The sequence below is a fragment of the Anomalospiza imberbis genome, chromosome 1, assembly GCF_031753505.1.
Source record: "Anomalospiza imberbis isolate Cuckoo-Finch-1a 21T00152 chromosome 1, ASM3175350v1, whole genome shotgun sequence".
Classification (NCBI taxonomy): Eukaryota; Metazoa; Chordata; class Aves; order Passeriformes; family Viduidae; genus Anomalospiza; species Anomalospiza imberbis.
Genome location: NC_089681.1, coordinates 136676334 through 136748422, shown reverse-complemented (window position 1 = coordinate 136748422; position 72089 = coordinate 136676334).

The window sequence follows — 72089 nt, the reverse complement described above, 5'->3', positions numbered from 1 at the left end:
CAGCACCAATTTTTGGTTTTCAACTTTGTTTGCCTGAAATCTCTGTATATTCCAAGAAATATAGTCCATAAATACAAATCACCAGACTGAATATCATCAAAGGAAGACAATAAATAAAACATCACATAAAAGAGGCCACATTGTAAACTAGCATTATCAAAGCTGTGACACCAAATTTCCAAGGATGGGATTGGAAAATCAACATTTAATCCTCAAGCAGTGTTTGGCATACCTGGATAGAAACCTGCCTTGGGGAAGAGCAAGGCAGTGGTGTGCTCACTGAAGCTGAAAATCTGTGATTACAATAAGCTAAAACCAAAGTTGACCCTGTTCTCTGAGTGCATCAGGCTGTGCAGGATGCAGCCTGTGGGATCCTTCTGAAAATGGAAAAGAATTAAGCTCTCCTCCAATCCATGCAAAAAGTCCTGTTTCATGTCAAATTTGGGAATGTGTCCCCAAGGGGACCAAGCCCATGGTCCCTGCTCATTGCACTGTGAGGGATGCCCAATCAGAGGTTCTGATCCATTGACACCGTGACCTCAGGGCTTCCCAGCCAGCCCTGACTACAGGCTGCCAAGCTGCCAGATGAACAGTCTGCAGGAAAGCAAGAAGGCCTCTCCATCAGCTGTTTTCTGAACCTTTTTATTGTAATATATCAGGTTTTTTTTACTGCAGGAGGCTCAAAGTCAGGAAACAAGAGCCTACATACAGTTCAATCACATTGAAAATGTGTTTCCATCATGGCTGGAAAGGAGCAGCCTGAAGCCCTGACATGCATTTTCTAAGAAAAGCAAACAAAATTACCCTTTCTCTTTTTAAGAAGTTCTGCAATTTTTCAGCCTGAATCATGATTTTCTTGTGAGAGGCTGAATTATTTGGTAAGGAGACAGTCATACTGTCTAGCACTGGGCAGCCAATAGCTGTGCTTTGAAAGACCCTTGCAGAGACTGCTTCTCTTTGGCTGCATAGGGAAATTTCGCTGCTTAGACAGCCCTGAATCATCCTGCAATTAAGTGTCTGCAATGGGGATTGCAAAAATGCATTTGATGTCAGAATACTTATCTCTGACAAAGCTGGAACAAGTACGGATCTGAGAAGCCTCTGTGCTTTAAGAAATTCCCAACGCACTGCTATAAATAAATTCCATTGGCAAAGAGGCAGTGGGCATCATCTAAAGCCTTTAGCCAACAGGTAGCAGGTTTATGCCCAAATGAAGTACAACATCCCAGCAAGCATTTTTATGCAGCCCTAACAAGGTCTGTTTTCTGGCTTGCTCCATATAAAAATAACTAAACCCAAAACCCCAGCTAACACCATTGTCAGGTATATTTGGGAACCTGCCTAAAGCCTGAAGATGTCCCATGAGCCAACTTATGGAATTTCATCATGCAATCCCATTTTGTTAAAAGCCTGTTCCCCATAATCCTTTTAACTAAGTGGTTTCAGGAAAAAAAAAGATTGAAAACGGCTAAAATTCTCACATCCCACAGGCTCAAAATCAGAGGGTAAACAAATCGCAGTTTGGTGGCATGGCAAGCTTTGAAGCAAGACTTGACAACATTTTCGTGACTGACCATTTTTATAACTTTTTTCATTTTATGAGTGGGGTGTAAAGAAGTACAATTACTTGCAGAAAAGTCATGTGGCAGAGCTGGGAGCTGTACCCAGGCTTTTCCAGAGCCAAACTGGACCCTCCTCCTCTTCTGCCTGGAACATGGGAGATTTTTGTTGATAGGAGTTGGTTGCTTTTAGTAAATTCCCTGGTGGGGAAGAAGGAAGGATTGTAGATTTGTGGTCTTGGGGATCATTTAATCATAAAGATACATATATACAGCTATAGATACTCAGCCTCAAGTCCTACCCTGAAGAAATAACAATACAGACTTTGTCTGAAATTACTGTGATATGGTGGTGGCTGAAACTTCCAAGGGAGGAAGATACAAGAAGGAGAGATTGAAGAGTGCAGCTGGATCTAGTCCTGGATAGCAGCTTACATGAGAGAAGCTTTTTCCCTTCCAGGGAAGAGTTGATGAAATTATCATCAGACACTTGAAAACTTCAATATCAACCACAGCAGCAAAATATAATTTTTTTTTATATATTTTTCTTTACATTGATTTACAATGAGTTACCAAAACAAATCCTAACTATTGTAGAACTATTTACTTTTCATGCAAGGCAAACTCATGATGATAAATGCAGTGTTTTCTTAAAGCTAAGTTCAGATATTAGCCTGAAGAAGACCATCAGTGTGAACCAAATTAATAATCTGCCCTCAAGTTTCAATAAGCTTTTTTTTTTTTTTAATCTTCCATGTGGTAAAAAATCTTGAAAAAGTTATTTTAGGAAATAAATGGAAAGTGTGTTTTCTGTAAAAGTGAGAGGTGAACATTCATAGCTCATTTCTGGGTAAACTTTTCTTCTTCTTGACTTGACATTTTTATTTTTAATAAAAAACAGCAAAGTAAATAGGAGCACTGTGAGAATCAGAGTGATGAGCTGGAAATCTGAAACTCTGTCTGCAATGCCCAAACACCAGCCATAATTCATGTCACTGGTGTGACACATGCTGGAATCTGGGATGAGCACCAGCCTCTGGCACACAGTGGAATGGGCTGGGGGAGAGCAGAGTTCTTGCAGATGGGTAAACCCCACCAAAGTGTGCACACTGGAAATATAATGAAGAAATGAGCCATGTGCATTAGGGTGTAAAAGCCATCTTTTTAACAGCCATGCTTAGGAGCATTTGTGTTGTAGGAAAAAAGAAAAAAGAGAAGCATTCTGTATAGCAAAGCATCTTGGTTTCGTCTGGCTGTGTCAATAATGAGTGCCTGGTTCTACTCTGGTGGGCTCTGGTCCATTTGAGCTATTGCACGTGCACAAAGAGGGTTTTGGGCACAAGTGAGCTGGAGAGGGGAGGACTCTCCAGTCTTTGTTATCCTGTGATTCTTTCAGGGTGTTGAACACATGCTATGCCCCAGTTTGTAGCTATATCCAGCCATGTCTGTAATGATGGCGCTCCTGATCCACATCCCCCCTCCAGAGGCTACCTGATCATAGAGTCATCACCTCAAGGATGACAAGATGAAAATGTTTTCACTTAAAACTGGGAAGTTTTTTATAGAGAGCAGATCTATTCTTTGTGAGTAAATTCTGTGAAAATCTTTGCTTACCACAAAAAAAAATCTATGTAGGAATTTTTTTAATAAAAAACAAATATTTGAAAACTCTCCTTTTCCCTAACAGAATACATCACCTCCCCACGTTTCCCTGCATTGGGGATCTCCAGACTTCATTCCTCATAATGTGTGCTGGACAGATTTCCCTGTGATTCAGGATCTTCTCTTTTACAGGAATTTTCTGCACCCCTTTTTTCAAAACAAGCCCTGGTCCAAACACACACCCACTGGAACCAAACTGGAACAGCATTAAAAAAATAAATAGCACAAAAATCACCTCACTCATTTTCCCTGGCTCTCTGACTCCTTCCTGCACTTTCTTTTCCAAAACAGAAGGAGGAATCCCACAGCATGTAGCTGTTATTTGACTTTTCCTTTCCCTGTCTCCACGGAGGCCAGGAAATCCCGCAGCCTGAAGGAGGGTTGTGGAGTACCTGAGGCAGGGTGAGCTCCACAGCTCCTGCACCTTTGACTTCCCCCAGTCCGCAGCAGAAGGAGCAGGACCCTCGCAGCAGCCCCTGCCGAGGCTCTGAAACACATCCCAGCTCCACAAAGGGGAAACTCAATCACATCACTTAGGCAGCTTTGCTTCCTGCTGCAGCATCAGGAAGGCTGCTGGTAGGAGACCTCCCAGGCAGCTCTGTGTCAGATACACCTTTCTTCTGCTGATTTCCCTGTCCTCTTCAGACAGAATGAGAGTGGGTGCTGTCGATGTTGCTGCTCTAAGGCACGCCAGAGCTTAGGTTTTGTGGATCCTTAAAATAAAAGAAATTAATGTAGATTTTTAAAGCTCAATGCATCTTGCATTCAAGGACAGAGAAAAGACTTCTCTACAGAAAGAAGGGAGAGTTAAAGACATAAAGGCTAATAGTAACAGCTGAATATTATTTCTGTGAATTATTTTTTACCTAGACTAAATATGGCTGCTTTAAACAGTGGGAAGTGCGAATATTGCTCCTGAAAGTGATTATGCTTTTACTTATTGCTGCTGCATTGCTAGAGTGGGAGGCAAAGGTAGGTTTAGTGGGATCACCCTTCAGTTGCCTGCTCAGGGGCTGTCATTGCTTCTCGGCGTCAGAGATGGCTGCTCAGGCAGCAGGAGCACAGGTACCTGTCCTGGAGAGCAGCCTGGAGGCACCTCACCATCACCCACCACAGCGCTCCGTCCTCTTTACTGGCAGAAATGACCCTTCTTGCTCTGCACTTACCATTAGTCTCTCAAGGAACTTTGACGGGGCCCAGGCTTAGTCCAAAAGAGATAAAAGTGAAAAGGTCACACCTCTGGGTCAAAGGCTAAAAGGCAGATAAAACACCCTGCCTGCAGAAGCAAAATCCGGGGGAAATCAAATCAGCTCCTAAGAAAGGGTAGCTTGTCAGCTGAACTCCAGTGGGAGGACACAATTGCCCTTCTTTTAGCAACTTCTCCCTCCCTTTTTTTCCCAACATGGGTTAACAAAATATATTTAAGCACAAAACAAAATAAACTCAAATGAAAACACAGCCTTCCTCCTCTCCAATGGCTGATTTAATGAAGACTTTTGCTCTGTAGGGTCATCTTTTCATTTTTGCTGAGGGCAGAGGAAAAAATACTTTTAAACACAGGAAAGACAGAATTTGGTATTAAATATCTCCCTTTAACCAAATGGGCACAGCTACTCCTCTGACTGGTGACTTGAAGAGGGCTTGGAACAATTAATCAGAAAATGTCAAATTTCAGTCAGGCAGGTTGTAGAAGGGGATAGTGGCAAGATGTGAGAGGGAAGAATAAACCACGAAAAGCAAAACCACAGGAAATACAAAACATATGTAAATGAGGATCTAAGGGATGTCTTTAGAATACTCAGCAAGAAACTTTTACATTTCTATAAGCACAAGAGGCAGCTTTGAGGCATCCCAGCTAGAGTGAGCCAGAAGACCACGCACATGAACTTTTACATATCAGGCCACAGGCTGAGAGAGAAATTTTGTTCATATCCCTTTGGATATGAACAAAGGAAAACAAACATTTTCCTCCCTTCTCTCAGGGGGATCAGGTAATTAGGGTGGCTGAGGTTTGCATGTGCCCCTGTGAAGGAAGGTCCTGTGGCAGCTCTGCAGAGGTGAGAGGGCCCATGCAGAACCTACAAATCTACTTTTGCACAGATTATTCTAACATCAACATTTTGAGATCAAATTTTGCAGTTTCCCTTCTTTTACTTCACATTTCTACGGTGTGCTGCGACAAACAGATAAAAGGCATTGCATGAGTTTTGGATGCTTTCTTGTTTCTACTGCTAAAGCCCAGCCTCACACAACCTGCTTCTCTTCTGTTTTGTGCCCATGAAGGCAGGCCTCCCTTCTGATAAAAATTGTGAAGCTTTGCCACTGACTTTGTTTCATTTCCAGAACTTCCCTATTTCAGTTTTTCATTCAGTGGAATTTTAAACCTTCAAACTTCTTCCCATTAGACCAACACAAGGAAGGATTTGGGAAAATCAATTTTCAGTTTAAGCAGAACAACTGCTGAACCATTAGAAACTCATGAGGGTTTATGATCCCAGAGCATCAGAGGAATATTGACATGCTATATTATGCAGAAATAGGAAACTTTCAGAATGACTAACCAGTTTAACTTTGGCAAGACAGTTGAACACACTATAAAGCAACTGCCTCATAGAAAATAGGAATAACTCTGATAAAAACTGGTTAACTTGGATTTATGAAGAACTAAGAATGTCAAACCACAGTCTCTTCCACCAAGAGAGAAAATGTTTTACTGTCTGGAAAAGGATCTGTGGGTTCAATTATGAGTTTAATACTGTGTTTCCCTGTTAAGGACATAAGTTTTAAACAGAAGTTCTCCAAAATGGGTGCCTAATTGGCTGAAAAACATAGCCAAGTGAGAGCACAGAGGACATTGGTATTGAGTAAGTTGGTTCACTACCAGAGCACTGCAGCTCTTCTGGGCTTTCAGGGAACAGCTTTTCCTTCTAATCTGACTGATCACATCATTCACAGCTGCATCTGAGAACAGTGGTTAAAGCAAAAATTAATAAAAGCACATTAGCCATCTCTGCTCCCTCCAGGTATAAAGTTTGAGGTGATGAATCACACTCCTGGCTCTTAAGGTATTTTCTGTCCATGTACACTGGGCTCCAGAGCAGAGCCCCCAGGTGCCCAGCCTCCAGCTGAGCATTTCAAAACATACAGGCAGCCCTTGGGGTAGATATTGCCAGGCTATGGAGAATATACCCATGTTCTCTGAATTCCAGGGACAGAGAAATTTGCTCTATGTAATAAGGATGACTATAAAAAAGTCGGATGCAGAAGGTCTCTCAAATCACAGGCTATTCCCCAGATATGGGACTTCCAATGAAAAAAAATATCATTTCAGCTATGAAACAAACAAACAAAGAAAGAAATAAAAACTTTTAGAAAAGGGGAAAGCACAGCTGCTTGTTAAAATATATTTTGCTGCTATCTTCACTGTTTGATCTTGCAAGAAAAGTTTTATTTCCGAGAGGTGAAACACTCTATCATATCTTTAACATATCATATCTTTAACATATCTAAGAATCTTATCTTTAACACATCTAGGGTTAGCTAACCAATAGATCTGCACAGTCAAAACATGGATATGAGTTTTGTCTCACAATGATCAAAATCACAAGGCCTGGTAGAACTCCTAGTCTGGTGGCTGATTTGTGTAAATCATTACTTTAAACAATAAGGCCTCTGGGATTAATTTTCAAGACACAGCAGATCATTAAACCTCTTTTAGATCTTCTAAGGTTATTCTGAAGTTAAATCAATACTTAGCTCAATTCTGCTGCTGTTTTTCATTGAATGCATCCAGAAGACACAACACTTTTCTCAAACAAAGGGAATCCTCATTCTGCTTTTAACTAAAAACCTCTACAATCCAATTTTTGGAATATTGGACTCTTCCAGGAAAGCTACTGAAATGAGTTCAGCAAACAGTTGCCCAACTCCCTTTCCCTCCCCTTTAATCTCGGGTGCTGACCTGGCCATTCATTCCATGTTTGCAGTGGTGAGCTCTGCAAATGGAGTTTCCATGGCAGCCCTAATCCATGAATAGGGCTGGCTCCATCAGTGGTCACTTAGGACAGGCTTTGTCCTCCCCATGTCCTGTCGCTGGCAAAATCAGAAGACAGAACACAAGTGCCTTTAGTAAACATGACCTAATGAGATCCCTGACTCGGTGACAGGGGCCTGGAAAGGGAACGTGTGGGGACGTCTGCCTCTTCTGGGATTTTCCAATGAGGTCTCCCAGTGGTTTCCTGCCTGGTTTTATAGACTGTCTTATTTAAACTGCAATTTCTAGAAAAGTTTTTCATTCTCCTTGTCTTTTTTAGATACAGATATAACTGAATGATCACAGCAAAACTATGGTCTGGCTTAGTGTGAACTGTATCCAGTGTTCTCTTCTGCGGGCTCCACGTTGTCCTCTCCCCAGAGATGCATCTGACCAACTCTTTGATCGCAAGGTCCCCACGGCATCAAGGGGGTTTCCTGTAAGCAGATGCCCAGAGCAGGGCCCTGTGCTTTCAGTTTCTTCCTCCCTTGGGTGTTAAAGACCAGGCTGATCCCCACCACAAACCCTTCCCCAGGAAGTACTAGAAGTTACTTACGGGGCTTGTAAAAATCAAAAATTAAGTTCCACATATTTCCAAAATAGTACATAATTTCTTTCATTTTATGCTCAATAATCACAGTCAATTAATCTGGGCATTAACATGATTGCTTGTGAATCTGTCTAGGACGATGATAGCCAAACTTTTCCAGAAGATTAGGCTTTCAGCTGCTAAGACATTGGGGAAAAAATGATAGCATATAAAAATATGCCTGAAATACAACAAAGATGACAAGTTGTGTATTTAAAGTATATATTCCACACATTCTTTATATTGCAACTTTTGCTTAGTTCCTCCAAGCTTTTTTTCCCTTTGCTGCAGGGCATGAAAGTCTCACTATCCATCTTCTTGTAACTCATTATGTTAGGCACAACACCAAAGGTAAACGTGCTGGCCACTGTGTACTTGCATCTAGCCTCTGTGCGCTGTCAGCCGCTTCCGCAGGGCTGGATGGGACACAGCCTGTTATTTAGGATCTGGTTTCAACAGTTTGCCCTCACCTAACGCAGAACAGTTGTCACAAAAACGCTGATCATTATCTCCACCTACTGCAAATGCATTTCAGAGAACACAGACAGCTGAGTCCCGCAGCCCTTACTTTGGGAAAACTCCCACCGCCTCCACATATTTGATGTTTTACCCACAATTAGCAGCCACAGTCGATGTATTTACAGGAATTCCTCTGAAATCGAAAACACAGGCAGACTAATAGGATATAAAAGAAAGAGAAAGGAAGTGACTTTGGCCATGGCATGCTTCCACCCCATGCAGCTGAGGTTGGACAGCTAAAGGACCCCTGGCCCAGCGCCCTGTCAATTACCTTAATCCCAACCCGAATAGGAATGACACTAAACACTCCACAAAAATGCTTCCAAACATTGCCATGGGAAAAAGGAAAAGCATTAACCCTGCCTTCTCAGGCATGGCTTCAGTAATGGGCATCTTGCATTTTACATGGAGAAACACATGAACATAAAAGACATACCCTCCAGTGAAAACTTGCACAACCTCTCAGAGGGAACAGAATTAATCGTAGGGAATAATTACAGTTCTAAACAAGAATATTTATGACATTACATAAACGCTATTAAAACAAACTGAAAGGCAATAATTTTGAGAAAGAGGAAAGGAGGAAGAGAGGCAGGGGGGATGAAAACCAATCAAAGTTTATAGTTGAAAAGATAAAAGTTCCCGTGTGTCAACCATCTTGAAAATTGTTGCTTCAGCCATCGCTTGTCCCTTGTTTACTTCCCTTAATAAAACAGCAAAAAAATTTTCTTTATAAAGTTAGCCATTACTTAGAGCAAAAAGCACTTTTCTTAAAAAGGATCTTTCAAAAGCAACAAGAAATGTGGAAAATTTCTTTCCGAAATGTTTTAACTTTTCAAGAAAAAGCATTTCAAGTCATTATCATCTCAGCAATCCTCTTTTCTTCCTCCCTCCCTTTTTTCCCTTTTTCCTGAGGCAGGGAAGGATGAAGGCAAGAGGGAGTTTTCCTCTTTTGTTGCTCAATGAAAAAGAATAGCACAACTGTATTTTTAAATCAAAGAAAAAATTGAAAGAATTGCTAAGAAAACCATTTGGAGATTTTTTTCTTGCAACATACTTGTAGTGCCTTTCTAGCCAGTTCTAGTTATTTAGAAGTGGGGTAAAATCTTCTTGTGTCTTTTACACTACAGATTTCAGTCTGAAAACCTTGGAGCTTGAAAATTGCCCTGGGCAGCTTCAGTTCAGGCTGAGCCTGCCTGTCCTGTATTTCCCCCCAGGAGACCAAAAGCTCTAATGCCTGGCAGTAACTCAGGGAACCCAGAAATGGCCTGGGAGTGATGCTCGTACAGTCCCTTCAGTTTGGGTTAGATATGTCCTTGGTGAAAGCAGTGTCTACATGTACCACAGGAACGCGAAAATAGTTTTGAATTACTCTCTGCAAACAAAGCCTTTTGGTCAAAATGCTGTTTCCTTCATTTTTTATTCTGCCTCAGGCCTATTCCAGCATCAAGAAAAGGACGGTCATCATCAGCACTCAGAGCCATAAGAAAAATATTTCTTTCCTTTATATTTCCCTCTTCCAAGAGCTGGCTTCTGGGAATTGCAACCAACCTTCTGCTGTATGGACCGCTGGCCCAAAAATGGGCATGATGCTTTTGCAACCCAGGCAAGAAGCAGGGGACTTTTGTGGGCTGAGTGGGTGGCTGTGATGAGGAGATGTCTGTGACATTTCATGGGCTGGAATTTAGGTGAGGAAGCTGCTGGACATATACCTGCATTTGAAGTTTGGGTGGATCTTTGCAGGGACAGCAGAAGATTTTGCAAATGGAGTACCATGGCCTAGTAGTAGAACCTCCCTCCAGACAAGCACAAAAATGTGCTCTGCCGGCTGCAAGCCGCAGGATCAATATCAAGTCTGTGATTTGTACACAACTACTGCAATCTAATTGATACACATGGACAACAGATATGCTTTTGCAAATCAGCTGTGATTACCAGGGTCCCTTGCAGGACTCAATAAACAATGTCTGGCTTTGGGGCTGTGGAACACACACACGGCTATGCAAACCTCCCAAACAATTTTCCACTCTGCCACCCAGGCTTCATCAGCCGAAAGATTGTAAAAGAGCATGTGACAATACAAACAGCTTGGGTTTAGCCAAAGCCCCAAGTACAAAACTCATCTAGCCCAGCACAGTCTGCATCCAATTCCCTGCCTGTTTAGCGAAACATTTCACTTTCCAGGTTTATTCTTCTACACCCTAAGAAACAAAAAGAGATCCTCTTTCCCACCTCACCCATTCCATCCTCCCCTCCATCTCCTCAGAACTCAAAGCACTTGGGTTTTGTGGCTAAGCGTAGACAGTCGGATGGGAAATCACATGTTGCATCTTTCTTCTCTGTTTTCCCTGGTGCCAGGCACTTCTCCACTACCCTGATTTACTCATGGAGGTGTTGAGGAGAGTTTGCTCTGCTAACTTCAGGAGTCAGGCAGCATTTCCTGAACCAGAATGATGGTTTAAGTAAGGTCCTTCCATTGACCTCTCCGTGACACCATGCTCATGAATAACCAGGTCTGTCACTGCCCCTCATGCTTAATTTTCTCTGAGGAAATCTTCTGTTAAGGGGCAACAGTTTTCCATTTCAGCATACAGCACTACCCAGCTGCTTGTTATTTCACTTGGCTGAGCCTGACAAGCTAATGGTATGTTTGATTTGCACTACCAGTTCCTGCTAGAGACATCATAACTTTTATTACAGACGTGGTTCTTGTTAGAGACTCAGTTGTCCACAGAAGTAAAAAAAAAAAAAAAAAAAAAAAAAAAAAGGCACACTTATTTCAGTCAATTTACTGGTTAACTCATTATTTGCAGGAGCAGTGCTGGTATCTAGCACACCATCTGATGCTTTTTTTTAGGGTATTTCACTGTTGTCTGTGTGGCAAATGGAGAGATTATTCTAGCTTTTCCTCTGATGCATTCTCTTTACTGTCCTCAGTCCTTGGAGGTTGATCACATTTCTGATTGCTAGAACATTTGCTGTAAACTTTCTTACACACTGTGTAGCTAAATTCACTTCAGCAATTGCAACAGGATTAAAAAAAAGAGAGGTACAGAGAAAGGATAAGCAAGGATAACTTCCCCTGAAGTGGACATAGTTCAGTATAAATTTTCTGCTTTGGCTTTCCTTCTCAGTATGGATAAAGATATCAAGAGTGTCTACAGAACTTACACATCTGCACTATTTTTACACTGCCAAAAGTACTGCATGTGCTACATAAAACTAATGCAATACACTCTGCAAGAAAATAAAAGGAACAAAAAGGACTAAACTACCACAGCCCTGCTTGTCTTCAAAATACTGAATCTATGCTTAATGAGGGGACCAGCTGGGTTACAAAATTTATTTCCCCATAGCAGGTATACAGCATCCAGTCAGGACAGGGTAGTACCCTCCAAATTTTCCATCACACTGACTTGGAGCATCCTGATAGACATGTCTGTGTATCTCACACTCAGCAACCAGATGGAAGGATCGCCAAACCTAAGATTGCTTATGAAAATTTTGGCAGCCCTTCCCCTCTGTCTCACTTTAGTTGCCAGTAAAAAGAGGATGGTATTCACAAATAGCACTATGCTGCAGCCTTGTAAAAAATATGCTTTGTTAAAATACGACATGCAAGCAAAAAACAAGTAGTCTTACGCTTTTGGCTTTTCCTTAGAGCCAGAGTAAATTTCCTATTTGCAGGATTGCCAGTGCAAGACATCTATTTGCAGTACTATCAGGGACTGTTAGTTTCTCATGCTAAATTTTCTCTAATAAAGGTCCTTTAAAGCCCCTGAACTCTTGATCCTCAAAACAGCCAGTCTGGAGAGCGTTTCTTCCAGTCTTTGAAGTTGCAGCACTCATAAAGCTGACCAGCGCTGTTTGTGGGTTTGTTTTCTTTCCATATCTCTCCTTTCCCTTTAAGACCAGACAGAAGATGACATTATTAGCAGGCTGCTCACAAGCACCTAGTAGTTTAGGGGAAGGCTTTTTATTTCTGCTTTCAAGCAGAGATGAAAGATTGTAAAAACCTCTCTTCTTTTTTTCCTTAGGGAATTACAGCTCACAAAAGTTCTTGTAACTCCTTACAGCAACTATTTTACTACTCAGGGAGGCTATTTACTAGGTCACTTTCTTCCTGCAGCAGGCCTCAGTGTTAATAAATGGTGTCTGTGAGTTACTTTATGCTCTTCATACTTTATTTTGATCTAGCTGTGTGTTTAAGGAGCTAAAGAGAGTGTGCCTTGATGAACTACTTACAGCAAAGTTTGCTCTAGGCCAAAATGCAGAGAGGGCTTTCTTTTGGGTTTTTTCTACGTTTTTGTAGGTACATTGAAATCTGAAAAATGGGGAGAGCTGCCAAGTTGTTCTGCAAGTCTGTTAGCTTCTGCTCACTCAGCATTAACATCTGTCTTCACTAAAATGTTACTGGACCCCCGGTACACTGCACGGAGCAAGCTCCAGAGGCACTTATGGAAAGCAGAGCTCGGGGAGGGAGGGAGAGCCACATACCCCAAGTCCCCAGCTAATAACACTTTTTGAGTAAAATTAAGGCACAGCTTTACCCCAAAAGGCTCTGTCCCAGACCTGTGTGCCAGTAAGCCTTAATATCAAAAACAACCATGAGGGAGAGATGGAGAGATTGCAACAAGATGACCCTGTGCCTGGATTCTGTCTCTCAGCCTTTTACCCCATTCAGAAGGTGTCATAAAATACAGCAAAGATTTTTTTCTCTTTCCAAAGAAGTCAGATGATTTTACTATACAGTTCAAACTAAACATGCAACATCCCAGGAAGTGGGTTAACCCTAAGACCCCAAAGGAGGCACACAGTTATTTCAGCACCAAGTCATCACTAACACACTCAAAGCAAAGCAGTACCCCATGCCTCCCCAGTGAGGTTGCACAACCTCTTTGTACCTAATTAACATCTGTGTTATTAAAGAAAGCAATTCTGCACACATGTAAAATCTTACCCAGCCCCTTTCAGGTTCTATCAGGGAAAAGAGGGGGAGGAATCACACAAACCCCCCAAGACACCTGGCTTGATATCTCACATGAGACTTGGATGCACTCACTGGGGCTGTGCTCTTGTGTTACACCCAGCAAATCAGTGAATTCAGCATCACATCCCTGTGGTAAGAGCAGCATCCTGCTCTGCAATGTGTGCAAAATCACACAAGCTACTAGCACATGGCAAATAGCAGTGCACCTCTGATGTGCACATCATGTGCACATCAGCACATGCACCATGCTATTTCACAAATGGAGGTCCACCTTTCCATGAGCTGACAAATTTCCAGGGTTTTCTCTGTGCACTGTGTGCTTACATGCCTGCCATACAATTGGCAGTGCCTGGAATTGTGGATTTATTGGCTGTGACCAGACACAGGCTAAGAAAGTAAACAGATTAATATGTATTAAAATACCTCATTCGTTCAAAGTTCAGAACTTGTGCACACATGTGAAGCTGGTGTTTATCCATAGTTCTTACCAAGGAAGCTGATTAAAAACAGGATCATGCAAAGTAAGCAGTGCAGTAAAAAGACAGCACTAAAACATTTTTTTGTAATTGAAATAGCCCGAATAATGGTTACCTGATTTAATGGTTCATCAAACTATAGCTCTCACATAATCTTCAAGGGTTTGGTGGGTTTATGTTGTAACTTGTAGCTAACGCTGCAAGAAGTGAGAGTTCTTATGAAATTATTTCTGTATTCTTACCCAGAATAACAGTGTCTAAGAGAAGTCATAATATCTCATGTACAAAAGACAAAGAAAGAGAAAGGATAGACACTGGTCATATCCTAATGGAAAAGAGTCTCCAGAGTCAAGGACTTTTTACTATAGCACCCTTTTTTTAAAGTTTTTGGATTTCAGTCTTGAAACTTTTGGCTATTTTCTGTCTAAAAAGAGATATTTATATAATCTGTAAGAGTGAGATAACTAAACTACTATTTTATAACACTAATAAAAAGCTTCAGGTGTGTGTTAACACTGTCAGAGCTGTGGGTGTTAAGCACAGCAGTGTGAGCTGCCACCTTGCCCCCTTCTAGTGGGGATGAGCAGACCCCTCGGCTGGGCTCCCTGCAGGGGAGCTGCCTTTACAGGCGTGCATTGCCTAGGCTGAAAAGGAGGGTTTTTGTTTGCCCCAAAGATAACTTCACTTTCTATCATATAATTGTCAATTCAAAACTTTAGATGCATCAGGAATGAAACAGCTTTTACAGGAGAGGATATCCTGGAAGATTCCTATTGCAGCGAGTGCCTGGCCCTCAGCTCTCAGCCTGGGGAAGAGGCATCTAAGCCACCACTGAAACCCTGCTGCTGAGGGAGAAGAACCAGTCTTCAACAGGAAATTGATAAAAAGGACTTTCTTGTCAAGAATCTTTGTAAACAGGTTTTTCCAGCAGCTGCTTAGCTGGTCTCCCATGGAGGAGGTCAGGATAAAGTTAAATGATCAGAGGTGCAACCAGCCCAAGTGCTCTGGGACGTGATGATCAGATTTTCCATTTCAGATCTTAAAAAAACCCTAAAACAGCCACTTGTTTTAGTGCCTAATGCCAGCTCAGGTCACTTGATAATTTGCTACCTAAGCTTTTACTAGGTGTGCTATGTGACACCTACTTCTCAGGAGCTGTGATTAGGCTGTCCCTGTCCCCATCAAGCACAGATTTCTGCAGAATGGAAAACCTCACCATTAACACAGGCATTTTAAGCAAAGTATTTGCAGATTTTTTTTTCTCTTTCTCTTCTCAGTCCAAACCAAAGTTTGCATCTCTTTTTTGGGGTTTGGGTCTGAATTTTTAAGCCAAATTAAAGATTTAGGATGTATACTGTCAAGGCTCCTAAAGAGGTTAGCCACTAGACCAGGAAGCTAGCATCCTTTATTTCTTTCAGCCTGAGACTGACTTGACAGCAGCTTTTCTATACTTTGTAAGAATCTTTACAATCCAGAAGTAAATCAGTGTGTCTTTCTCACAGTCCCCCAAAATATCAGACTATTATTATGTGTGCTGGTTTTGCCTGGAATAGAGTTAATTTTCTTCACAATAGCTGGTATGGGGTTGTGGTTTGGATTTGTGTTGAAAACAGTGTTGATGATACAGCAGTATTTTTGTTGTTGCTGAGCAGGGCTTACACAGTGTCAAGGCATTTTCTGCTCCTCACTCCACCCCCCACAGCAAGGAGGCTGAGGAATTAGGAGGGGACACAGCCAGGACAGCTGACCCTAACTGACCAAAGAAATATCCCGTACCATATGACATCGTGCTCAGCAAATAAAGCAGAGGGAAGGAGAAGGAGGAGAGGAGATATTCAGAAGGATGGTGTTTGTCTTCCCAAGTCATCATGGAACGATGGATCCCTGCATTCCCAGAGATGGCTGAATCACCAGAATGGCTTCCTTGTTTTGCTTTGCTTACAGGTGGCTTTTGCTTTACCTATTGCATGAAGCAAAGGGAGCAAGTGGCCGTGAGGGGCTGAGTTTCCAGCTGGAGTTAAATCACTACAGTACAACACAGAACTAACTCAACAAAGAGATGGAGGAAAACACACCTTGGATTGTCTCAAGCACTTGCTTGGGATTTGAGAGGGCCTGAAGCCAGGTAAGAATTTAAAAGCAGGTCTCTCTCCTCCTGGAAAGCATGTCCTGTGCTCTTTTCCATGAAAAGTCTGAGGCAGCAAGCATGCTCCGAGCCTGCCAGCTGGCTTACACACCACAGGCAATGTCAGTGGCAGGCAGGAAAAGGCTTATCTGCAACTCCCTGCATCCTGGTGATGTCTGGATCAGGGTGAGGTGCCCGTGGAAATGGAGATACTCTGGAGGCTTTCAGCATCTACAGGACTGGACGAAGTTGAAAATGGTTTCTCTAGGATCTTGAATTGAAACACTTGAGGTGGAACTGAGGGGTTCATAGTGAATCTAGCCTTTACCAAGCCCGAATCCTAGACCAGTGAAAATGCAGGCCAATGTAGCTTCTGACTGAAGTATCACCTGGAAATATGCAGAGTTTTGTTGTGATCCCATAAACAGTCTGTGACACCATGAGCATTTCTTGTCTGTCTTTTCCAATTAAGCACTTAAGAGTTTCCCAAGGTAAATATTAATGCTTCAGAAAGGAAATACTAACATGCACAAAACCCTTTCCAACTTTTCTGCTTAAATAGCTATCATTTTTTAGTGAGGTCACAGCATCCAGTTTTCTATAATAAAAAATAAGCAGGATAAGTAGTTTTACTCCTGTCAAAACTTGAATGCAATTTTATGTTTTCCTTTGACTTACCCTATAAATATTTTTACTACAACATTCAAAGTTTATGAGATCTCTAAGACTTGTAAAGAGGTTGAGTAACTGGAAACCAAAGGCTAATACCTACCACAGGGACTTGGGGGTTTTTCTTAAGCAAGCTATTTATTAATGTTAACAAAGGGTATTTTACTGATGACCTGTTTACAAAACTGAGTATTATTTTACCTTTCCATTCCAGTGTAAACAAATCCATGAGGAGGGACAAAGACAGACCAACACCACAATGCCTGACAATGCTGATCTTTTCCCAGGTTACAATTTTCTGACATTATCCTTTGAGCTGAACTTCTGCAGTTGAATCTCTGCTGAGTCTAAGTGTAGCTTGGGAGCTGCAAAAGTCAGCCTCACTGAACCAGAGGAAAGAACAGAGTTAGCCACTGGTTGTGGATGCCTTTGACAAGCTGTGTCCTTTTCCCTGTTCATGAGTCATTCACTAAGAGACTTTATCTTTCCTAATGAGTTTGCTATCCATAATTATGGTTGCAACAGTTATCCACCCTTATAGGAAAGCGTTGCCTGAACATGCCCAGGAGGAGCTGTGTCACAGGCCAGGAGGTGGGAGATGATCTGCCCATATCCACTGTGGCCACAGGAGAACATGTGTGTTCCAGGGCATCTTCTGGCACAGCTGAGGAGGGCTCTGTGTCACTGCTTACTCACTGGTCACTATTTCTGCTCCCAAGCCATGATTTACTGACTGAAGATTAACTATTCCAAAAGGTTTGCACAAGAAGGCAACCAAGCCTTTTGTGCAAACATTTGTGAATGGCCTTTAAACTACTAACTTGAGCCCAACAAAGCAAGAAGTAAAATAAAAAGAAAATATTCACAAACTTGGGCTAAATCCAGAGCCTGCCAGATTTGGCCATCCTGCCTCTGGCTGTCCTGCCTCCCCAGCCACCTTCAGCATCTTGGGAAGACACCATGCAAGTGCACTCCTGAGGACAGCCCAGAACCACAGCTGCTCCAGACTGGTTTTAATCCTTCCTTCTTTACAGATTAAGGAATCAAGTTTGAATAGGGATTAAACCTTTCCCAGCTGTCAAGCCCAGCACTGGATTTGTCACACAGTTACAGGTCCCTGCCTACCCACGCAGCTCCTGGGTAGATAGGGAGCTAAACATGATCAAACACTTAAAAAAGAACATGAGGTTCTTAACTGACCAAAACCCAGAACTGCCTCTGTTTATTTGTATATATGTGCAGTCAGCTCTTTTTGTGGGCATGTACCTTTGGGGTTTGTTATCATCCTCTGTTACGCATCTTCTCGGCTGAAGGTTTACTTCATTTACATACAATACGTGCATCTGAGAGCTCCACTTTCATGCACTGTTGCATGCTCAGTTTATGCTGTACAAGCCTAAATGATGTAGGTGGATATTTCCTCATCTGCACAGCCTCCCAGAAGAGCACCACCAATACCTTGTGTAGATGTGTCGTCCTTCAATGGACTCCAACTTAATCTGAAATCAGCAGTTTATCCTTCCTAAGGATCTCACTGCCTCAGCTGCACAGCAATCACAACCAGGCTTTCCATTTTTCCAACTGGAGAGCACTGCATTACTTTGCAGATGCTCTTTGAGTAAAAAAGAATTGGAAGGGATTTCAAGAAGTAATTTGACCACTTGTGCAGTGCCCAGATCAAGTGAAAACGGAGCTTCCATGACAGACCTGGATTAAATCACGTAATAAAACTGCCCAGTACTGGGATTTTGCTGCTTTGAGACAGTGTTTTGCCACCCAGATTACAGGAGAGGGTTTCTCATTGTTTAGTTCTTGGTTGCTAAAGCTTATTGTGTCTTTTAAGGATCATGTGAATCCAATCATGCAAATCAAAGGCCTTCCCTTTCTATCTACCTTGGGAGCCCAGATATGAGATAAAAATTGGGCCCTGATATTCTAAAATGAAAGAGAAGATTAAAACTGTGTATTTTAATAGACAAATATCATGTTATTTCAATTCACAGTGTCTCTGTTTCAGTGAATGGTCAGTGGGAAAGGACAGCCAGAGCTACTCTAAAATGGTCTTTGTCACCAAGGAAAGTGTTTGGGATTCAGCCTTCATGCCATGCTCTGATTTGCTCAGTGCGAATGCCATGACTGTAATAAGGGTAATGATTAATATGAGCACCGCGATGCCTGCATGTTTGTGGTCATGCAGTGGGTAGATTGTGGCAGCAGCTTCCTGGAGGTTTTAATTCCATGGCAAACTGAGGAGCCAGGGGAGGAAAGGGAGCAGACCTTGATCCAGAATGGTTTTTCTTAGTGTGGCCTCCGATCCTAAGAGGAGTCTTTAACACGGGCGAGATCCTGAGCCTTCTGGATGTGCCAGTCTTTCCCCAGTAGCTATATTGGGATAGTTTATAACAGCTGCTTGAAAATAGATTAAGGAGTCAGTGAAAATTACCCCGGCCACTGAAAAAATGCTAATTTCCTCCTTTCTTTTGGCATGGTAGTTCTCCTTCTCCTCTGAGGTTTGCTTCAGGACAGAAGAACACTTCAAAAACACTTCCCTATTTGTACAATCCTTGACAAGGGAGCAGAGCACTTTGTTGTTAGGTGGCAGCATTCAGCCAGCAATTAATTGCCCTCACCACACTTCCAATTCCTCAGCAAGCTGTTCTCTTGCTCTTGGTGGTGTGAGCCCAGTGCAGATCTTTGGTACACAAAGATGATTCAAACTCCAAAAGGCAATGATAATGTGAGAGGAGGATGTATTGCTACTGAGCTGGGTGGTGTGAGCTGAGGCTAAAAGGACTGTTTTAGCCTCAAAAAAAGACTGTTTTCTGTTGAGCAGTCTTGCCCTTGATGATCTGTGTTGAATAGGAGCGCTACCATTGCATTACATTTTCGTGTGGTACTTTGAATCAGCATAAAAGCACATTATAATACTAATGTGATTCTGTGGCAATTGTTCTGCTACAATAAACATGCCTGACATGAAACACACTGAACTTTCTGGTTTCTCTGGTGCCCATTTCTTGAAGGGGATCATAACGAGGTGAGAGAGCAAAAATTGGGAAATAACTCCGGAAAGAAATTATCAGGATTATCCAGGTGACTGATAATTATGGGATTTGATATCACAGGGAAATTAATATTTTAAAGATTGGCCAAGCAGAAGAAGAAAAGCTCTCTGCTCTTTCCAAAATATGCAAGCATTTCAGTGCACACTACTGTCTGCATTTGGATGGCAGTGCATATTTATTGGTATTCCTGTTTGTAGGCTGCCTGGGGTTTGCATGCCTGCCCCTAGATTCCAAATAGTTCCCCACCATGTTCTTCCTCAATTCGCAGTCAGCAGTGCCCTTTCCACTGACTGTCATAAGGTCTGATTTTGGTGACTTCCCAAAAGGGAACTGAACAGGGACAGGACTGAACATGCCAGTTTTGGGAGAAGGCAACCAACTCCAGGGTCTCAAAAAATGTCCATGTAGGGCTATTGTGTCAGCTGTGAATTTACTATTTTTATTGTGTTTGCAAAGGAGCACTCCCTGGGTGCCTGCCACCTTTTAAACAGAGATGACATCTGGTCACGATGACCAAGATGACCAGGTACAAAGAGAAGCTGACAGGTATGAAGCAATGTGGTGAGGCAAGAGTGGGAGACCTGCCAAAAGAAAAATGGCAAAATGCCTATAAACTGAAAACAAACATGTTCCCTGCAAAGGGAAGCTACTCCTGGTCAGGAATAATTATTGTCTGCAAAGCAGGCCTTAGAAGAGGAGAGTTTGTTTTAAGGTACCTAATATACACTATCTTCCTATTATCCGGTGTGGTGCTACTGGCTGGACAAGCTGTCAGAATCTCCTTGTCTTTTGAACAGGGTCACTGAGTTTGTCCTGAACCTACTAACTTTCCTCGCTTATGGTGTATTTTTAGAAGTCCAATATGTGCCTGTTTTTCTCTGCATTTTAAATCCAAAAGACTCAGATGATTTACCTCAAACATTCCAAAAGAAAAAATAAATCTCCTGTGGCTTCACATTACATATGAAGTGTTTCAAGCCCAACATAGATTTGGGGGTTTATATTTGGTGGCAAAGTTAGAAAGTATTTCAGTTCAAATATAGAATACAGTGCTTCTGTAACCTCAACTCCAAACTCCACTAATCCAAGTTTAGTTCCTGATGGACTCTATCCACAAAGTGAGCTAAATACCTAGCTGTTGCCTAAGTGCTACTTTAGGTGCCAAAGTCCAAAGTTTAGAGTTTCAAAGCTCTCACTCTGCACATCACAAATATTGAAGAGCAAAGTACTCTGCATGCATAAATATAAATTGTCTGGGCATGCATCCCTGAGCATCCCAGTTTCTGCTTCTCAGATTGTGTCCTTCATATACAGCAAAGGAGATAACCTTGCCCTGAAGGAGGCTTTGGATGCTGTGTTCCCGTCCCTTGACATCGTAGTACCTGGAATGCCATTCTCTAGAGTCAAATACTGTCCTGTCTATTTAGTCTAAAACAGGTGTCTATAAGAAAGGCCAACCCAGGAAATGTTTCTGAGCATTTTCACAGGAAGTGTCTGAAATGGGTTCAAGTCCCTTCAGGTTGGTCTGGAGTTTGAGCCAAGGTGTCTGGCATGGCTGACAAGTGCTGACACAACAGGGGAACCAGCACTGAGAATGCAGGGAGGAAGTGGGAGATAATAGTGGGAAGGAAAAGGATAAAGGAATAATTTCTCTCCTTGCTATAGCATACATATTTGTTCCCACTGGCCTTTCAGCATCACTGTATCACATTCTGAGATATCTTGCATTATAGACATTATAATTTAATGAGGAAGAAATAAGCTGGATTCATCTGAAGGAGGATCTTCAAACTGGAGGAGAGGAAGCGAAACCATGGATTCCTTTATACTCAGTAAAATTGTTGAAACTCAGTGAGAGATCCAAGAAAAAGAAATTAGAGTAGACTTGTTTGTTATTTTGCCTACATCTACATATTTCCTGTGTTACCAAAATAACAAAATTAATTTAATTTTATAGATTTTAGAGTTTCCTTGAATCCCTTTAACCTTCCTTGACTGTGTTTGTGCAACTGAGCAGCAGCTTGTGATTTCAGATTGTTCCTAAGTCTGGTGTGCCAGCAAAGGGGATATTTAAGCTACTATCTGTACTGGTGAGGAGAAGAGCAAAGCCAATGTGTGGATGCATAGCTCTAGAAGAGTTCTTTCTACCAGGCTGAACATTATCTATATGCACAGGTGATCGTGCACCCCCTGCTCACCAGGCAGCAGCTTTGCCTCCTCTCTGGCACATTTCCAAGTTGCAGGAAGTCTAGTGTTGGCTTGCAGAACTGACATTATTTTACCCCACTGTCTAAGGTGTCCAGGCCACACACTGACACCCACAGAGAATTTGACACCAGTTTGAAGAGTGAGTCAAAAAAGTTAGTGCTTGAATTGTAATAATATTCAGTAAACTCCTGTTGGAGTCAAAAAAATAATCTATTAGGGTACATTTCTGCCAGGTTTTTAGTATTCATGTAACTCAGACATAGACTCCAACAGCAAATAGAATAATAATATCTAGAACACAAGTTTGTCTTCCATTTGCAATTGACATGCAATAAAAGTCAAGTCCTGCTTCCCCTGAATTCAATGTGAAAATCCTAATTAACTTCAGGAAAGAGTAAAATGGAACCCAAAGAGTTAATTGTTGTAGGATATAAACCAGAAATTAAATAAACTCTTAATCAAAAAATTATGTCTTACAGCCAGAGAAACCTCTCTGGAGTTGTACAGTTCAAAATAGGAGCAGAATTTCAGCCTATAACATTCACTGATACGATTCCACATGCAAATTTTGTGATCTCTTCAGTGCCAGACACAACACATTCCAGTATGCATAACATTTTAGTTACTTATCTTCTATGAGTTGCAGGGCATAATATTTTTCACTGTTTAGAAATCACTCAGCTCTGAGTCACCACTGAAAAACGCTGATCTAAATTGGATTTCCCCTATGAACCTGGACTGCCTCAATTTGAATAGTCCAAAGAAACCACAAAGCCTGCTTTACAGCCCATAGTTTGTGTCTACTGGGAGGAAAGAACAGATCAAGGCCATGCAAAGGTGGGGGTATCCTGGGGTCCCCTGGCCCGGCAGAGACAACTGCACTGCATGGGAAGTGGCTGGAAATATATCCGCGTTCTCAAAGCCATCACTGTCGTCCCCGCCTCCTGCTAAGCAGCAGTGCATTTCCAGACCAAGAGCCTTGTCATTGATTTCAAGGCAGTCAAACTCCGACTGACTTTCAAAAAGCTCCCTCTTTATCTCCCACGGTGCCTGTGCTGAGCAGTGTGGCACCTTATCCAGCTGGCACTGACAAGAGTGAGAAGGTCTGCGATACACCCTGTGTTTCCTGGGTGCTGCACAGCCCAGTCCTTCAACTAAAGGACCACCACACAGGATTTATGCTAGTAAAGGACTTCACTGCTTTCTCTGCTTACTTTCTTATTCTGAGGGGAGCACGCAGCTAAGTCTTGGCCACAAACTATCCTATTCATGTTCTTTTAAATGCAGACTATTTCTATCAGTATGAGCAGTTTTCTCCATCATAACTTTTGTGGCCACTAATCAAAAAATGCATGGGTTCAGATTTCACACTTTCACCACCACTTTCAAAACTCTACCTTTGCAAGCACACTGGAAAGGATTCAGGGAAGGCTTTGTACTAGTGCTGCTTCCTGTGATTCTTCAGGACGCTGAGCAAGTTGAGGCTGCACTTGCTAAAGCAGAACTGAGACCAGGTTCCTCATAACACATGCACCATAAAACTCCTGCAAAGCCTGAGAATAAATGAATCCTCCATGACACAGCCCTTTCCCTGCCTATCATTTTACTTTAACTCTCTTGAAGCAAAGAATTTCTTCCTAGTGCTCCTAATGAGACTCCCAGGCAGAGAATTGTAAATCCTTGATATTCTACTGTGGGAAAAGAGCAGCAAATGTATCTGAGGGGAAGCTAGGAGGGAAGAAAAGGAAAACATTCTTACTAACAGACACCAAGGCAAACCAAATTCAATTTGACTGGTTTCAGAGCTCAGGAGATCGTATAGCATAACCATAAATAATACACCAATAGAATGATGAAAAGAGAAATATCAGGTCATGTCTGCCCAACCTGAACATTTTATTTTAAGTAAACATTGTCTAAAATTTCAAAAGATATTTACAAATCTCATTTGGCAACTGATAGCTCATACTGTTACTGGCTAACTTAAGCAAGTAAAAGTGAAGGTCTGCTTTTAAGAGTTAGAGATACACGATTGGACTCTTTCCATTTGGGCAGTGATTTACCATTATGCCATTGCTTCCTTTAGCACTCCGTGAGTATTGCTTCTTTTGAGAAGACAGTTTTGCACAGTAATCATTTAATTCTTCACAGTTTTTTTCAGACTGTCAAGCTCTTTGAAACAAAACTTTACAGTTTTGAAACTTTTGAATTAATAATTCATACTTTCTCTTGATAAAAAATATATTCAATCCTGATGTTCAAAATTAAAAAACCCCTTTTGTTGTGAGAATATTGCATAGTTTTTAGTGATTTTCAGCAGATCAAATAAGCATTCCTGATTATTAAGAATATAACTATGCAAATGACAGCTTGCACTGTTGGAAGTCTTAGCTTAGACTGAATTACAACTTCTGAAAATTACATTCTATTCTGCATCAACAGAAAGGTTTTGTACAACTGCTGCAGAACATAGCTAAAAAGCATCCAGTAAATCTGTGCTACATCAAATTCCATTCTTCCTTTAACCACCCCTACATAAAAGAGTAGCAGGATTCAAGGTGTGCTTTCACCACAGCAGAGTAGAGAAGGAGACTCACCTCTTGTGACCTGCTGGTCACACTTCTTTAGATGCAGCTGGATATGGTTAGCTTTCTGGGCTGCAAGGACACATTGATGGGACTTACTTAGAGTTTTATCCACCAACACCCTCAAATCCTTCTCCACAGAATTGCTTTCAATCCATTCATTGCCCTGCCTGTATCCATGTTTAAGATTGCCTCGATCCAGGTTCCCCTAAATACAATTCTCCAAGCTGTTAAGGTACACAAGCTTGGCTGTTCTGGAGGTTGGAGGAGATGAACCTTGCAAATTAACCACCTGTCCCAGACTCCTCTTCCTTACCTGTGTGCATATGTCAGTAGTGGACTCATCTCTGTCTTGTTTGTTTGCTTTAAGGCCTTTCTCCTCAGTCCACCCTGTGCCCTTTCCTTGCCATCCTGGCCTGCCACTTCTTTGTGAGTTGTCATCTCCCTTTTCTGTCATTCATTATTTGAATGTCTCCTCAGGTTGGTCAGCCTGTTGGCAAAGGTAGGTATTTTGCCCTGCTTGGTCAGATGGATCTCAACTCTTCCTAGCAGTCCTCAGTTCCCAGTCCCATGGCTGTAAAAGCCAAATCGCTTTTCCCAGCCATCTTTGCAACCAGGTGCTGACCTCCATGATCTGCTAAGCCCTCCTCAAGCCCTTCACCCTCTGTGGCAGGATTAAAGAGAATCTCACTTGGTCCTTGGGCCCTTGGCCCTTACCCTGTCATTCTTATTATGCTTCGAATAACCATTCAGGCCAAAAGAAAAAGGTGAAACAAATGAGTCCATTTTCTGAAGTAGTTCATATTTCAAAGGAGGTGAAAAAGAAACAGAGAAAGGAACATGGATTTCATTTTCTTTTCTGTACTCAAAGATTTGACATTTGAAGACTCTTCTATTAGGTTTGCAAATTTTCTGTTCTTGTAGCCCTCAAGGAAAAAAGAAAAAGAAATGTGAATCCACAATTTAAACAAAAATCGTTCCCTGCCATTAGCATTTCTTTGATGGTCCTTTGGTTTATTGTTGTGCATTAACTTCTGTATAATCACATAATTGCTCCAACATTCATATAAATAATGCATTTGGAAAAGAAGGTAAAGAGAGTGTCACATTCTATTCTCCAGTGATTTTAGTGGGTCTCTGGCTTGACTTTAGTGCTAAAGCTGCTCTTTTTTTGGTCTCAGGATAGCTAAAGCTTGTTAACAAAGTTAGAGTAAACAGGGAAAATAAAAGCACTTTCATTTTATCATGAGATAAATTGGATGGGTCAGCCATAAGCCTTTCAGCTGAATTTACTCTATGGCAAAACTAATGTGTCTTGTCTTTTCTGTATTGGTACCTCAGGGGAGCTGATGTGTATTGGCTATCACTATCAGGAAAGACATACAGCATTTGTAGCTCCCACTCCTTCCCCAGTTCCTCTTGGGTTTCCCTATTATAAAAGTTTCTGGTAAAAGCTTCTATGAAGTCACAGAACAGAGTTGCCCATGTCTGCCAGCTGGTTTTTATACTACATGAAAATATTTCTTAATTACAATCCTCTCTTCTCTCTCCTTTACAAACAGGATACATACAGTTTTACTTACAGTTTTAAAAAGCCGAACCCTTCAGCATTTGGCACAGTTTCAGCTACAAGATCTACAGCCAGTTTTGAAAACTGCAACTTAGGATGAGCTAATTTTACAGTTAGAAAAAGGTTGTGTCATTTTGAAAGAGACAGATACAGCTGGAAAGGAGACAACTGAATTTTGCACTGTAAGCACTGGGATTTTGCCCATGTATTTGTGCCTGGATTTTACTGGGTTTTTGTAAACAGGAATTTCAAAGACTTTTCTTACAGATTTGGTGTGTCGGGACATGTGTTCTGTTTTAGTCAGTTTTAGAGCGTAAGTTCACAGAGACACATAGGAAGGAAGGCGCATAAGAAGAGGACAGGACTACATGTCCATAGGTATGTGAGGTCTTTCTTTTTTTTATTCTTTGCACACCTATCAGTCCATTAGACACACAGGTAGAATCTCTCTTCACACCAGCTTTCTGGTGAATGCAAAAGGACAAAAAAGATTAACAAGATTAGTAAGATTAGCACTGGTAGAATTCATCCTCATCATGAAATTCACTGTCTGGTGGCAAATTGAGTGACTTTTTAATGATGTATTAGACAAGGTTTCCCAAGAGAGAAGGATAAAGCAGTAACGAAATAGAGCAGCAAGCAACTCAGGAAGATCCTGAGAAAGGGAAGCATTTACCATGAGGAGTATTGGGGGGGAGAGACAAATGGGCAGCAAGAGCTGAAGAGACCAGTGAAGCATTGATGACTCATTTAAGCATCCTGCCCAGCCAGGGCTGTTCAGAAGGGTAGAATTAGATGGCAGCAAAGGAAAGGCAGCTCTTGCATCTTCGTGCTTCACCCCACATCCCCAGCTTATTCCTGTACACATCCCAAATTCTGTCTTTCCAGTTGAATCACTTCACTATGTTTCCAGCACATCAGGTCCCTGGGCAGCAATGCTCTCCCTACCTGTGGTGAGCCTGGGGTGCTCGGGGGAGCTGCTTGGCTATAGGATGATGGAAGTTTTTTGCTTCTCAGGCAATTGTATGCATCATGAGCACAGTAAAACATCTTTCTGTCTGCAGACCATACTCCCACATGTCATATGTGTCATACTGTACTGTACTGGGACACCGGTTCCTGAGAAACATCCTGAACATTCCAGAGCAAAAGAAAAATCCCCGCTTTGAATGCAAAATAAGGCTTACTTTGTTCATTCCTGGTCTTGAACGCTCTCCTACTGCAACAAGACCAGAATCAACATGTTTTAATAGCTAAGATTTCTTACTCTCTAAGCCTGCCTTTCTGTAAATTCCAGCAACAGCTCCAGCTGTAACTGCCCACAGAGAATCAGAGTTTCTATATTTCTCATGAGACTTGTCCTAGATGAGATTAGGAATGATTAGTGGTATGATGTAGGCAGATACCTGGACTCCCCTATCTACCTTACTGCTTCCACCACTATTATCAGTGGGTGGTTAAGAAAAACTTTACACAACTGCCTTGTGCACAGATAGATTGAGAAAGCATATGTATAAATGGAGTACTTAAAATTTTCAAGGCTTCTTCAGTTTTCTACCTATCTTTGTTGTCCAACTCATGGTATCATTAGTCTTCCTGTTTTTGTGAAAGCACTGTTGTGTCTGTCATCAGCTTTGGGTGATAAGATCAGATTTTGAACTTGGATGCAAACCACATGGTAATTCCCTGCTCCATAAAGAAAAGAAAGACAATAAAAAGCCTTCAGTACTGGATTTGTTTCCTCTGAGCCTCATTAGGCACTTAGCCAGTGACTAGTCAGGTACAAAGGGACAAGAACTCAGAAACAAGCCTCAGAGGTCCTGCCTTCCATCTGTGAGGGGTAAGTGTGAACCATAAGCCAAATTCATTTAGTTCCTTTTACATAATTGTCAGCTTTACTCAAAGCAGTTTCTTCTCCTTGGTTGCAAGGGAAGACAGTCAACTGTTGTTCTATTCACATCGTCACATAAACCCATCTGACAGGCATGACAGCAACTGCTTGCTAATTACAGAGCAAAATTTGCAGTGCAAGGTTTGTTGTGCCAACGGTCCCCAGAACAATCCTGGGATTGTTTTATGAGAAGATTGGGCAGTCAGGGTTGAGCACTTTTGCTTCAATTATCCCCATGTGCTGTCAGGGCTTGGAGCTGCTCTAGTGGAATGAAGAGAAGAAAATAAATGAGCTCTGCTCCAAGCCTGGGAGCAGTTGCTGAACCCTGAAGAGCTCAGTCGGTTGTATCTTTGTTAGCTGCTATTACGGATATTATTGCCTGGTAGTGGCACTGAATCTGAGGGCCCATTAGCACTTCCATGCTAGGTCCAGGGATTTATAGTTCCACTGCAGAGACTTGCAGAGACTTATTCTGGAGTGAAACTCAGCATGTGGTCCCAGCTAAACCCATCCCTCTAACTTTATTATTAATTGCTTTGGATGATCTAATAAAGTTCAGATATTGTTGGCATTGGATGTAGCTGATTTGATGATTTTATCAAGAAGAGGAATTGATTTGTGAGTGAGAGGTGACAAACAGAAAACTCCACCTCACTGGGGTGGAATTAAAAAAAAATACCAAAGAATTAATTGCTTAATGTAGGAATCTGAGTGTTGTGCAGACACCTAAAGTGATTATTCCAAAAGAAGTATAACCAGCTGGTCATAAACCAGAATTACCCTTTCCCAGAATATTCCAAAAGAAAACAAATTCCTACTGAAGTTATTGAGCTGCACCTTCTCAACTTCTTACATGACATAAGTTTACAAAGCACTTTCATGAGTCTCAGTTGGTTGCGTTACTCAAGAATTTCTTCTTTGTGACCCAAGTGCACTTGTGTGTCTGTCATTTCCAACAGAGTTTCAGTGATAAATTTTAAAAATAAAGCTTGGAGATTGGCTGTGTTTGTCTCTTGCAGCCAGTAAATTATTCTAGAATATGCCATCCCTTTGCAAAAAGCAACAATCAAGGCTACTCCACGCACTTTGTCAGATACACAATCTCCATGTCTGGCTAACCCCAGAGGCAGTTCATCTGTGCCCTCTCTCACAACCACTCCTCCTCCCTCATCTTCTCCTGTTCCCCCTTTACCCTCTGCAGCACTGATTAGGTCACAGCAGGACCATTTCAGTTTACTATACCAGCAGAAAAATATTAAAAATATTCCATCCTTCTGCTGAGTTGGTTTCCTAGCAGATGGCACATTGCATCAGCTCACCAAGCTGTCAGACAAGTCATAACTGGAGGGCTCTCAACCAGGGGCAACAGTGTGAGCATGCCTTTTGTTTGGAGCAAGATAGGAGATCTGTCCCCTGAAACTTTTAACCACTTCCTCTTGTCTCTACAGATTTGAAGCATGGATTTGGACTGCATGGAAGGAGGACTTATGCCACAGGCTCACTAAAAGTTTACCCAGAGCCCTTCAGAGTAGTGGAGCAGCATAACTCTGCAAAAGCAACAAATACTCCCCTTTGCCTTAGTCTGTACAAATTCCTGAAGGAGATATTCCTCTCCTTCATGGATGTGAATCATGTGACATGGGTCACCTTAGCTATATGCAGGCAGGGTATTTTTCCCTGTCCCACAGAGATTATTGGTGCTCCCACTGGAAAGGTTTGGGGAAGATGGGAACAGCTCTAGAAAATTTAAGGTTTCGAGAAATTTGAATTTCATAGCAGAACTCTCTTTCTACCGATCCCCAAGCCACCATACCCACAGATACAGCCTTTTCAGAAACATCTTCCAGAGGTCTGTGGTATTGATATAATACAGGTGGGAGAACAGAAAAGAAATAAAGAAAAAGTCCTGTGAGGAACACAAGTCTGCCATCCTAGAGGGATCTTGAGTGCCACTGAAAGGGACAGACCAGACCTTCACTCCCCTCTCCTCCCTGCTCCTGTGGGTCTTCCCCTCACCTCGGCCCTTTGTGCTCACATCAGTTCACTGCAAGACCTACTACACCAGAGCCAAGGCACCACAGAACAGCCATCAGGCCTGAAGAACAGGGAGCTCAGACTTGTGCTTGTCAGATTAAAGCAACCAGAGAAGTGCAGACCAGGTACTTACATGAGGTTAAAAGAAAGCAGTTAACGGTTCTTTAATCTGGACATCAGAAATACGATGAAAGGCAGTAGCCAGAATTTGGTTCAAGTTCAGGTTGAAAGTAGGATTAGGTTCACTGTGGTGATGGAGTGCTCTGCAACACACAACTTGCTTTCTCCTATTTAACCAGCTGTACTTTGTATGAAATAGCTGAATATTAGGGGAATTCCTAATACTTTCTGGTCTATGAATGCTTAACCAGAAAGAGTCATTGGAGCATCTGAAAATCCTGTGGTTAGGGCATATCTAAGAGATCATAACTCAAACCTCTGCTCCAGGTGAGGTAGGAGAGGAGCTCCAGGCTGGTCTCCCACACTCACGATGGGGAGATTAAAAAGTTACTGGCCAGCAGGAAGGAAGAGGAAGGGTCTCTATGTTGTATGATCATGCATGTTACAATCAACTCCAGAGACAAGACAGGCAGGAAAACACATGGTACACAGACCTGCCAGAGTCTGGGCATAAGTCTGAACAGCCTGTTGCCTATGATATGAGGGCACATCTGTTTGGACCTTCTCTACAAGTAAAAACTGTAAGCATTGACAAGTTCGGGAAGCAAAGGATCACTGCTCTGGAAGCACCAGCACACGCAGGTTTTAAGAATGTAACTGGCACTTTGTAAACTGAAGTCCCCCACAGGAATCTAGCCAAAAATATATTTAGTGACTTTTGTTTTTAAACACAAAAACACAGAAAGTGTACAGCTGAGTATTTCAACTACATACCTACAGCGGATGTGGACTGTGTGGGCTGGGGGGGTCTTAAAGCAAAAGCCTGGATTCCTTTCTGAAAGGCACATTCCAGTTCAGCCAGAGGTTACAGGCTTCATACAGAAATTCCTCAGCTAAGATCTGTGTTTTAATGCTGCAGGTCAAACCACCCTCATAACAGTATCTCTTGTCTTGTATAGATTATATGACATTTAAGAGGGGAAAGGGGGCACTCGAAGCTAAATCTCAGGATACTACAGCATCTGATGCTGTACAGGCCTGGCAAATGGATTTAGATGCTCTTAACAAGAATACTTCAGTTTTCACTCAGCCCCTAACTGTTTTATTGCTGGTGTGAGGTAACTTCAGGGTGAGCTTTCCCCAAAAGCTGGACCAAACAGGGTTTCCCCCATGTAAGTTAAAACAATTTTTAACCTAGTCTAAACACATCCTGAGGTGCACACCAAAATAAACACACCATCACAGAAGACGACTGGGGTATTTCCCTAGAGAGTTTCCCAAGAAACCATTGGGGTAACACAGCCCTCTCCCAGCACAGGGGCAGCTCTGCAGTGGGATATTTAGGGGAATGTGGTGAAATGCAACAGCTGGATCAGGCAGACTTGCTTAGCTCTAAGAGGAAGATGTCCTCGTCAACCAACCAGTATGGGGCTTCCCCTTCAGTGCCAGTGAAGAGGAAGGATTTGAAGCAGGGGACAGGGAGATACTTTGTGATTTTGCCAGGAAATCTCTGAGATCACCAGGGTGAGAAGGAGCATAGAGGAGGACTGTGCATAGAGAGCATACAAAGAGAAAACATGGTAATGGTGGTGAGGGATTTCAGGATATGAAATGAGGGCTGAAAGCATAGGGCAAAACAATAGACAGCCTTACAGGTGCAGACATGAAGTTTGCTTTGCTCTGTCTCAGCTGGCATCTGCACCACCATCCAGAGAAGTGGCTACTATTTCTGAAGACAGCTAAGGTGTCTTGGTCATACAGTCATACAGTGCTTCTGCAAAATACTGCAGCAATGCAGAGCACAGCACAAGGCTATGAGCTCAGGCGCCAACCTCAGGAAATGCTCCTGCATTTATTTTGGCCCCACTATGCATGTTGGTGGCTTCAAACTCAGGTGCTTTAGTGGTGCACACACAAACACCTGGTTTGCTCAAGAGGACAGAAGCAGCTAGATGGGAGAGAAAGAGCACTTCAGAAAGCAGCAGCATGAGGCTGTCCCATTTTTTGAGTATGTTTGGAGCTGTCAAGGCCACAAAGCTGGAGGCTGCAGTAAATAAGGCATGAAATAAAGCCTTCAGAAGAAGCTGAGTTGATAGCATGTCATAAGACCCTTTTTCTGAGTTGTTTGAACAGCTTACAGCTTTCCTATAGTTATTGCTTATTCAAAGATGATTGTGGAATTATTTCCATGAGTAATTCTTGGCTGCTGTATCCTTTACAGGCAATTCAGTGCAGTCAGTTGATAGCTGGAATTCAAACTGGTCAGTCCCTGTTCACATAGGCCACTTGTTCTCCTGCAGAGAAGAAATTGCTTCATAGCAGATCATGTCCCAGGGCTGCCAGTGTTTTATCTCCTCACTCCCCAGGGACTAGTGTTCACAGGGCAGGACAGGCCTGTTGCTGTTCCCTGGCCACACAAGTGCCAGCATCGCATTTTACAAATGTGAGACAGAGTTTTCCTGCATGCTTTAAGTAGCTTTTTCAAGCTCTCTCTTTCAGTTGTCCAAACAGTCAATGTGCTTTTAGCAGTAACAAGGAAGACAAGCACCACAGGATTCCAACAGGATCCCAACAGGATCCTGAGTCATGGCAGAGCCTAGTGTCCCTCAGCAGGCTTAGGCACCACTGGACAGGATAAGATGAGGTTCCAAACTGAAGTGGAAAGTTAACTACTCTGTTGAAGCAAAGATCTGTTAGCTTCCCAGGCTCAGCAAAGTGAACAGACACATGCATGTGAGAGCTGCAAAATTTATCAAAGACAACAGAACCTTAATGTGAAACAAAGTAAAGTAAGATCAATATGTCCACACAGCAGATGCTGCTTTCAGGCTCCTTTCACAAAAAGCTGAATGTTTTAAATAATGCTTCAAATGTTGTTTTGCAATTAACCTGTGTTGTTAATTGCAGCACACATAATGTACAAGGAGACAAATACAAGACCTGTGAGTTTCAGAGCAAGGACATCAGGAAGAAAAATAAATTGATTCCGCGTGGAAAAGTGTAACTATTAGATGATATAGTGTGTTTGTTTCCTCAGCAGCTTTTCCAGCTTCTGTGCTTTGAAGTGTTTCATTTTGTAGTCTCAATTGCACCCTGAAACTCCAAAATTAAATGAAAGCTCTTCCATCTTAATGAACAACAGGACTTAAAATTATAATTTTATTGCATTTCCTATCCTGGTGAGGTTAACTAGAGTCTGGAAAGTGCACACTGCCCATTAGAGATCATTAGGAAAGCATTTGGAAGTGACACAGCTTCCTCGGACTTTTACTATTAATAGTTCCTTTTGTGGCCATTCAGAGGAAAAACGGGTTTTCTTAGGCAAATATAAAAGTCTTTGAATAAATATATCATCCATGACAACTCTACTAGAACTCTAAGGATTTCTGAACCCTTCTCTTCCCCCTTCCGTCCTATAAGTCCTTCAAAATTTTATATACACTATTATGCAGGCTGTTCATGGCTTATTGGAAAGCGAGACCCAAGACCAGTTGCATAAAAACATGGAAGAGACTAGCAGGCACCTGGGAAGACTGGAAATCTAGTTAACTTTGTCCTGTCATTCTGTCCCACCTATCCTTTCTTGCACTGCATCTACAGCCCATTCCTCTCTCCACAGTTGGCATCGGGCTGGCTCCACGTACCACACTCGTGCTCAGCTCCGAGGGTGTGGAGTGACCCACTGTCACTGCTTGGCAGCCTCTGCCTGTTGAATTCAGCTCCTGTTGAGAGCTGCCTTGCCAAAACCCTTTCCACACTATGATGGAAACCAAGTTAGAAATAACTCAGGAGTTGGCAAGATTTCTCAGAGCTTTCATTTTGTGAAGTGCTTTGCTGCCAAGCTATGTTATTCACATCTTCTCGGAGATCTGTAGGATGGGTTTTTTAATGCTTTTTCCTCTGAGGCGGGGGATGAGAGATATAAAGTCTAACACTTGTAAAATCTCTGTATTCCAATGTAAGAGTCAGCAAGCTAAAAAGTACAGTGATTAGGAAGTGGAGCTGTCATCAATCATGTCATGTTCAGGTATGTGGCATGAGCCTAACACTTCTGGCAATGTCATGTTTAGTGCTCCACTTTTCTATGACTGTTGTGTCTGGTATCTTGGATCACCAAGCAAGAACAAGGTTGCAGTGTGCATGTTTATCACACAAGGTGCAGCTTTGCTGTAGGTAAATACAAGACAAGGAGCCCAGGTGCCCAGTCTAGTCTCCATGCTGGCCAGGGAGCATGGGCAACATCCACATCTCCTGTGCTCTCTGTATCCTAGAAAGCAAATTTTGCAGGACAGGTTTTTGAAACATCATAACCAGTGACAGGGAGAGCTAGAACCCACTGTGGGCCTTGCACAGCAAAACAAAGCACAGCCTAATTGGCCTCCATGAAGCTTTCAACAGCAAAGTATTGGCACATGAGAAGAAGGTGTGTGTCACCCAAAAGCAAGATCACAAGTCAATCTATGATTACATGGTCAAAGACAAAGCTTTGTACAAAATACAGAGGGATCCTTTTCCTCAAAGAATGGTGGAGCAGACTCAAAGGAGAGCCTTCAGAAGTGCTTCTGGATTTTGGGGGACATGCCACCACAGATAGCAATCAGGATGCCATCTATTCTTTTGTTGTGTCAGTGCTGGCCTGAGAAACATGAACTGCTTCAGATCAGAAAGTAAAGCAGACAGTTGGAAACCTATTTTAAAAATGCATATATAAAAATCTCTTCCACTGATTGTTTATCCATTAATTCCTGGCCAAAAAGCATTTTCAGCAAGAGGCTGTCAGATGTGGTGCTTAGGGACATGGTTTATGGGTGGATTTGACAGTGCTGGGTTAACGGTTGGACTCAATGATCTTAAAGGTCTTTTCCAACCTAAATGATTCTGTGATTCTATTTTATGAAAAGGTCATATAAAACTTGTTCTCACAGAAAGTTAAAAAGTATGTGGGGAGGGGAGTGGAGGGGGAGGAGGCAGGCAGGCTTGGAGATCTGGTCTGGTCTTCACCGTCTATAGCTATGTGTGGGCAGTGGAAAAATACTACCGAACAACTAATTACCAAAAGCAGTCGGTAACAAAATCCCGATTTAAATATTTGCAGGAGGTAGACAGAAAGGTGCCAGCCTGAAGCTTGTAATTACTTTTATTTCTGGCAAGAATCAGATGTACTTCTAATAATAACTATGGGCACAAAGAATTAGTCAGAAAAGCAGGGCATATTTATTCCCAGCTGGAGAGGAGAACAAAGTAGGTAGGAAATGTCCTGATGCGGGTGCACAAAGGTAAAGGGTAGTAACTGCAGGGATGGGACTTGTGCAATGCAGTGGCAGTGCCAAAGCAGCCCTGCCTTCAATCCCAGGGCAGGGAATGCTCCAGGGCACCTTTTTCCTCCTAGGCTTAGCAAGGCTGGCTGAAAACTTTCTTCAAGCAAGGTGACCATTTTCTTCCCTCTGACCTGACCATGCAGAGATTGTGATGCTGAAGACAGAGATGCATCATCCCTGAAGGACCATGGAACCAGTCTGCAGGTGCAGCAGTGCTGCTAGTGCCACCAGAGGGTGGGTAGACAGTCCCTTTATTGTGACAGAACTTGCCATGACTCTTCCCAATTCATCCCTCATACAGCTCTGCCTTCTGGATGAAGGATTCTCTAAGTATGCTCATGAAGAGACTGGGTGGACTCTGCCTTGTGGCAGATTCTTACACCCCAGCCCAGCCATCAATGAGCAGGGCAGAGTGTGAGTCCCCATCTCTGAGCTGTCCCTCTTGGGTATGGTCTTTTCCAGGCACTCTGCTGGAGCCACATGCAGCATCTCCAGCCTCCCTGGCCACCCTGTCCCTTCTTCAGCTGTTCTCCCAGTGATACCAATGACATTTTTTGAGTCATTTCCTTTCTCCACCACAGCATTGTCCCGTCAGCTAATTAGTATGGTAATTATGCAAGGAGTACATATCAAAGCAAATCTGTCTTGCTACAGCAGTTTCCATATGCTGCTTACCTTGAGTGTCCACAGTCCTCGTATTTCCACATCCCAGTCCCTTTTATTCCTGCAGTGTCCAACACAGCCACCTTGTTTGTGCTCAGCACACTTCCACATGCCATCCACGACACTGTCACCCCAGTCACCATCAGCAGACCCCTACTTGATTGTTTAGTCATTAAGTATGTCCACTTGTAGGGCATGTAAAATCTGTGACCACATTAGCCACGCTGTCAAGCTTAGGAAAATCCAAACGGAGTTATGGTGGGGAAACAAATTCTGAAAAAGAATCTGAATTAACCAGCACACTCATAGGCTTAGATTTGGTTTCCAAGGCCATCTCAGCCCACATCTCTATCCAAACTGCACATTTTTTTCAATTGGGCTGTCTGTTCCAGCTCCTGCCACCAGGCAGCCTCTGCAAGACATAAGGCTGGGTTGTCAGTGGATTTCAGGAGTATGACCACTACAATATCTTCCCCAATCTGCATCTGGAGCACGGATTCAACCCAACCGAAGCGACACTTCTTTGGCTTCATCAGGACAAAGTAACTGTTCTGCAGTTCTGCAGAAGGCCCATCTACAGAGGTAGCCAAACCAAGGTATTTCACTCTTCTCCCATATTCCTTGTTTGGAAGTTTCGTACCAAGACTGAGCTTTCTCATTCCTTATTCAGTGAATGTATTTTGTGCCTACCAAAGATCCACCTTTACAACTCCAGCTAGCCACAGGCTGGAGTCACAAGTGGGTGAATTACTGCACTGATGTTTTTCCACATCCAGCTTCTCAGAATTAGACTCATACCACACTGCTGTTGCCAAAGAGGTTTATATCTCACAGAAGAGAGGAAAAGAGGGAGCTGCTCTGGGCCCTCCATAGTTTCCCTAGCTCCTCACCCCACTCCTGGGAAAGCAGTTTTCCATATCTGTCTGTCATCAGGTCTCCTGGGCATGCAGTAGGTCTAGCCACCAGAGTGGAATGAGCCTGGAAACTGTTTCAGGAGCAGGATGCTCTAAGCACCAGGTCCCAGCAGGTGAACACTTTCCTGACCACAGCACCTGCTGGCTGGGCCTCACTGGTTATCAGAAAATGGCCAAGACACGGGGAGGCAAAGTGTGAATCTATCAGCCTTGCACAAGTGCCAAATGAAGCACGGGTATGGGTAGGTAGTAGAGCAGGTAAATCTGTCAAAAGGCAGTGAGCTTAAGGTCCCCCTTCTCAAAGTGTTATGGATACTTCTCAAAGTCTGAACAACTTGCAGAGAGTCCCAGACTTGACTGTGGAAAACCCAACAGGTATCTTTTTTTTCCTCAGATATAAATATAGCCCATGCATCAGAATCCAGCACACCTGGATTCTATCCTTCCATCCCCTTGCTGTTCTTCAAACACAAGCCATCTTTCGCCATCATGCCAGACTGCACAGTTTGCAACCATCTCTGGTATTCTTGTTGTCCTCCATCTACTGTTAAAGGAAACACACAGAAAAATCCCCAGTCTAGTGCTTAGAGAGGCTCAGTATGAATTAAGTGAACACACTTTGAGCTTTATGGTCCTTGCAATCAATAGCTTAACCTTAAAGTTATTCATTTACATGACTGCTGGCAAAAGTCTCATCAGATCTCCAAAACTGATTCAGTTCTACACAAAGAGCACACAAAGGACAGAGGAGGAAGCATAATTAAGAGGAGCACAAAATTTACAGTACAATTAGATTATATAGTAGAAAAGCCCTCTGCTTTCAAAGCTCAGCTAAAAGGCACAGGGACACCACTCTCTCCTCCACCTATATTTCAGAAGTCCTGGGTTAGACTTTGCAAGCCTTTGACAATTATTACATTAGCAGTGAGTTTTGTTTAATTTAGCACCCCTTAAGGGCAAAGTTGCCAGTGGGGTGCAAGTAGTTCTGCATAAGTGTGCTTGGGGAAGATCTCATTTCATCAGGTTACCTTGAAAAGGCCCCATTTAAAACAACTAACTTTTCCTAAAAGTAATCATCAGTGTTTTTCCTCTAATATCTTAACATCTGACATGTGTTTTATTTAACATCAGATTCATATCCACTCTGAATTCCTTAAAAATCTTTGAACATATCTGCATTCACTTCATTTATTCCTTTGAAAGAACATATCACCTATCAAAAGGCTAAAACTAGCTGGCACAGCCCAGAGGGAAACTCTGCACAAGGGCAATAGCAGATATTATTTCAGGCTGCTTTCTAAGCTATGTTTCTGCAATTCAAAAATGTCTAATGAGCTTATTTGATTGTATCCATGCCAACAAAGAGATATAAACAACTTTAATCACTGTTTCGCGTTGCTCTTGACCCCCTGCTTGGCTTCATTATTTTCCTTTTAGCCACATCAAGGCACAACACTCCAACTAAATCACTAGACCACTTGCTGAAGACCTGTCCACATAATAAGATTTCTTTTTTATCATCTCATGTGGTTTTTTGCACTGCTGTTTAACACGCAGCAGCCAAGCTGGGTGTTAGCTCAAAAGCAGCAGCTAGGTAAGGAATTAAGTCAATAGCTCTTGCTTGCTCCTTTATTTTCAGATAAATTTCTAAATTTGTTACCCTAAAGTGATTAATGCCCAAAGACAGGGAACAGGTTACAGCTCCTGGTCTCCTGTTTTGTCACTAACGATGCTGGAGGAAGAACAGGACAGGGAAACAAAGAGAAAAGGAAGCGTTAACAGTTCAAGTCACAGTAAGTGTTGGCCTGCTTAAACTAATAATATCAGACAATTCTCTATAGTCTAAAACACCCACAGTCCTCCTACAGAGCTCCAAGCACTCCATGATCAGTGAACCATGTTTTAATGATACATTCTCTTGCAGAGCTTAAAGGTTTGAAATATTAAATCTTTTCTCTCATGCATGCTGACAGCAAATGAATCTGATGCCCATCTATTAATGAAGTTTGTCTGTCTCTTGATCATTATAACGAGGGCATTAGCTAGCATTACTTCCCCCACCACCACCACTTTTTTAAATATGGAAGAAAAAGAATGTCAAGGAGAACACCAAATGTGACACATAACTACAGGTTCAAAAGGTCATTGAGGATTCAGGTCAGACAGAATGGAGAAAATCTTGTGCCCTCCTAAAAAGTAGGTCATTTTTCCAGCCCTGCATGGATACAGGAAAAATCCTGAGGCGTATGTGCAACCTCTGTTCTGTAAAAGAAATAACTTGCAAGTTGTTTCCTTTTTAAAAATACCTTTTTTTTCTTTCCTTATTCTGAAGTGGTTCTTAATGGGTTATTGACACATTCTGGGAAAAGGATCACAGAACCATAGTATGCCTAATTTTTCTGACATATAGGTCTGTTACCTGTTAAATACCATAAGTGTCAGTGACTTCTAGAATTTTCTAAAGCATATGTTTTTCTTTGTACTTCTTTCTTGCTTGATTTCATCAGAGTGTTCTGGGAGTCCCGGTTGGTCTTTTAGACTATGCAATGAGAGCAGCATGGGACAGAGGCACCTGCTCAGTGCCACAAGCCTTGCTCACCAGCTCTCAGTCCACCCTTGTGCTTCAAGGCAGGAAAAACTGACACCTGACAGCCAGCTAACTTCACCCTAGACATGGCTTGTGTGTCTTTGAAGAAGTTCTGCAGTATCTGTGCGGGCTCTTCCTTAAAGTAATTCAGGTCTACTATATGTCTGATCCAGCACAGGCACAGAGAGCAGATTATTTCCTCTTCCCATTACCCAGTTCTTCTCTTCTTGAGGCTCAATAACACTAATTGATTCAATCTTTCATCTAGCTATTTTTTTTTAGACTTCATATCATTCTCCTTGCTCTTTTCCAGATGTCCCACATTGGCACACAGAGCTGTAACTGAAGATTTACTAGTGCTGAGTGGAAATTTGTGGATGTCTCAGGATATACACATCAATGCATATCCTATAGCAGCATCTTCTTTCCCCCCTACAGCAGTACATCTCCAAGCTGAGGACCCTCAGTGACAATTGAGACTTTCCTGATTTAAGGACCCTCTGTGAGTGGAATAACAGTCCTGATTCCTGCCTGGCAAGTGAGACACAAACTATTTTAACTTTTTAAGAACATACAGAGCTGAAAGATGCTACATGAATTAATGATCACTCTGTCTGTACTCATCACCTTGTGCTTCCTCAGACAAAACTCTGTCAATATATAAAAGACATTGTTCCTAAAGGGAGCCCAGTTGCAGAGCAGATTCCTCAGCTTTCTGGACACTGCACATTCAAAATACCATGGTCATTTAAGATAGTTTCAAAAAAAAAAAATACTTTGTAACATCTCTTTAATAGTTCAGGTGAAGTCCTCGATAGTTTTGCTGAGGGGGTTAATAAGAAATGTTTTTGCCCCAGTCACAAGTTTTGTAGCTGTAGTTATGATAGGATTGTGCCTGCAAAAGCCTCATTGCTAGACTTAATCTGCTGTTAAACTGCTTAATCGAGAGATTATTAACATTTCTGATGAAATACTTAGCTAAAGTGCAAAATGTAATCTTGGGGCTTTGCTGTCTGGCCTTCTAGTTAACATCCTAAGCGCCACAAGCCCACTAAATACCTCAGCAGTGTACAGGGTTATTATCCTAATCCAATGTGAGAGCACAGGCACTCCCTCCCTGTGCCCCCTATACATTTCATCTTGATGAAAACACTGTAAGGACTTTTGCAGTCTGGCAACTAAAGCAGCGCAATAAACGCTGCAGTTGAGAGGCTGCTTCAAGGCAGGGCCCTAATCCTGAGCAGTGCTGAGCACCCATTCCTCCCTGCAGGCTGCGGTGCTGTGCACTCGCCACCGCTGAGGATCTGAGGTGGTGGCCTTGGCTATGCTTCCAGAGAAAGCTGGTGGGAAAGGAGGGAAGAAGAGGAGATAACAGATAAATACTAAAGCAGACCAAAGAGTGAGGACAGAGTTGCCACAATTTCTAAATATTTGCTGCCTTGAAGACCCAAAGACGTTGGTGGATTTCTGCTACCTTCCATTTCCACAGAGGAAAGGAACCCTTTCCTGTACTAGGATGCTGCCATTTTTCAGCAAGACTGAGCTGTCTCTGGCACCAGGAAAAGAACAAGCTCCCCCTGGATTGGCCGTCACACCATGTCCACATAGCATCAACAGGGCCATCAAGAGTTTGCTATAGCAGGCACCTCATGTCAAAGTTTTATCTTATGTCTAGATTTTCAAATATCTTAGACAATTACTTGCACAACCCCCTCCTGAAAAAAGCAAATTATTCAGTTGCTTGTGAGATACTTGCAGATTAAGGAAATGCATATTGGCCCTTACCTGACTAATTTAGTTATCACAGAATGGTAGAATCACCCAATGGTTTGAGTTGGAGGAGACCTTAAAGATCGCCTTTACGGTGATCCAAAACCTCTGTCATGCGTAGAGATGCTACCCACTAGACCAGGTTGCTCACAGTCCCATGCAACCTGGTCTCAAACACTTCCAGGGATGAGGCATCCACAACTTCTCTGGACAACCTGTTCCAGGTTATCCAGGCTTTGCCTCCAGCCAAGGAAACAGAAATCCTATGGAAAGCAGTTCATCTTTCACCTGCTCAGGTCCCTATTCCAGGTGGGTGGGATTGCCTTTCAAAGGTGCCAGACTCCCTAATCTGAACACAAGGGCAGTCCAGAAAGGTAGTTTGGACTGTGCTTTTATGACACTAAATTAAGTTCGAATGAATCTCAACTAACATCTCCCAGAAATCCTGCTGAGACAAGGCACAAGCCATCTCACCCAAAATTATACCATGCACAAGTGACAGTCAGGTTTGCATGCTGAGTCACTCCTGGATTTCACAGGGGTCAGAGGTAACCTTGGTGCCACAAACTCTTCCCTTGTAGCATTCAACGGGGAGAGCTTTCTGCTTCTTCAGTTCAAAACTTCCCAACCGCAAAAGATTTTCCTAGCCCAGACCAATCATAACCCACCATTAGAAACAATGCAGCAGTGTTTCAAAATAAGCTCCAAGCATTCAAATTCAGACTAGAAGATACCTCCCAGAACAATGGTTTTGCTGAACCCAGCTTGTGTTTTTTGAAAGCAGAGCTGCTTTTGAAATAATATAAAAATCAAAGTGCTATAGCTGGCTTTGGCTTTCCTCAAGTCATCATTTGATTTCTAACATGTCCAGCTTAATGAAGTTCTCTACCTCATCCTGTTTTGGTGTCACTTTATTATTATTCATCACAACCAATAAATAACTCTTCTTTCTGTGACTACAAATATATGGCAAAAACCAGCCTACCCCAGGCAAATCAAGCACAGTAAGCAGAGCCAAGTCAAACTGGAATGCCATGAGAGTATTAGCTAGATTAAACATTAACAATTACTTTTTTCCTTTTGATCACTGAAGTAGCAATGAAGGCAGTAGAAGGAAAGCCTAAGATGTTGACATATGTTTTTATTATCTTTAGTCTTCTTTTTTGAAGTCTTGGGAACTGGCTCCACAAATACTTCCCAGGTCAAAGGCAGAGAATTACGCTATTTGTTTCAGCAGTGAGGAGGCTGAGCAATTTTACTAATAAATACAGTTTGATTTATTCTTTCAAAATTAGCAGGGAAACAATCATAAAAAGACTACAATGAAAAAATTAATTCGATTTTTTAAATTGCTAACTTAAGAGCTAGGCAGATTAAAGGGATTCAAACATAAGTAACACAACAATAGAAATCCAGCTAAGCTTTATTTCCCTTGCTTTTCTCATTTCAGTCATTCCTGCCTATTTTGATTTTTCCAGGACTGGGAACATCTTCCCTCCAGCTTGTAGTGAGAAGTGTTTGCTCCTGTCACTTTCCTGACCAAGAGAAACACCAAACAAATACCACAAGAACTCCAAATCTTTGTGAGACTTCCAGGTGCAATTTCTAGGCTATAAAGGATTGAGTTTTCTATTAAATCCTGCATTTGTGAAATGGATATGGAGCATATCTGAACCTTTTCAGATTGGCCTATAGTTAAGAAGGGGCTGGCATAGAAGAAAAAGACCTACACTGAGAAAAAAATAAAAGTAGTAAGTTTAAAATGAGAACTTTTATTAAGGAAATGTAAAAATAACCACAATATATCACTCACAGTTATTTTCCTCACAAGCACCTGCTTTCCCTCCTACTAGGATTTTTGGTATTTTGGGTGGTGAATTCTCTCTTTTTTGTTTAATTGAAAACATTTCTACTCTTAATTTGCTTCTCTCTTGTTCCCTTGACCCATTGTTTTTTTCAAAACCCAAAGATTGTGTGATGGCAAAGAAAGTAGCTTGAAATATTTTTTCAGTGAATATTTCTGGTTCACTGAAATACACCATTCTAACAGGAAAGTTCACCTATGGATCTTAAGACAGACTCAGGGCATCCAGTCCTTTCTTGTTTTGAGCTGAAAAAAGGAAACAATTAATCTGAAGTAATTCCTGGTCCAAAACAATTTGCTTTTATGGAATCTATAGGCTGTAGAAAACACCAGAGTTCATGGAAGATGCTAATAAAGCTACTTTTGACCCATCTTAAGAGTGTTTCGATTATCCCTAACTTTACTTTAAAAGGCCTAGTTAGCAGCAGGCTTGTATCAAGAAACACACCGATTTCTGCTTTTCTTTCCTTTCCCCCTCACATCCAAAGCTGAATCCCACTGTGTACCAGCACAAACTGGTGTAAATGCCAGGCTTGTAAAGATCCAAGACATATCTGAAGACGCCGGCTGGTAGCTGTGGGCAGTGTATGATCCATGCAAGCAATTAAGTATCTATCTGGTTACACTGGATCCAACCATTTGTTTTTCAATCAAATAATTTCCCCTTTTTTCATACTTTCCAGAAATTTAATGTATTACTATAGCTTACACATTCCCTGCTTTCACCCCTCCGTGCAGGACATTGTCTCACTAACAGGTATTGATGGGTAAAACACAGACAGTTCTCAAGATACTCAACTACATATGTATATATTTATGGATGTTTTTCGGGATGAAAAGAAAGTGTTTTAAATTTATTTCAACCCATGGATCCAAACTTTTACAGAGTAACCACATACTGTAACACAAGTCTCTTAAAATCTCGTGTTCTTGAGACCAGAGTGTCAGGGGACTTGTCAAAAAGCAGCTGCAGCATCCCGTGGCAAATGAATCTGGATGTCATTGACTCAAGGGTCATCTTGTCAGCATTACCAGATGGACTTTGCCTTGTTAAGGCTTGCTGACAGCCAGGCCAGCAGCAGCTCCCACAGGAGGACCAGTGGCCACAGTCAGCCCGAGTCCCAGCGGGCCTCATTCCAGGCAGCATTCCCAGAGGCTCTGAACTGAAAGCACACTCTTGAATGCTGTCTTGAGATGTGAACTTAACACAAGAACCTGCTTCCTCAGCAGAGACCTGCAGCTTGTATCGATACCAGGAGAGATTGAATCTGATTTCTTAAGCTTTCTGAGTTCAGTCCACCCATTAAAATTTGTAAATTCACTGCTACTTCTTGAGTTACCAAGCTTGTTTCCTTTACAGACTTAGGAGAAATGTAGAAATGCTACACCAATCTACTTATGCTCCCCCTTGGCAAAACCATAAGTACCTCTGAACCAGCACACACAGCCTTGACATCTGGCTGCACCCTGTGCTAAAGTGGAATTAGGTCTGCTGTGCAAGTGTGTGTCCTAGTGCTGAACCTCCTTAGGAGAGCAAGGAAACACTGGGGTCTAATCAAGAGGGAAGAGTGTAGCTCCAAGCAGTTTAGGTAACTTTGGGTGTTATGGGCTTGGCCACTGAACTTAGCTCAGGTTTGGAGAGGACTTCAGATAAGAGATCAGTCAGGAGTTCAGTCTCCAGAGCTGCAATGGTCTTTTGCCTTGTCAGGCAGTAAAATTATTTTGCTTTTTCTCCCTCCCTGATTCAAAAGCAAAAGGAAACAAACCATCCCTTTAAAGACTTTACTGTAAAAAAGCCTGCTTATATTTCTAAATGTGGTTTTATGCAAATTATGGGCTGATTTGCCATTGTAGTGATTTCACATCTGTTTATGCTGTGCTCCCATCAGAAGGTTGTGCACAGCACAGTGCTGCAAGAGGTCAGAGGATAGTGTGTGATCTCTGCAATAGAGACACAAGAGTGACCTGCAGCTGCAAGGCAAGGGCTCCATCCCTGCCTGGGCTGTTAGACACCACCTCAAAATCTGTGTCTCCTGGCGGTCATTGAATTCCTGCAGATCTCCTCTGCCAAGCAATGTCACTGAATGTGGTAGCAGCTCTCTGGCCACAGAGAGCAGGCACAGACTTTCTCAGGATTTTCCTGAGAAAAGCAGACAAGAGAATTGAAATACTTATTATCTTTATTCTTTGTTATTCTTATGAGGAATGTATTTTGGAGATTGTTCACCTAAGGTGATTGCTTGACTGGATTCTCGTGATGGTGTTCAGATTCAATGACCAATCAAGTACACAGCTGTGTCCGGTCTCTCAAGAGAGAGTTACAAGTTTTTCTAGTTAGTTGTTAGTGACAGCTCTTGCTTCTGTAATATACTGTAATAGAAGTATAACATAATATACTATAAGATGATATAATAAAGCAATTGATCTAGCCTTCTGAACCATGAAGCCAATGCTAATTATTACCCAGCTGAGGACCTGCGGCAACAACTGAATGTCTCCCAGAGCAGGTCTACTGAGAAGGCACAACTCAAATCACAGTAATGACTGCTGAGATTCCTCATTCTCCCTCCTGGAAAGCAAAAACTTTAAGGTTTGAGGCTTGGGGTTCACCAGCAGTGTTCTTAATATGAAGTTAAAATTAAACTCCTTAATGAAAGACACTAAAAATTAGATATAACAATTGGTTTGGCAAGTCTTAGTGATGGAAAAATTAATGCACAAAAAAAGTCTGTGCAATTAACAGACTGAAACATGGGTACAATTGTACATTCAGACCATCTCCAAAGCGTTCACGTTTGTGGAAATAATTGTTCACAAAGGAATAGTGGGAAGAAAAAGAAATGCATTTGGTGGCTTTTATCTAACCCCACATTTGTATTGCCAGGGTGAACTAAGTGCCAAGTGGTCCTCTTATTAGTTTGATAAATGCTCTGCTATCATGAATAAGATGGTTTTTAATATTTGTAAGGCCTGCCCAATCCACATTTGAGATGCTATAATGAGATAACAGAGACTATTTTGTTACATGGTCATATATGTGAGATGCAGACTCAAGATATGCAAGACAGCTCCTGAAATAAGCTTTTTTGACCAAATGAATAATGACTTCTCAAAAAAGAGGGTATATTACTTCAAATTCATGGCAAAACAAGTATTTTGTAGCTCATTTTAGAATAGGGGATAATTTTCATTTTTAGATTATCTTTATTTGGTTTTCATAATTTCAAGAGAGTCTGCTCAGAAACACTTTCAAAGGGCAAAAGTAAGGAAAGGAGCTGACAATTGAATGTTTCTCTATAGGTCTGTGTAATAATTTAGAGAAGTAAGAGGAAAATACCTCTTCAGGTGTCAGTGAACTTGTGGAAAATAATCAAGAATCACAACATAGCCAGAATAAGAAACATATATAAAAATGGTCATCACTTTGACTAGGTTAGAAAGAAATGGAATAACATGTTTATGTTTTCAAAAGAAGCATTTTTGCCTTCATAATTAGGTTAGAGTTATCTTCAATTTGATTTTCCTGTCTGACTTCCAGCAGCATTTTAACTGTACATGTCCTGAATAAAAACACTGTCATAGGAAATATCAGGGGGTTTTGTGTGAACAGAGTTGAATTTTTGGTTTGGGTTTTTTTTGAAGAATGGATATAAATGCTTCCATGTGTTGACATGTCCCTGCTAGCAGTTAACTGTATCCCACGGCTTCACTGAGCACTGGAGGCTGGCTGGGAAGCTTTGCCATCACCAAAATGAGCAGTTCAGCGAGGGGCACTACTTGCCTGCTCACCTTGCCTCAGCAGATGTTCCTGCTCATCAGCTCCACGTGTTTATGGATGCAGAATGCAGGAGTGCCAGAGCCAAACCCAAGCCAGCATCTTTCCAGTGAGTTCTAAAAGTTCAGACCACAAAGCGCTGGCACTGGTGCAGCTCTGCTTGCTGGATGTCCCTCTGAGAGTTGATGAAACCAAGGAACAGCAGGGGAGAGAAAGAGAGAAAGAAGTGAGGAAAGAGAGAGGCTAAACAGAAAAAAGGGGATGTGATGCACTGCTCTGCGCTGGTGCCTGGGCCATGCAGCTGGGCCTGGCCAGCAGCGTGGCTGGGCAAGGAGGTGACAGTGACCTTTCCTGCTGCTGAGCTCCTCTGAGGTGCCTGACCAGGGCTTTGATGGATGAACATTCACTGGCCAGGGCTGACCCTCCTGATGGGTACATGGTGAGCCCTTCCAGCCTGGCATTCTCCTCATGACAAATTCTGGCCTCAGAATATGCATGCCATGGACTGAAATGAGAGCTCCCTGCATGATGCCAGACTGGCTTTTTTATGCCTCACCAAAGCTTCAGATTCAGCACAAAGGACACAGGAGGCACGATGACAACAATTCAAAACTCTTCTGGGCTTCTGTCCACAGTCATCCTCGTGAGCTTCAAATTATCTGTAGTTTCAAAGCTCAGTGTCTGAACTGCTGCATCCCAGAGGAGACTTGAGCCTTAATGACTATTGTGCCTTCTGTGTCCATATTGAATTAGAATCCTGTTAGCACCAAAACACCCAAAGTTTCTGGGTGTTTTGAAGCTCTCACTGTTTTTCAGAAATAATCAGGGGCTTCTTCTTTAAACACTGCCTATTGTAATGCCTAATTCCCTGCTCTTCCCCACTGCAACTGGGCTGCAGCTTTTCCCTCTCTGAACAGCAGACTGGGACTCCAACTCCATCACAGGCTTACAGGGCTAGAGGGTTGAAGGACAAGACTGGGTAATTAAAACAGAGAAAGTTGATGATGTTCCATCCCGGAGGACAAGGTATATTGTGGTTTTGAGCTGCTGAGTTTCAGACAGCACCAGCAGCAAACTCAGCTAATGATGGCATGTCCAAAGGGGTGCAGTGGTGCTGCCAAGTGCCTTCCTCAAGCAGCTCCAGCCATGGACCAGCACTCAAGGGACTGTTTGCACAGTGAAAGCCCACGTATGAAGGCCCAGTGAAGAGACGAACTGGGGTGGTAGGGACAGGAAGCCCTTAAGCCAGTCCTCTCCATGGCTCAGGCCCAGTGTCTGGCCTCAGCAGGGCAGAAACATTGCCTCTCTAATGCAGAAGCAGACCTGCCAGGGAGGGGTACAGGAACTATCTCAGTGGGAAACAACAAAATTCCACAGCAACTGTACAGAGAGAAAGTTTAGAAAGTGCAGAATCAACCCTGAGAAGGTTCCAGACAAGTTCTTGTGATAGTAGGAGGAAAACAAAATCGTACATCTAGAAAGAGATATTATACACCAGGGAGCACAGTAACTCCCTCCTTGCCTGCTAACCCTCCTCACCAGTGGGCAGCTGCTTCCCTGCCATGAGCAGGGAAGCCTGGCCATCAGGCTTCCCATGCCCATGCTGAGGACTCGATCACCTCTTCTGTCTGCTTTCTTTCCCTCTTGGTTTCTCCCCTCACCTTGCTTTTTGTGACACATGCTATCTCCTATTCAGGTTTTTTTGTTTGGTTGGTTGGTTGGTTGTTGTTGTTGTCATCAACATTTCCATATTCTCTTCTTTTGTTTTGTTCACTTGTTTCTTAATTCCTCCATAGTCTGGAAAACCTAAAGGTACACAGTCAGCTCTGCCTCAAATGTGTACTTAAGGAGCTAAAAGTATGCAATGTAAATTAGCTTTAAAAAAAATGTTATTTCATTAAGTAACATGGCTGTCTGCCACTCAGAAATGTCCTCTTGCAACACATCCTGGTGATCTCACGGACATGTATGTTGTAAAGAACCGCATGACATTTTTGAATAATGCCTTTTAAATATTTTAAAGAATAGAACACCTTAAAACATATTCTGCAACTTGAAACTGGATCAAAAAAAAAAAAAAAAAACCCTGATTTGAAATTACTTACAATACAATTCCTTGCCAAAATTTGTGTATTTTCTTAGTTTCTTTCTATCCATGTCTTCTGTTTGGATATAGATTATTCAGTTGGGCATATTCAGTCTTAAACCAGTTTTTCTATTAAAGCATAAAAAGTACAAAAGATAAGGCACATGTTTTTTCTGAGCCTGCAGCACACTTGAATGTTCAGTGGTAAGGGTACAGAAAGGACCAAACAGTCAGGGTAGGCTGTGAATGAGGGATAGCAACTGTTGCACCTAAGTTCCATGCTGGTTGTAATGAAAGCTCCTAGGAGCTGGAACAGGCTCCCCACGGATGTGATCTTGGCATCAAGCTTATCAGTGCTCAGGAACTGTTTGGACAATGGTCTCAGGCATATGGTGTGATTTTTGGGGTTGCCTTCTGCAGATCCAGGAGCTGGACTTGATGATCCTGGTACGTCACTTCCAACTCTGGATAATTTATGATTCTAGTTAAGCAGATATGAGATCAAGTAATAAAAAAAGAGACCTTCTGGACATTTTCTGTCCCTCTCTCAAGGTCTCACTGCTGAGGGCTGTCAGGTTGGAAAAAGAGAAGGGTTTCACACAGCAGCAGCGTGTAAAACCAGTGCATCATTCCAGGGCCTCCTTGGTGAGTCGTCCCTTGGAGAAAACATGTCCAGCTCTGCCCTGAGCACCAGCACTCCCTTGCTGTCCCACCCTCCCCACTGGCCCATGGCATCCTCCAGCTCCTGGTGCAGCCAGAGAGTTCCACACCTGCCCAAACCTCCAGCTGTGAGATGCAATACACATCCACTGAGCTTTTGTGTCTCCTGGAGCACAAGCTGAGTCCTTCTTGAGAGTCCTCCTTGTATGTGTCCTAAGCTGGCTCCAGCTGTGCCCCACAAGTTGACAGTCATCCCTGCACATCAAGAAGCAGGGAATATGCCTGTATCTGGGGATCTATGACTCTTGTCACAGAGGTTTCTCTTGCAAGCCTTCCCATATGATTCAGAGAGACAAGCATCTTTACTTGTGATGATGTGATGTCTTTCTCATGTATATTTAAAGGTCTGAGATATAAGCTTCTTCATAGAAGTCAAAACAGAAAATATGGTGTTGGCTCTGCTGCCGCACTTGAATGACTTCTTTATAGTGGGAAATGTGCCCTTGTTATCACCATTTTTGGAATTACCTCTAATTTTCAATGAACTAACTGCAAGCAAGTGATGAGTTTGCATCAACCCCGCTAAAGTTAGCAGAAAAATTTAGCTGGGTCATGGATTTGTTTTGGATGAGCCATAGCAATCCTCTGGGTTATTCGTTAACTGCATCAACTGCTTACTTTTGGTGTGTGACTGGTGGTTGCAGACACACGATGCTGCCATTGAACCCCAGCCAGTGCCCAAGCAGGGCTCTTTCCAAGGACATGTGTGTACTTTCAGAAAGAGAGGGACAACAGATGAGAAGACTCTTGTGGTTTGTTTTTCCATGTAAACAAAAATGCTTTTTCATAAACACGACCAAGGATGCAGGGAGCTACACCAGTCTTAGGAAAAATGCTCTTGGCTGCAAAGTTTAATCTCCTTCCCCAGAAACATTAATGAGTTGATTCTTAGCACTCAACTGCATGCATGCCATTAGAACTGCACTAGAGTGGGATGTGTTCAGAGATGCCTGGGTCACTTGTCACAGATATTCCAACCACCAGCTGTAGACTTCTGATTAGAGCACAGGTTAAAGTCCCTACATTTGAGATCCTGATTTCCCCTTGGCATCTAAGAGAGAGAGTTGTTCCTCTAGAGTCTACTTGTGTTAGATGTCTGAAGTTCAATCACACAAACAGTCCCTCACCCACCCTCAAATTCACTTTGGACAATTCTGGAGAAAAGTTGTGCTTCACCCACAGCCAGGTTTTACCCACACAGGCAAATGCATGCTGTGTGTGGAAGTTTTGCAAATCCAAAGGGCTGTAAAACATACCAGCAACAGGACAGGGGACTCTGAGGCCTGGGGAAGAGAGATAAATATTAAATTAAAATTTAAATGGATGGTTCCTGGAGCCAGTTCCTGCAGTGCTGCAAAGCCTGAGTCCATGCTCTCCAAGACTATCTTTAGACACAGCTACTGGGAAATATCATGTTAAAGCTGGAGAGAATCCTCTTCAGACTGTTTATCTTGAACAGGCAGAAAGATGCTGGAGACTGGGGGCTGCCCTCAGTAGTGGCAGAGATGGGGCTGGGGGCCATGGGTGGGCATTGCTGTGCAGATGACCCCATCTGTTTTCAGTGAGCATCTCTCAGCCTTTCTGCCCAACACAAGCTCGCTCACTGGTCAGGTTAGTGACTCAATAGCTCATTTATTGGGAACATATGACAGACACTTACCACATACCCTAAATATTCTCAATAGCTGGCATTTCTGAGACTCAGGCTCCTTTTTAACACCCCAAAGCTCTTAGTAAAGGTTAGACCCCTATATCGGAAGAGAAGTTTTACACTTTCCACTAACACTTTATATAGTATTTTTATTACTGATTGCAGCACAACATTTGTGGTCTCATAGGCCCCCTTGCAGTTTGCAGCCTTAAAAATAGATATTTCTTGTTGAGGGAGCAAAAATGCTTATTAGGACATTTAGGCACTTTAAGGAAAAAAAGGCCAGTGTTTGCAGCTGGCTCCATTTACCGATTAGAGTTTCATTAACCATGGTAATAGTATTCCTGCTAGTAAATACTTGCTGGAGTATTTACTTTACAATGCTAAAACATTGCTAGAAAACAATACTCTCCTCTGTTTTCTCATTCAAATAAAGTTACCATAAGATTACAGAGGAGTAATAGAGTCCAATGGAGGGCTACACACACCCTAGATTATCTCTATACATTATCTCTATACATTATCTCATTCACATGATTAGCAGCCATTATTTAACCAACTTTCTTCTTGTTTTTATACAAACAGGAGATCTGCCTATATAATCAAAACATTTTCTCCACACGGCAAGTATTCCCATTTTCTGACTGGGAGAGTCAACATCTGACCCAGAACTGGAATTAACCATTTAAGTTTTAAAGAGTAGTAAAGATAGAAAGTTTTGCATGAGCAAAAAGAAGTTCTGGAGAATAAGGATGAGGATCCTGGCAGGACAGGATAGGAACAGACAGCAGGTAGGGGTTTCCAAGTCTCATTTTTTCCAGAAATTTTGTTTCTTTGTCCCATCTGTCTCCTCATCTCCCCACATATCCATAGAGTCCTCAAGCAAAGCCTGCTCTGCCATCATAGCTCTGTTTTATGTCAGTACCTTGTTATCTCAAACCAGGCTCCTTTTTCTCTTTAGTCCTTTTATTTTTTATCCCTGAGAAATTCATCTACGGTTAAGAGCCATCTGCCCTCTCCTACAGATTTTTCCCTTTTGTAATTCACCTACAATTCTCACATCCACTAGAAATTGAGCAGAAATAAAAAAGGTCTGAATGTCTCAGAGGTTTGCCCTATAAGACAAGAAAATAATATAAAATCATGGTATGGTTTCACTGGAGCAAAAATTTAATCTGATTATACATCTCTCTGGCTTTGTTACTTCTCTTTCCAGGCTAAGCTGTGTTTATCTGCACTTTGAAAGTAGTCCCTACCTTGGAGACAGTATCCCCCACTCACTGAAAAGCACAAAAAATTATTTAGAAAGATTACTTTTCACCAGAAAGTTACCTCTGCTTGACCCTACTTTTCCACAGATGGAGCCCTACTCAAACAATTTTTGCATTGATAACTGTGTTTGATATCCATCAAGGAGGTGTTCAAAATTTGCAATGCTATCAAGGGTATCTGCAGGGATTGTTGAGTGTTTGGGGACTTAAAAGTTCTGAGACTTTTACTGACTGGAAAAAAAGTGTATCAATTTTAAAATACACCAACTTACAAAGAAAGTGCTTTGTTAGGGTTTTTCTTTAAAAGTCTTGCTGAGGTTTGTAGTGGCAATAAGCATGCACTGATGGACTGAATTAATTTCCCTGTGTGATCAAAACACATGATGTGTTTGATAATGGAATTACAGAACACTCTGCTTTCATAAGGACGTTGCTTCAATCAAATATTCTCTTCTGAGTCTGGCACAGCTGACATATGAGCATGCACAGGAAGAAGGATAGGAGGAGGGTAAGATGCATTTGCCTTGGGATGGGATGGGAAGGGAAGCCAGTGAAGGAGGCAGCAGCAGCCATGGCAGTGGAAGCTTGTAAGGGAAGGGTGGCTTATTCAGATGAACAAATTGAGGGAACAGGGAAGAAGGAGAAGGGAGGTTTGGTGGGATTTGGCTGGCTGCACCAGCCTTGCTGCTGCCTTCACACCAGCAGCAGCCCTTGTTCTGAGCACATGACAACAAGCACACAGGGGAGAAATTCAGGTCTCATTCTCGCTGAGATAAGATGCAGCATCTGGTACAAGCAATAAAATTAAATGTAGCAGCAGCAGCCTGTGTCTGTAGGCACTTAGTTAGGGTGTGCATGGTGACACTGAGCTGCAGCAGCTGGGCAGGAGCCAGGCTCCCAGCAGGTCCTTGTGGGACATCCCCAAGAGAGGAGCTGCTGGCAGATGAGCGCTCCTGCACACCAATGTCCTTCTGGCCACACCCAAGCCAGTGAGCAAATCCATTCTGGCGAGCCAGGGCATGATCCAGAATAAAAAGAAATACATTACACTGGCCGAGGTCCTGGTTTTGTGTTTCTCCTTCCATTTTCCCTGATGCAAACTGAGCCACGAGTGCAGCAGACAGAGGGGTAATTTGGCATCTTTGCCAGACGGACTCACTGGCAATTGGTGACCCCAGAGTGAGTCCCAGAGGAGTCAGGTCTGGCTGTGACATCTGGTCATTGCAGCTGCAGGGCCAAGGAACAGCTAAAGCTGTTTGGCCAGCAGCAGGAGGAGCACCCAGCCTTTGGCACCACTGCAGCCCTCTGCCCAGGGCAACCTCTGTGCCCAGCCCCTTCCCCAGGAGCATCCCTTGGCCTCGCAGCTCCGTGAGGCACCGTGGGACATTAATATTTTCCTGACAGGTTTTATGGTAAGAACAGACAAGCCTAAAAGCTTTCCACAACTTCTCAATTTACTGTTTTCAGGAAGCCCTGACACATGGATATTAACAAGCCAAAGCACCATCCTTTGGTATTACCCACTGTAGCTGCATTCAAACATTTTCCACCCTAAGACCAGTCAGTGATTTTCCTCTCCTACATATGGAGAAAAAGACACTTTCAAAAAAGCTCAAGGAATGGTGGGAACAATGTTTTTCAAAAACAGCAGGAACATGTGGGATTTCCAGCCCTTTTCCATTTTATCAAGGTACATTGTCCTGGGGACTGTGACAGGGACAGATGGTAAGGGGCTTTTTTCTTTGAATTTTATAGCCTGTATTCATTTACCAAGCTGAGCCAACATTAAAATGTGTATTCATCTTCCATTTATTGCACTGTGCATCACCACCTTGGGTCATTATGCTATTTTTGTCAGTTTACTATTTTTGAAAGGAGGCAGACACACACATTTTAAAAGCCTCCTTCTCATTTAATCTCAGCCACTGACATGCCTTTGAAGATTTGGTTTTGAAGGGATGTGGTATCAGTGATCTTGACAAACATTTCAGTTTGCCCACTGCCAGCCAGGGACTGTGCACACAAGTTTGCTTTTACTAACTGCAGAAATACAAGCAGAACAGACTTACAGTAGGTATATAAACAAGAAGGTCACAAGGTTAATGTTTGACTCTAATCCTAATGACTTTTTTTGAGCCATGCACAAAGCATGACACCAGAAAGAATCCACTAACAAAGTAAAGATAAACAAGTACAAGAGCACAACCCTCCTTTGTACACCAGCTTCAGAAGTTGCACAAAGGTATTTAAAGAACAAATAAAAATACTCTGGTTTTATAATAGGCGTAACTTTATCCATTCCTTTCCATTATATGTGCAATAAATTGCTCCAAGGTGCCAATAAATATCAGAGGAACTTGGTGGTTTATAAATATTTTGAAAAAATAACAACTATTGCTTAAATAATCACTGTATAGAGAAAATACTCTCCCACAAAATCTATTAAACAGGGTTAACGAACTAGCAAGAAGTTTCAAACCTATTCCTCCAACTTCTAATTCAGAACAATTCTTTCAAGCTGAGTTTCAGACAAAAATAATGAGGAAAGTTGCTGAATATGGTCTGAGTCAACATAAATTGAGTCAACTGTTTACAGAAATGTTTGCAAGCTGAGACAAATACATTCTGGATTGTTTAGTTGTGTGCAAGGTGATTCAAAATACAGCAACTATATTATGGCTGTTAGAAAAGCTTTGTCAAAATAAAGCAACATTGCTAAGGGCTCTTGAGACACAGATAGCAGACCCAGGCCAATAAACAAAAGCCAAAAGCAGTGCACATAGTTTACAAAAAATACAAATGCCTCCAGCAAATCTATTCACGTTTCTTTTCACAGAAAAATGTAAAACCTTATCAGAAGACTGCTTCTGTGCCCAGAATATTTGTTCTGTTTTGGGACAGTTTACTTTGGCAACTTACTCAGCTTTGCATCTGTAATTAAATGATGAAGATGAGACAACGTGACTCTGGAGAGATCATAGGAAACTGCATCTTATCTGTTTGCCTTTTATTTACAGAGCTCTTCATGTTTTGGCCTCCCGAATGCATTTTTCATTAAAGGAGAGCAAACTTGACACACAACCTTCTCACTCAGTGCACGCAGGAACTGTGATCCAGAGGCAAAGTCAGGCAGTTTCTACCACTCCAGCTTCTCCCCATTAGCAGCTTTTAATGGGATGATGGATGCTGCTTTGAATGATAGACATGTCTCCCAGTGCTGCCTTGCTCCATGGTGGGAAAGAAATTCAAGCCCACTTCTGGTTCTGCAGAAGTAAGACCCTGGTGACTCTCTTAGCTAGAATTCAAGTCACATCTAATTCAATATGAGCATGTATTATTTCCAGCATGGCAGTACCCTGGTTCTCAACATTGCCCCATTGAGGAAGACCCCGCAGACCCCTGACAGTGTTTTACTGCCATGAGAGATGTCTCTGCTAATCCCCAGCTGAAATATTTGCCCAGAGTAATGTATGAAATCCCATGGAGGGGAATTTGAAATCCCACAGCAGCTGGAGATTTGGAGAGCTGGATGGCTCTCAAATGCTGATCATAGGAGAGTCCATGAACCTCACGCTGATGATGGCACTGCCTTCTCCAGGGCACCCTTAAGCCCAGAGGGACAGTGGGCAATTTGCACGGTGACGCCTCCCAGAAGGCAGAGGTGGAGCCCGGCTGCCAAGGGCCATGCTACAGCAGGGCAGCAGCAGAATCCTTCAGTTCCATCTGCAGATGGAGCAGGACTGAGCTCATCCACCTCTGAGGACAGTGCAAGGGAGGACTTCAAGACAGTGGAGTAACCATCCACCCAAGTCACCAACCTCCCTCCCCTGGCATGCATGGGTAAATAGCTCCAGATTAGTTGGGACTTAGTCACAGGGTGGATGTCTGCTTCTGGATGTGCAGCACTGAGCTCCTTCCACATGCTTTCTTCCATCCAAAATGCCTCTCTAGAAGGACCCATTTCTCCAGTGAATGATAGACAATCTGGGGTACCTAAATGAGCTGTAAACTACAACATGGCACTTGCTAAAACTAAATAAGGTGTATCCCACAATAACTGATCTGCTACTCAGATGTTCTGGGGAAACCACCACATAGTGCCCCTGCACAGGTACCATGATGAGCGGGGTCACAATCCTGCTCCAGAGGGAAAGAACTGCTCTGCAACCATCTTGTCCAAAGGCTGGTGTGGAGGTGACTGTGAGAAGACAGGAGACCGTAATGGCTCTCAAGCCACAACCATTTTTGAATGAACCCCTCAGGCCCATATAAGTGAGGAGTTTGGACTTCACACAGTTTATTGGCATCAATGGAGGTTGATGTGAAAGCTTAGGCTGTGAAGAGAGAGGAGTGGTTTGAGTTCTTATCCACCAAAATCAGCTCATGGTTGTGTGCAAGACTTTATAACAGCAGTACTGTATATTACCTTCCAACCAGGAGTCTTTGGCCATAAGGCTCTTTTTTTTTTTTTTTTTTTTTTTTTTCCTCTGTCACTGTTTCAGCATTCCCACTGCTGTTATTCTGATAAAGAGGTTTAGAAATGTTCGTATTTTCTGATCAGCAGCCTGGAAAATTTTCAACTTAAAATGCAACTTTCGCAAGAGGAAATATCATCCCAAGTTGCAGAGAGATATGAGGTACCCCTGCTGGGATGCAGTGGTGGGAAACCAGAGCCAGGATTCCCTGAAACAACAACCATCTGCCCACTGATGGATGTGCATTTCAGAGAATCAATGATCTCTATAAAGACACCCCTGTTTGTGGTGCCCCCTCGGTGAGAGATGAGCATGGGCAGAGGCCTAGGTTTACATGGGAAACTTAAAGAGCTGTAGCACTTTTCTCCCCACCTAACCCTGCCCACCCCAGCCAGCAGCATAGTGCAGGCAGCACGCTCCCAGCAGCCTCCCCTGCTCAGGGGGTGGTGGCTGTCACTAGTCTTGGTGGAGCTACAGCGAGGGGCATCAATCTGGTCAATACCAATGGGTCCTCTACACAAACTGCACTTTGAGTGCCTCCAAATGCCCAGCGAGCAAAACCCCTTCCCACGCTGGGAGCTTTGCTCTTACAGGCTCAGCAGGGCATTCTGGCAGGAAAACTTTAACACAAATCCCACAGTAAAAATGCCATAGAAAAGTAACAAAAAGAACATAATTTCTGTTCTTCTGTAGACACATTTTTTGAAATTCCTGAGCATCAATAGTATGAGACAGGCAGAGATATGTTTGAAAACTAACTCCTCATTAGGGATGGGAATTGAACAGCTCAGACATTCTTGTGACAAGGCAAAACAAAACAAAACAAAACAAAATAAAAAAAAAAAAAAAAAAAAAAAAAAAAGGCAAGAAAAAAGCCAGGGCTTGTCTCCTTGCCATCATCAGCTAGGATGTGTCAAGAATTTGCTTCCATACTGAAGAAAACTTGGCTGAAGCATTTTCAACCTGTAGAATAAATTAACTGGTTTTAAAACAATATATAAACTTGTAGCACAACTGACAGACAAGCTGTGTCAGAGTGGCTTCAATCTAAAACTGAGCAAGTATCACCAGTATTCCCTCTGGATTCAAAGTCATACTGCTTCAGTCATATTCTTGGCTGTTTCTGTCCTCCTGTGAGTTCCCTCCACCACACAACTGTGAACATCTGATTTTAAACTCATGCACTCAGATATTTCCAAGTATGATAAATTTTGTATGAAATGAGAAACTCCTACACGTGCCAGGAGATGGTGTTTCAAGGCTCTTTAGCAAGAGGCAACCAAGTAAGACAGAATAGGTCTCTGCATATTGGAGGGAAAAAAAGATCAAGACACAAGATTTTCAAATGTGTCTCTCAAATGATGAAGTGCAATGTAAATTTTATAGCCAGCCAACATATCTCATAACTGCCTAAAAAATTCTGAGAATACAAAAAATATCTGTAGGTAGGCTAGAAATGCAAATTTTAAACACTTGCTATAACTTCAATCCTCTTGAGTTGTTACTCTGTTTCTCTCTAAACAGTTATCTTTCCCTGGATGCTTGCACACCTCAGGAGCATCTTTCCACTAGCCTGGCAGCTGGATAAAGGACTCTACTGTATCAGCAAATACAACACAGACTAAGAGACAGGACAGCACGTAGATCAACTCAATGAACGTGCTGTTATTCAGACACATAAACCAGAAAGGTCCTTGCCACTACTTATGTTGTGTCACAGAGGCTCTAGCTTGAATTTTAGTGGAATAAGTAGCTGGAAAAGCCCAGGCCAAAGTCTTGGCACCTTGTGTAGGCTAGAAAAGGACTGGTGATGTCCTGAAAAGAGCACCTCCTGGTTATAGCAGGCTCAAAGCCCTCTAAGAAGAATTTCTCTAAACAAACCATCTGGTTAGCCTCACACACCCACTTATTTTGTCCACTTTTAGATTCCAATTGGCAAATATTTTCCAGAGCTCTGACCTTTCTCAGTCTTGCCATCTCTGGCTTCTCCTCTAATTAACAAGTGTTTTCTCCAGAAAGATCTATTACACATCTATTCTAAGCAAAAACTAAACATACAGAGGCTGTTCCCATCCAGAGCCCACTGCAGGGAGGGACCCATGAGATCTCTGACGATAAACAGCAACCTGCAATCTGCTCCCATTTCCCCAAGGTCATCAGCAAAATGGAGAGTTTGCTCCCCTTGTAAATTCCTCACATGCTGCCAAGGCAGAACATACACCTCAGTATCCAGACCGACAGCCCCAGAGAGCTGGATTCATTTCTCACAATGATGTCAAAAAGCCTTTGTATCCTGCTTCATGATATGGCTGGGAATGCTGGAAGCTCCTAAGAGGATGAAGACTTGTTCTTCACCTTAGAAGAGACACTGCAGATCAGCTTGTCATAGGCTCTGGGTTCCTGATTTAAAACATGCAGCAAAGTCAGCTTTTGGTGTTTTCCTGAATGTAATTTCCATTCCCATTTCTCATTCCCACTCTGGTACTGTATTGCACAGGCCTTGACTCTGTGCCAACACCACTCTTCCTGTGGTAAGATCAAATACAGATTAAGACGATAATCCATCTTTACTAGGGGTTTTTTGGTTTGGTTTTTTTTATTTGTTTTGTTTTGTTTGTTTTTGGTTTTTGTTTGTTTGTTTGTGGTTTTTGCTTTTTTTTTCCTTTTAAATCTGTATTTATTTCAAGTGGATTCACTGTGTATCCTCCAAAGGCATGAGCCATCATGGGTGGGGAGTTGCACCAGGCAGGTGTGAATGTAAAGAGGAGGGCAAGAGGTAGAAACAGTGTAGATAGCATTTCCACCTAGCACTGGTTACAGTGAAACCAAAGCACAAAGCATCCCCCAACACAGCCTGGGTATGGTGAGTGCAAGGATGTCAGCACTGTCAGGAGCTCCCTATTGTGTGGCTGGGCTTGGTGAGCACGAGCTGTGCAGTGGAGTGGCAAATAAAGCATAGAAATGCATGGAAATGGAAAAAGGCTCCCAACCTATGAGTAGCTCCATCACCCACTCCTTAGCCAGGCTTTCAAAGATGACACTGGACTGTCCTCAACACCTCTGCTCCCGTGGGACCATCTAGATGCACCATGGCAGAGTGGAGCCATGAAGAGTGGAGTGGGATCAGTTCCAGGACAAGATCCTGAGAGTAGGAGGCTACATGGAGATTGGACATTACTTCACTCTTTTTCTGCAGTTCAAATTTACCAGTCAAAAGTCAGAAAAGGGACCCAAAGCATAAAACTGTGTGAAGCTCAAGAGCAGGGCACACAAAGAAGGGCACACAGCAGCGAATGGGTCCCAGTCTGCCAGCAATGTGAGCACAGTGCTAGAAGAGCAACCAGGAGTTAGTTATCAGAGCAATGGATACTCCAGATACTGTCAACAAAAGGATTCAGCCTGAATGCCAGTGGGACCATTATTCATGTTAAGCTATTTCACAAACCATGGTGTCCCCAGAAAATCTGATACAGAGCAAAGCAGATAAGAAGGTAAAGAAGGTTTCCAGAGGTGATCCAAGAAAGCATGTGAAAAATGTCTGCATGAAAAAAAGCACATGGGAAAGGGCACAATTTGTAACAGTACTGGGGGAAGAAAATACAATGGTAAAGTGGTTTTATGAGCTGCAAGCTTCAACTTTGCAAGTTAAGCTACATACAAGCTAAGAGGATACGTGCTGGCTGCAGATACAATCCCTCAAGCATTAACAGCTGCCTGCCAAAACACCTCCTAAATGTCATGATCTGACAGACAAAGTCCTGTCAGCTCACAGACAAAATGCATCAGGATTCCCATGTGATGCTGTGCATGAGATGCTGTGGAAAATGTCTGTAGCCAAGGGAGACCAAGGCAGCATATTCCTGAGCTCTGTCAGGAAAGCCAGGCAAAGTCTCAGTGCTAGGTGGGTTTTGTTTGATGACACGGTGACCACATCAACAATATAGAGCAGTCCTTTGTAGAGGGTACAAGGAAGCCAGACAGTGATTTAAATACCTCAGAAAATAACTATCACTGAAAAACTCTTATCCTGATGCAGTGGAATCAGGGAAGACAATACATTTTACTGCAGATGCCAAAAAATTGTGGGCCAAATCAGGCCCATGTTAATAACTCAAGGAAGTTTTTCATCTAGAGCAATGGAGACACAGAAAGAGAATTAAATGTTCCTTGCTGTCCTGAGCTGTCTGTGCTAGCAGAAGCTACATTTAAATAGAGTGTTATGAATAGCCTACCTTTCTTCACTTAGTACATGCCAGAGAAGAAAACACCAGTCAGTGAAGTGGATCCAGACCATTTCTGACAAGTTTGTTTCATTCCAGAGGAAGAAATAGCTATGTCACTTTTAATTCCCATCTAAAATGAACCAAATAACTAAACAAAGACTTTTCTGGTACCTTCCAAGAACAGGTCTCAACATTTCTTACAAGCACTGCTCCACCACATAGTCCCTTTGTGATGTATTGCAGATGTGGAGACATGGCTCCAGAAGGGCAAATGAATTGCATAAAGGCTGTGGCAGTACTGGGAAACGAGACAAGATACAATTTCTGTGTCCTACTTAATAAAAAGGAAGACATCTGTCTTCTTTAATTGAGGTGTCCAGTTTCCTTTTCCAATCTATATATCAATAGATGCTTATTCTCTCTAGAGAATCCAGATTTTACCTATTGTGGCATGTTAAAGGAATAGTTTGGTTTTTTATAGCTGTTTTAATGGAATGCTTAAGCATACCACATAAATTATTTCATAAACATCACAATATCACAATGTAAACTTCATTAAGCTTTAGAAGTTGTCAGCTAAATACATGATTAAGAAAATTGGCATCCAACTTACTTCTTGGCTCTCATGCCTTAGAATTTGATTACTATAAATACATACAATTGCAGGCAGGCATGTACTTCGATATTTGTCCATAAAATGGATTTGAAATGCATGCAGGATGGTACAGCTTTTAACAGAGGAAGTTATTATCTGTGATAAAAGCAACTGTTGACATTAGAAATGCAAACTAGACTATTCAGAAAGAAAATTTAATAAAAACAAAACAAATGTAGATAGGAAAGGGGAGGTTAGCAGTATGGCAAAGCAAAGCCAGATGTAGCAGTAAATATCTGCCCAGAGGCAAACCTGGACTGGTACCTATCAGAGTGGCAGCACAGCTGGTTTGTTTTTTACACTGGACATGGTGGGTACACAGACAACAGGCAAGTATGCACTTAAGCTGAGAAAAAGCCAGGCTAACCTTACATTTCATCCTGATGTGTATTATCTTAAAAATGAGAAGGGCCATTTTATCAGGGAGCTTTTGGGGTTTTGGTTTGTGTTTAAATCAAATACTATTTCCTACATTTCATCTTAGCAATTGTCTCAGCTGCAGAGGTGAGTAAGAAATCAAGTGAGCCAGGAGCACCGAGTCAGTGTGGGATTCTCTCCAAGGCCCAGTGGGCCACAGGAGATGCACCAAAGCTGTGCAACCCCTGCCCCTGGACCACCTCTGCCTGTGCTGGGCTGGAGAACTACCCCCAAGTGAAGTGTCCTTCTGTCCTTCTCTGCCTCCTGTCCCAAAATGCAGCACATGCACAACATCAAAAAAAAAAAAAAAAAAAAAAAAAAAAAAGAGCTTTGAAAACTGCAGAACAAGGCAGTCTGTGAGTCTGTGCCTCTTCCTCAGGATGAGCAGGTTTAAAGCCAAGGAGCATTTCCCTGGTGAAACTCACACTGAGAACCAGTCACTCCACTTGGAAAAAACAAACTTTGAATAAATTAACTGTACTGTATAATTTTTTTTCAGTTGAGAATGTCATGAGGAGGATGTTACAATAGAATACAGACTCAGAACAAGCTGGCTCACATTACTATCTTCTGGCTTTTTTATTTTCTTATTTGGTCTTGTATCCTAAAGTTATATCACTCCATAGAAACAACGTGCTGAGTGAGAAGGGGATTTATAGCACTTTTCTCTAGTTCTTAAAGTATTTTGGTGACTTAGCTGCCATTTCAGAGTTAAAGGAAAACTAATTACACTAATTATGTGTACTACTAATTATGGACTGACCTAGCTGTTTTCCCCCTTTCTTAAAGAAAGTTTTTCAGTGACAGAAATGTGACAGAAAGTATGTTGTGTTGTGGGAGGGGAACAGTGTTCATTATCCGAGAGGTGCATCTGAACTAAATTATCATGCTGTAAAGTTTGGACTGATTTTTTAAGTTAACAAACTGTTTTACCACGTTCCTTTAACTATCGGAGAAACAAATCATCTGCCAGTGTTTCTCTACCAAGAGTTGATACTGATCATCAGCCTAAGTGCAAACAGGGCTGGGTAGAGAGGCACCAGAGCCTACAACTGGGAGCTGTGTCCACACCTCTGAAGTCAACGTGGGGAGGAATTCTTGTTCAAAACTGCTACCCACAAAGAATAAACATGTTAACCTCCACAGAGGATCCTATTCCTGTGCACACAACTGTATGCTGCCCCTGGAGCTTTCCCTGACACAGAAGTTGCTAGGTTCAAGATTTAAACCACATTTTCAGCAGATCTATGTGGAAATCCCTAACCTGGTCACAAAGGCATAAATTGGGGGTGCACTGGGAACTCATTGGCATTTGGTGGCACCATGCACAGCTTGACTGCAGCAAACTGCTTCCAGTGTAAGCCCTGAAACCCCATTCCAGGAATGTTTTGAGTCGGAACCAAAAGGCTTTTTCAGCTCTCTGTGAGTTCAGTTTCTTATGGTGATGATATCCTTCCTGGCTCCCTGAACTTTTATGTGGCAGCAGAACTGGGCTTCTGAGCCACAGCCAAAACTTCTGAGTGCACAGAAAAGAAGAGGCAGCTGGAAAGTAAAGATGGAAATAAATTTATGGTGATACTTTCCATCATAAGGAATCAGAACAATCTATTTTCTCCACAAATCTTTGTTGCTTAAAGTATTGAGCAACTCAACATGTACCAGAGAGAAAAATTAACAGAAAAAACAATGAAACAAGGCCCTCCAGACTGGTGCAACTAGCTCTTCCAAAGAGGACTGCCCCAGCAGAGGCACGTAGCCCTCTCACCTGCTCCACTCTGATTTCTGTGTGTAGGCAGTCTTGTGCATTATATTCCCAGATCCAATCCCAGGCTTGAGATCTAGTGAGTCTGGAGATACTAGAAACTCATCTATAGGAAACATCTGCAAGAGCTGTTTGCCATCATATCACTGGGAGCTGAAATAAAGCTCCTTGCCAACAGAGCAACCCACCCAGCTGGACCCAGCACTCACCCTCATCCTTGAGGAGCAGAGGGTGGACAGAGGGAAGTGACAGGGGTTGGCTGAGAGGGTCATTCACTGAAGAAGCTGAGAAGTTATCTCACGACTTGTGAATGCTGATTCTATGCCCTTTACACAACTCAATGAGACCTTAAATTATAAGCTGTGGAAAGTCAAGACCATAAATAAAACGGAGGGCTCCTCAGATAATGGCATTCCAGTAAGCTTACAAATGTGTGTCACTTGGGGACATATTACATTACAATTTTGGACTTGTCAAATTATCTTCTGTTCTATATATTACCAGCAGGCTTATATCACACTCATATTTTAAGTTCTTAATTTATGCAACTTTTGTTCTACCTCAAAAAAATATGATTTTTCTTTAGCCCCTTCATTTCAATTCTCTTACCGCATAAGAATCAGAATTGACCAAGGACATCAGGAAGATCCCTGACATACCCTGACATTTCTCCAGCTGCCCAGTTGAGGAATCACTAATACTGCAACTTCACAATCATACCCATAGCAAGGGATTCACCCTTGCTGGCACTGTCCAGCCTCAGGCTCATGCTTCAGAGGCCAACTTCAGGCCCCAGGAAAGCACTGGCCAAACAAGTGAGAAGTTTCACATCAAGGAATTACAAGAATTACAGGAAGGGCACCAAGTATAATGAAACAGATGCATTCTGCTGGCAGATGTAGAATGGTTTGAACTATGCAGCACAAATAGGCCAACCCAGTTCTGTAAAAGTGCTCTGAGGTCCTGCTCAGGATTTCAGACATGCATTATGAGGAGCAGCTCCTGCTCCAGGACACATTTCAGTCCGGGCAGGATCAAATCCTGAGAGCTTCCACTGGATGTTTCAAAGAAATCAGCTTCAGCCTTAGGTACCCAAGTTGGCAGTTGTAAATATTTATTCATTAAAGAAAGTTCTTGTTTGCTCCTGGTGCAGCTTCATAGCCTTCTAAAGACTCACAAACAAGGGAAATGTATGGGCAGAGAAGAGAGGGAGGACTTTCTTTCCTTTCCTTATAAGTTGAAAAAAAATTACAAAACCAGCTTGCCTTGTGGAAAATAAACTTGTCCAGTTTTGAATACATGTGTTTACTGTACAAACTTTCAGTGACTCAGATGTGAAATGTGCCTCAGGTTTGCTATGTATTTTGTTTCATTTTCTAACTATTTCTGAGAAAATACAGGGCACAGTTCAGGCTGATGTCTGTACCATCCAGTAGATTGCAGGGGATGCAAAATAAAACCCCAATCCTGTGAGTCTTTGTGCATGCATGAATAGACCTGCATTCACTGGGCTTTTTCATGCATGTAATCATCCACAGGATCAGGGCCTCAGGCACAGTGCAGAACTTGTGTTCCTACATTTACTTGGGGCTGGAATTTGTTGCATTATTTTGACATAAACTGTTCGTCTCATTTCAGATCTCACTACTGCATTCACACCAGTATTCAACTGGGCAGGACTAATTTTAAGCAAGCTTGAAGAGACTACTGATCTCCTCTTCCTTTCCTGTCTGCATTGATCTCCGTCACTTCCAATGTGCCTCCTTTTTCATAATCTTGCTTCTCCCGCAGCTCTCTGATTAGGTCACATTTCAATTTGTGCCCACAGAGTTGCTCCCATGTTAGTGGCTGGCAACATTACAAACACAGTTTCTCAGCATTCCTGATTGAGTCAAAGACCCCCAGGTAACTACAGACACTTGGAAACTATTCCATGGGTTTGAGCTATTTCTGCTTCCTTGTGATGCATGAAGAAGAGCTACGATGTGGCTGATAAAGAGCATTTGATTTATTTGGAACTACTGGGAACTACTTTCTCATTTTGCTTGCCTGGAAAAATTTATTGCGACTTCAGATGCCTTAACTGAGGGCCTGAGGGTGTTGATCTTCAGCAGCAGTCCCATTTATTCCCCACATCCATCAATCACTGAGGTTAAACAGTGTGTGGTACTAAAAAAACTCAGTATTTGGTAGTCCACAGTCCCTTGGATCATGTAGTTGATTTCATTCATTCAGTATCTAGCAGGGGGTAGGGAGAAAGGAGCCCTCTGAACCAACCTCCTGTTGGTCTGGGAAGTTGGGATGGACCCCAGAAACCACAGGTGAGCAGCACCAGGCAGTTTGGGAGTTAAGCCTTGACTTGGACTGTAATTGCATTTTTGGGCTTCTGACCTTTTTTCTTCTGTTTGTGATGAGATACCCCCTCGGTGAAATAACTTCTCGCCTCGAGTTAGCTCATGGTCATTTGAGTGAGGCTGGCAAAGACAAGGTGGTCTTCTGAAGATGGCAAAGCCAAATGGAGCAAGGAAGACCTGCCCCAGGAGCAGTGATTTGGACCTCCAGATGTCAGAGGGAATCATAGACCCATTTAGGTTGGAAAAGATCTTGATGGTGACTCAACCATTTCCTTGAACAGCCTGCTGACAACCCTTTCAGTGAAGAATTTTTTCCTAACATCCAATCTAAACCTCCCCTGGTGCCACTTGAGGCCATTTAGTCTAGTCCTGTCACTTGTTACCTGAGAGAAGAGACTGACCTCACCCCACTTCAACCTCCTTTCAGGTAGTTGTAGAGAGCAATAAGCTCTTCCCTGAGCCTCCTTTTATCCAGACAAAACACCTCCAGTTTCCTCAGCCACCACTCATCAGACTTGTGATCCAGACCTTTCACCAGATTCATTGCCCTTCTTTGGACACAGGAAAAAACAGACAGGAGCTTCTTTCCAACCTAATAGGGCCAGCCCTGGAAATTACAAATGTCAAAGCCTCGGATGTGGAGAGGGGATCTCTCTGAAAGGTGTAAGGTTATGTTAGGACCCCCATTTCCTGCCAGGCACAGGAAATGCAGAGATACCCAACATCTCCAGGCAAACGCCCGAGCAACTCTTCTGCACACAAACATCTCGGTTACTTGTCTGTTTGTAAAACAATCCAGTTTCACAGGCTCTTGGTAGCATGTTGTTTATTGTTCCCCAAGGAACAATAAGGATTCTTAAAAGCAGATGGGCTCAGACACTCTGGTGATTTGCTGTAGAAGCAAAACAATGGGCCAGATTTTTTAAAAATAGAAAATACATCCATTGCACAAGTAAATCCTACTCTCCTCTAAGTACAAAGTGGGACAGGATCGACAATGTTTTGCAGCACTTTTGCAGAAAGTGAGAAAAGGGTTTTCCTGACACAGTGATTACAGAAAAATTGATCAAGAACAAGGACTTAAAACTTAATATAAGCACAGGATCACAGGATGTTTGAGGTTGGATGGGACCTGTGGAGGTCATCTGGTCCAAAACCATTGCTCAAACAGGGCCACCTACAGCCAGCTGCCCAGGACTTTTGTCTCCAAGGATGAAGATTCCACCACCTCCCTGGGAAACCTGTGCTGGTACTCGGTCATCCTCACTGTGGAAAATTGTTTCCTGATGTTCAGAGGGAACATCTGGTGTTTCAGTAAGTGCCCATTCCCTCTGACCTCATCACTGAGCACCACTGAAAAGAGTCTGGCTCCATCTTGTTTGCAACCTCCCTTCAGGTATTCAAACATGTTAGTAAGATTACACACACACCTGCTCCCCTCAGTTATCTCCAGATTAAACAGTTCCAGGTCCCACATCCTTTCCTCAGAGATTAAATGCTCTAGCCCCTTAATCATTTTTGTGGCCTTTCATTGGTCTCTCTCCTGTCTGTCCATGTCTTTCTTGTACTGAGGAACTCAGAACTGGACACAGCACTCCAGATGTGGATTCACCAGTGCAGAGCAGAGTGGAAGGATCAGCCTCTCAACCTGCTGGCAGTGCTGTGTCTCCTGCAGCTCAGGGCACCATTGGCCTGTTCTGCTGCAAGGGCACGCGGCTCACTCAAAATCAGCTTGGTATCTGCCAGGACCACCAGGTCCTTTTCTGCCAAGCTGCTTTCCAGCAAGGTGACCCTCAGCATGCACTGGCACCCGTGATTGTTTCTCCCCAGGTGAGGGATTTGGTGTTTATCCACGAGGAATTTTATGAGGTTTCTTTCAGCACATTTCTCCAGTCTGTTGTGGTCCCTCTGGATGGCAGCACCACCCTCTACAATATCAACCACTCCTTCCAGGTCTGTGTCATCACAAAATTTTCTGAGGGTTCACTCTGGCCCATCATGCAGATCATTAGAGAAAATGTGAAACAGGATCAGATTCAGTGTTGTTTCCTGGGATACAGTGCCAGTTATTGGCCTCCAACTAGACTTCATGCCATTAATCATCCTCTGGACCCAGCCAGTTCTCAATCCAGCTTCTCCACTTATTCAGCCCATACATCAACAGGACCTGAAGCCCAGGTAGATAGCATCCATTGCTCTCCTTTCATTTATCAGGCCAGTTGTTTCACTGTAGAAGTCATTAAAATTGGTCAAACATTACTTCCCCTTGAAGCCATGCTGACTACTTCTGATGATCTTCTTCTCCCAAATGTGTCTGGAAATGGTTTCCAGGATGAGCTGTTCCACCACCTTCCCAGGGATTGAGGAAAGGCTGACTGGCCTGCTGTTCTCAGGGTCCTTCTTGCTATATTCTTGAAATAGGCATGACATTTGCTTTCCTCCAGTCTTTGAATATTTCTCCAGTTGCCACGATCAAAGATTATTATGAGTAGGCTTGCAATGACCTTTGCCAGCTTCCTCAGCTCTCATGGGAGCCATCTGAGGCAAGAAGGCACTCCGTACTTTAGCCTTTTCCATATCCTATGTAGCCAGGTCCTCCACCTCATTCAGCAAGGAGCCCATCTTTTCTGTAGGCTACCTTTTGTCACCCACATACCTAAAGGAGCTCTTCTTGTTTTTTAGCATCCCTGTCCAGATTCAATGCCATTTGGTCTTTGGCTTTCCTAACTTCTTAATGTTCAATGTCTCTGAATCCTCCCAGGTTACCCATTCCTTTGTAATGCAGCAAAAGGACGTTGCAGTAAAGGATAATCTGTTTATTCCATTGGAATAGTCACTGTCAAACATTAACCTGAATAAAATCAAGTCTTTACCAAGACTGAGAAAACATAAAATCTGTGAAGAATTTTTATAAGCAAGGCACCCATCTTCTTCATACATCTAGAGAAGGCTGAAAGAGAACTTCAGGTGGCCCAACCCAACCTCCTGTAGGTCAGCATTACACCTGGATTGAAACCAGTGTATATGCATATACACACATCAAACACATGTATATACACATCAAACTCCATAACTGAAACCTAACTATACAATATAAATATCAGGTATTATATACCATGTATAATAAGGCTACTCTTTTAAAGCTAGTGGGCCCTTTGCTTTGATGAGTTAACATATTTCAGAGGGTGTGTATCTGATTCATGATTAAAGCTTATGTATTTCTAGCACCAGAAGAAATTAAACTAATTTGCTGATCCTGTAGGTAGGCTGGTGTTAAAAAGAAATGTTTCTTTTTACATGGTAAACTCAGTAACCATAGGTGGAGAGGAATTAACCCACATCAAAAAAAAAAGAACCAGTTTTCCTAAATGAAATTTTGTAATGTGAAAGAAATACTTTAAAGAAACTAATGAAGTCTAAATATTGCATCATAATTTGTCCTATTAATATTGGTATCATTACTTTAAAATACATGTTACTATAGATATTATAATTTTCAGACATCTAAAGTAGGGTAAAAGGGGAGTGCCATGAAAAATGGTCAGGGTGTATTTTCAGCTGCAAAATTTCCTTGTGTAAACCTCAGGTTTACAATTATATGTTATACATATAGTGCAACTTCTGTGTTTGAAGCTGTCTAACACTTTCAAGAAAACTACTATCACTTTGATTTTCATGAAATTCAGAACATAGAAGATCAAATGTGCTCAATGACTGATGCTAAATGTCAATGACATACCAGCAGAAAGGATTTTTTTTTCCATGTGAATGTGGTATGAGCAGAATATGTGGGGAATAATGTCATTGCACACAAGTCCAAGACAAGAGCATGTCACTCCTAACAAATGCTGAAAGTGGGCAGGACAAAGACCCTCTTCCCACTTCCATGTTTTGCTGTGCAACCTGTATGGTTTCCATCTTTGAGGCATTTGCAACTCTAAATTTAAGACACTAAATCCCAAATCTTCCCTAAAAGCAAACTCTAAAGGGCTCAGTTTAGATGGTGCACAGCTCTCAGCAAGACTGGGAGAGAAATCCAAAGTGTCTCCAAAATATGTAATTGTACCATTCCTTTCCACCCATGAACCTGTAACCCAGGTCCTGCCCTCCTTCCCCCTCCAGCCCATGTAGTCTATAACCCTCCTCCTGCATGTTGTCTCCTTTCCACATCAAGTGTGCGCAGGATTGCAGCACAAGTCAGGCACTGTGACTCGTACACCCTGTGTTGGATGGATGTAGCATTTTTGACTTTTTAGAAGTGTAGACCACATGTGACTCCAGTTTGTCCTTCAGACTGATCCTGGTATCCAGGCTCAGCTACCTACAACTTCTCAAATGTGTGAGAAAGGCCATTTTCCAAAGGGCTGCACCAACATTCTACCTGCCCTTGCTCTGTGCCAATGTAGAACACTTCCACTGCCTGCATGGATGAAGTGCAGAGTCAAGAGGAGGTTGAAGAAAGTTCCTGGTTGAACTCCACAAGTTAGTATCCTTTCAGTAACATGCCTTATCTAGAAAAAGTGTGTCACAGATGATGAATGTGCTGGTGTAATGGGGACATGTTTGCATTAGTGGTAACTTATGCCATGTTTTTCAAAACACTGGTGATTCGCACACTGTGTTGGTGATTTTGCACATTGCAGTTCCTATTTGCCACTGCTTTGGAAGCCTGCTTTGAAAAAAGAGAGATGCAGCCTTTGAAAAATTAGACTGACACCAAAATGAGTGGCCCCAATAAGGTTTTTTTAAGATTTTTACCTGACTTGTAATATTCAGAGGCAAATTGGGCACCTGTGAAAAGTTGGAACTGCTTCATAGCAAAGATGTATCACTCAACCCTGCCAGTGCTCACGTTCGGAGCAGCAGAAGCAGGTCAGCAAAGTGTGTGCCTTGAGTACTGATACACCAGCGAGGTTTCTAAAACCATGAGCAGGAGAAACCTACAGTCTCCTGCATATGCATGAATAAAACCAACAGCCCAACACCACTCACCTCCCGTGGGAATTTCACCTACTTGCACAGACTTTTAGGTCATCTCACTTACGAAGGTACTCATCTGACCACAGGGAACAAAATAAGCAGCCAGTTTTCAAAGAGAACTTTTGCAAGTAAAACTTGTTAACCAGGGTGATTATTTCTCATCCACTTAGAGTATTTTTGACAAGAGGAAAAGGCCCATCTTCCCTGGGTGCTGCCTCCTTAGAAATCTGCCCTAGCAGTTACAATTTGCCTCTCAAACACTCGGTGTTTTGAACCCCAGCAAAAGCTCTGGCAGCTGTAAACTTAGCACGGTCTTATTTTAAATGATGAGAGGAAACAGGCTGACACTGAGCTGATTAGAAAGCTCTTAGAGCTCTCGGCTGAGTGGGGAAAACAGGACAACTTTCTTCATGTGTTGCCAGAGAGGGACAGAGGGGCTGCCAGAGCCTGGCTTGCTGTCCGCACAAGATCGTGAGGATGTGGGAAAAGTCCGTTTCGGGGAGGTTGAG